The sequence below is a fragment of the Balaenoptera acutorostrata genome, chromosome 1 (genome assembly GCF_949987535.1).
Source record: "Balaenoptera acutorostrata chromosome 1, mBalAcu1.1, whole genome shotgun sequence".
NCBI classification, from domain to species: domain Eukaryota; kingdom Metazoa; phylum Chordata; class Mammalia; order Artiodactyla; family Balaenopteridae; genus Balaenoptera; species Balaenoptera acutorostrata.
The window spans coordinates 48517017-48588931 of record NC_080064.1 but is presented as its reverse complement, the minus strand read 5'-3'; the positions used below and the strand labels follow the sequence as shown (position 1 = coordinate 48588931).

At 45.4% G+C, this 71915-nt stretch overlaps 2 protein-coding genes across 2 annotated transcripts in view; one reads left to right on the top strand and one right to left on the bottom strand.

The window, feature by feature from the left end:
* The first annotated feature begins 14060 nt into the window (after positions 1-14060).
* Positions 14061-54956, top strand: C8B (complement C8 beta chain). The gene is made up of 12 exons (XM_028163028.2): positions 14061-14230; positions 20455-20611; positions 23576-23717; positions 25705-25846; positions 28321-28453; positions 31302-31499; positions 35645-35885; positions 37932-38060; positions 40368-40531; positions 49113-49266; positions 51473-51541; positions 53711-54956. Exons 1-12 carry the CDS (start codon positions 14139-14141, stop codon positions 53860-53862), a joined length of 1773 nt encoding a protein of 590 aa, XP_028018829.2. The 5' UTR covers positions 14061-14138; the 3' UTR covers positions 53863-54956.
* Positions 54957-64948: 9992 nt separating this feature from the next.
* Positions 64949-71915, bottom strand: part of C8A (complement C8 alpha chain) — a 65142-nt gene continuing 58175 nt past the window's right edge. Inside the window, exons 10-11 of the mRNA XM_057535110.1 lie at positions 69303-69525; positions 64949-65604 (exon numbers count right to left, since the gene is read on the bottom strand). Of these exons, the coding sequence (XP_057391093.1) occupies positions 65453-65604; positions 69303-69525 (375 nt within the window). The 3' untranslated portion in view covers positions 64949-65452. The remainder of the gene's footprint in view (positions 65605-69302; positions 69526-71915) is intronic.

Sequence of the window (71915 nt, the reverse complement as noted above, 5' to 3'; positions counted from 1 at the left end):
ATTTATTATTTTTGATTGTGTTGGGTCTTCGTTTCTGTGCGAGGACTTTCTCTAGTTGCGGCAAGCGGGGGCCACTCTTCATCGTGGCGCGCGGGCCTCTCACTATCGCGGCCTCTCTTGTTGCGGAGCACAGGCTCCAGACGCGCAGACTCAGTAGCTGTGGCTCACGGGCCCAGTTGCTCCGCGGCATGTGGGATCTTCCCAGACCAGGGCTCGAACCCGTGTCCCCTGCATTGGCAGGCAGATTCTCAACCACTGTGCCACCAGGGAAGCCCCAAATCTTATTTTTAAGAGCTGTGTGACCTTGAGCAATGCAGGTTCCTCATCTGTGACACAGCAAATAATAATAAAAATTCATGTTGTGGAAAGACTCACAGAATAAACAAATCAAAATAAATAAAATAACTCCTACCTATCAGGATTGCCATCAGGATGAAATGAGTTGACAGGGGAAAGTGCTTTGTAAACTGCAATACACCATACAAATTTTATCATTATTATTATTTCAAAAAAATATGGCTGCTCCCATAAAATAAAACAGTCTGTGGCATATATTTATGACAACATGACTCAGAAACAATTTCCATTCTGATGGGTTGCCTCCCTATCGTGTTATTAAAAGGTTAAGGAAAATGAACAATGGAGGATTAAGATTAGATCTTTCACACATGAAACCACAAAATCAATACAGCCCCTGTAATCCATCGGATGTTATGAAGAAATATACCAGAGGCGCCTGGAAATGTCAACAGGTATTGACAAGGAATCTGGCAAGGCAGCCTTGGCCAAGGCTTGGCTGCTGCCTGCCTCACTCCAGCATCTTCCTGGCAAACAGAGACTCACACTCTAAGACATGGAGCGGTGAGGGGGCTGAAGAGAGGGGCACTTTTCCTTCTTCCAAAGTTCTGCAGAATTTATGTTTCTGCAATTGGGTCAGAGCTGCCTGGAAAAAATGATAGCCTAAGTAGCTCCACGGGGAGCATGTAATTACACTTATCCGTGGCCAATATAAAGCCCATTTTTAAAAAACCTTCTGTGATTATCCCTATGCTATGATGGTCATTATCACTGTGGCGCTCATTCAGTATTTAGAGGATGCCAACTCTTTCCTGGACACCTGTGTGATTGAGGCCAAAGCTGAAAACTCAAAGCAGAGAGTCCTCCTTGGAGGCTTTATTCTTCCTGCCCAGCTGGAAAGGGATGCCTGGAGATGTCAGAGCAAGACAGAGTTCTGGTGAGTGTTGTGGTTGGGCCTTTGATCAAAAGCGCGAGATGTGGCTAAATGTAGGATTAAAGTCTGGCCTTAGGGTTCCCTAAGATAGAATGACCTTTTGATTCACCTTCGTGGCACATGGGTCCACATCTGTGTGACCCTCCTGCCACAGTCCTAGACATTCTTTATACTTCATACCAAGTACTATCCTCTCTACTTTATAGTGTAGAGGATCAGAGAAGCAAAGGAACTTGCCCAAAGTCACAGAACTAGTAAGGATCAGAATTGAGATTCAAACTCAGCCCATTGTTCCTCCAGTGTCCACACTGCCCGCTCCTTGGCAACTCCCTCTCAAAAGTGAAAATCCTCAAAACAGAAGTAAGCACTGTGTCTGGGCTGTTGATGAAGGGCAGAACTGCCCTCTCACCAAAGAGAAAACGAAATAGATGAACCCCAGGGTGGTGGAAGTAACAGGAAAAGGTACCAAAAAGGAGCGGAGGGTCACAGCAGACTGGAGAGGCCTGGGCTGATTCTAGAAGGTTTGGAGAGAAGCCTTGCCAGCAAGGCCTGCCTGGGAAGGACAGAGCAGACTCAGGGGGCCATTTAGTAGCCCACAGAACGCACTCACGGGCTGACTTTCTTTCGGCCTCTGAGGACACATGTTGTCAGATTTGGGGGTGGAAAAGAGCCACTCACTCTGCAAGCATCTGAACACAAGCCAGCCAGCAGCCAGCGTCTTTGGGTCCTTGTGCGCATTTCCAGGAGCCTGGCTCCAGCCGTCATCTGCTTTCTGGTCCCTAAAGAAATTCAAGTGACTCTGGCTGGAACACGGGACACACAGTCTTGCCCGTTCTCAGTGAGTCTGCCTGGATCTGAAATGCCCGGCTACCCTGTCCACAGGGAGTGTCTTACTGTGTGAGATGTGACTTTCCCAAGGACACACGCAGGTGGTATGCAGGTGGCATGAATGGGTCTCACACCCTGTTCTCTGGTGTGAACCCAGAACTTTCCCTCCCATTCTGTTCTGCCTCTTAGAAGAATCTCAAAGCCCAGGCCGGGTGCCAGGTGTCAGGTAGAACTCTAGCTCTGGAAAAGGCCATCTCTCTGCCCCTTTTCATGCTTGTTCAAGGAAGTCCTTGGAGTTGAGGGTCAGGTCCAGACAGGGGAGGCCTGAGGACAGGAATAAACCTCCACACTTGATATAGAAGCTGAATAATAATGGCTAATGCTTATGAAGTGTATTCATCATGTGTCATGAACTGTTCTAAATATTTTATGTAATGTTAACTTATTGACCTTCACAAGAGCCCTGTGAGGTGGGTACAATTAACCCCATTTTCCAGACAGGAAAACTGAAGGTAAGAAGCATAGCTAGTAAGTGCAGAAGTCCCCTGCTATAGACTGAATGTTTGTGTCCCCCCAAAATTCGTATGTTGAAACCTAATCCCCAATGTGATGGTATTTGGAGATGGAGCCTTTGGGAGGTGATTAGGTCATGAGGGCAGAGTCATCATAAATGGGATTAGTGCCCTTATAAAAGAGACCCCAGAGAGCTCCCTCACCCCTTCTACTAGGTAAGGACACATGAAGTTGGAAAACGGCTGCCTTTGAGCCAAGAAGGGGGCTCTCGCCAGACACTGAATCTGTTGGCACCGTGATCTTGGACTTCCAACCTCCAGAACTGTGAGAAATAAATGTCTGGTTGTTTATTAGCCACCCGGTCTGGTATTTTGTGAGAGCAGCCCAAATGGACAAAGACACCCACTTTTGCACCCTGCAGCAGGGCTACAGAGTCTGTGCCTACCCACGGTCCCGTGTTACCCTCTCAGGAGACAGGGTATTTCTCCGTGTCTGGCTCATGTACAGAGACTGTGGTGTCAATTTCCAAGGTGAAGAGCGCCTCTGAGGAAGAGCGATGGCACGCTTTGACAAATGCAGTTATTCAGACGTGGGTCCAGAATCAATAGAATGGTATATTCAGGATACATAGAAACTAGCGAACTAATATTTTGCATAAAAATCAAAACCATATTTAAATCCACATAAGACTCCTAAAATAACTTTGTTTGTACATCAAGCAATTTTTTTAAAAAATCTTTCTTGGGCTGATGAGTCAGTATGATTTAGATGCCCAGGTGATTCGGCCTTGACATTGACTCTGCTGTTTCTCAACCCTGTGCAGGAGTCAGGCTTGCAAGGCCATGGCTTTCCTCCCCAGCACATGCTGCTGCAAGGTTGGGTACTGGCTGCACTTAGACAGACATGAATGTTCCCTGTGCCGAGATGGCTATCATTCTGGTTTTGCCCACTCTGGGAGCTACAGTTCTCACATCAGTAGACAGATACAGGAGCCCATCCAAGTCAGGTATCCAGCTGGAGGGACATATACATTGGAAATTATGTAATTAACCATCAAGACAATATCAATAATGATATTGTTAAAGTTTCTTGAAATCTTGGTATACATGGTACTGTGCTAAGTGCCTTCACCAGCCTGAACAAAAAACTCAAGTAACTTGACCCAGGGCCACTCATTCAGCGAGTGGAAGAGGCAGGCTTTACAACCAGACATTCTGACCTCAGAGCCTGTTCTCTTAACATGTATGCAAGGCAAGCCTAGTGTCATATGTCTGATTTATGACCCAGTTAAGCAGAAATATGTAGAATACACTATGGGGTCCTGATGTTGACATCTTCTTCAGCTAAGGGTATAGCCTCTGTCCCGGTTGGACCATGCCTCCTGCTTTGTTTTGCTTGTAAGGTCTGTTGATCCTCTTCTGAGTGTCCCTGCACTTCTCTGTCTCTGGATTGTGTCACTTCCATGTATCAGGAGTCTTTCAATCCTTTGGAGGAAGACCTTGGTCTTTACACCTGCCAATTCTCAAAGTCGGAGGTAAGTCTTGAGTCCTGATCAGAGAATTGCTGCTTGGCCTGTGAGTCTGGAGATGATGTTTCCCCCTGGTGGCGGGACAGTGGCATACCTATCTCTCTAATCAAAAACCTCTACCCCCCTGTGTGAGCCATATTTTCTAGAAGCAGTGGTTAAAGAAAGGTATTTGTAGACCCTTTTGGGGGAGAAAGAGGCTCTTCCTGATTAAGACTTACATTTAAAAACAGCAACAACTTCATTAAACAATGCTACTTCCTGAATGTGGGAGCTGGTCTCCGAAGATGGTTCCCAATGAATCACACCTCCCCGTATTCACACCCTCGTGTTGCTCCCTCCCACACGGGCTGGCCCTGTGACTCGCTTTAACCAGTAGAATGAGATAGAAGCAAGGTAGCACCAGTTCCAGGCTAAAGCCTTGGTCTGGCAGCTTCTTGGAGCCCTGAGCTGCCATGTCAGAAGCCCCTGTGGAGTGGCCACCTGAGAAAGAGTCCCCAAGGAGGACAGAGGCCCCGAGGAGGTCAGAGGCCCCAGTCAAGCCATCCCTGCCAATCCTGAGCTGTCCAACTTCCCAGCCAAGTCAACAAACATCTGAGTGGAGAAGCCATTTGGAATGTTCCAATCCCAGCAGACGTCATATGGAACAGAGATGGCCACTCCTGCTGGGCACTGTTCAAATTCTTGACCTTCAGAATTGTGAGTTATAATAAAATAATTGAGGTTTTAAGCCACTAAGTTTTGGGATGATTTTTTAAAAATTTATTTTATTGAAGTACAGTTGATTTACAATATTGTGTTAATTGCTGCTGCACAGCAAAGTGATTCAGTTATACATATATATATATATATATATATATATATATATATATATATATATTCTTTTCCATTATGGTTTCTCACAGGATATTGTATATAGTTCCCTGTGCTATACAGTAGGACCTTGTTGTAATCCACTCTATATGTAATAGTTTGCATCTGCTAATCCCAAACTCCTAATCCATCCCTCCCCCACTCCCTTGGCAACCACAAGTCTGTTCTTTATGTCTGTGAGTCTATTTCTATAGATAAGTTCATTTGTGTCATATTTTATATTCCACATATAAGTGATATTATATGGTTTTTGTCTTTCTCTTTCTGACTTACTTCACTTAGTATGGTAATTTCTAGGTCCATCCATGTTGCTGCAAATGTCATTATTTCATTCTTTTTATGGCTGAGTAGTATTCCATTATATATATGTACCACATCTTCTTTATCCATTCATCTGTCAGTGGACATTTAGGTTTTCTTCATGTCTTGGCTATTGTGAATAGTGCTGCAATGAACACTGGGGTGCATGTATCTTTTCAAATAATGGTTTTCTCTGGATATATGTCCAGGAGTGGGATTGCAGTATCATATGGCAACTCTATTTTTAGTTTTTTTGAGGAACCTCCATACTGTTTTCCATAGTGGCTGTACCAATTTACATTTCCACCAACAGCGTAGGAGGGTTCGTTGGGATAATTCTTTGTGGAAACACCAGATAACAGAAACTCTGGGTCATACAATGTAACATCAGTAATTGCATCAGTAATTCAAAAATCTGACCATTCAACCACTTCACTCTTTGGTTTGGGGTTTCCAAGCACAGGTGAAGTTTCCCAGAGTTCCTTCCCTGCCCCAAGCCACCACCCCGATGACATCAGGAAAGTATATGATTCTACTCCTTAACAGTTACTCGGGTCATCATTATAGATGTGTGCAATTACTCGAGTTTATTTCCTCTAGGAACCTGGGAGATCCATGTGGGCATGGAGCAAGGGTGATATTTACTGCTGCATCCCCCAGTTTAGCACAGGGCTCCCTGCACAGTAGACATCAAAAATATCTAAATATTTGAATGAATAAATACATTGGTGCAAAGTTCAGATTGGTATGAAGGTCAGAGTAGCTAAGGCAAAGATTGAGAAATTATTCATTTGCCAGGCTAGGAAGTTTGAACTTGATCCACTAGTGAGTGAATGAACAGATGAACAAGGTAGCTTAAATTTCACCATTTGCCACAGTTAATCCACAAAATCAATGTAACCACATAATCCACTGAGTCATTTCAAGTCCCCCAGGTAATTAGTTTCCTGGCACATTGCCAGGTGGAATCTCATTTCCCCTCCTTACACATTTCTAGCATTCCTGGAAATATCTGAAATAGAAAATGAGTACTCAATATTTTATTTTTAAGCAATTGCCTGTACTTTAATCTAAAAACATTTACAAAAACTTGTTGCTCTGGGTTGAACTCGAGATGTTTCATTGCCAATGCCAGTAATGTCAACAGGCTTTATGGGGTCAGTGAAATATCCTCAGAGTTTGGGAACCAAGAATGTGTTTAACAGAAAATATGATGTCCTATGCTCCAGTATTAAACATACAATTATGTATAGACTCTGAGAACCACTGGGTGACCTATGAATCATCCACTTTGCCCACGTGTGAATCCCGGACACACTGCTGCTTCACGATCTATGTCTAAAAGTTTTCTCCAGTTTAGGGACTGCATTAAAAGCATGATTTTCACCACTGTCATGGCCCACCTGTCTTCTAGTGTTTCTTCTTTACCTCTTCTTCTCACATATACTGTAGAGTCCTCTCTGATCAGCACTCTTGCCAATGACCAGGAGCCAAGCAGTGTGCCCTCTCCAGCCCCGAATCACTAGCAGCAAATCCATTTGTACCTAGAGGGCTTTCCCAATCTTCCCAATTGCATTTGGCAAGTACATCCCAGATGATGGGGGCAGAGCCTGCACAGCTGCCTCTTCCCTCAGCACTCTGGCCAGCCCTCACCTTGGAGCCCACTGCTGACCTCTCCCATCTACCTGGTCTTTACAGTGCTGACCACCCCCATCAGGGTTGATCCCCTATTCTTGGCGCACTTACTCTGTTTTCCTGAACTGTCTGGCTTATGCCCAGTGTCCTATAGCTATTCCTCTCTACTTGCAACCAGAGAGAAATAGGTATCTCCCCTTTATAGACCATCTACAATAGAAGAAACAGGGCACCTATGTATTCCATAGAGAAACACACATCCATACTTATATACAGAGATATACATAGTCGAGGACACAGAATTCAACACAAAAGACAAACCAAACCCTGGCATAGATAGGGAGCCTCCTCTGCTAAACAGATGCTGCTTTTCTGCCACCACCAGAGCTGCGTCATAGACATTGGCTACTGAGATCACTGCTGTTGTGAACCCATGACTCCTTTCCAAGGGATGCTTGCCAATTCCATGAAGTGGGGAATGGGAATTGTAGGAAGGAGGGTGTATTAGTTTAGGTAATGGTAGCCACAACAGAAAAACCCTGTAATCTCAGCAGCTCAACACCATAGAAATTTATTTCTTTTTTTTTTAATTTGCATTTCTTTATTTTTAAATTTTATTTTTTAACTAAAATTGTTTTTAATTAAAAAAATTTTTATACAATTTTTAAAGGTTACTTTCCATTTACAGTTATAACAAAATATAGGCTATATTCCCCATGTTGTACAATACATCCTTGAGCCTATCTTACACCTCCTACTCCCTGACCCCTGTATTGCCCCTTCGCCCTTCCCTCTCTCCACTGGTAACCACTAGTTTGTTCTCTATATCTGTGAGTCTGCTTCTTTTTTGTTATATTCACTAGTTTGTTGTACATTTTAGATTCCACGTATAAGTGATAACATACAGTATTTATCTTTCTCTGTCTGATTTCTTTCACTGAGCATAATGCCCTCCAAGTCTATCCTTGTTGCTGTGAATGACAAAATATCATTTCTTTTTTCATGGCTGAGTAGCATTCCATTGTATATAACCTCAATAGCTCAACACAATAAAAGTTTATTTCTTACTCAGGCATAGACTAGTCAACAGGGAGTGGGGAGGATTCTGCTTCACGCAGTCGTGCAGGAATCGAGGCTGCCAGAGGTTCCACCCTCTCCAGCACTGGCTTCCAAGGTCACCCTGGGTATCCACATTTGGCAGGCTGATGAGGGAAAAGAGTGTGGAGTGGCACAAGGGAGGGTAAAATGGCATGCATCACTTCTCCCTGTATTCCTCGTGACTTTAGTCATAGGGCCAAGTAGAATTGTGGGTGTGCTGGGAAATGTAGTGTAACTGACTGCCTCAGAGGAAGAGGATGGGGATCCGTGAACAGCTATTCTCTTTTCCATGAAAAGATGGGACTCTTCATTCATTTTCCTGGCTATCTTTTTTTTTCCCCTTCTCATTTTTCTAGTTCATAATAGATCCATTTCCTTTTCTCCTGTGCGTTATTGTTTTGCCCACTAGTCCTCCAAAGATCTCGCTGCCCACTCGGTCCATGCACACTTCTTTCTGGCCCCATTTTGCACCACCCTGGTGATAACACCCCCGCCGTGGATGAGGAGTTCCAATGTGCATCACCACCTCTGGTGATGCAGTTATCACAGCGGTCTGCTAAGGGCTCTTTTAAATCAGGTTCTCCAGGACTCAAGGACAAATCAACAGCAGAAACCTTGGAGACGGGGGTGCTCACAGACACTGATTAGGACTCAAACAATAAGAAGGGCATGACGCATTCCCTCCGGGATCTAGGGAAGGTGAGCCGGGAAGACCAGGAACTCGACTTAAGAGAGACAAGCCTGGGCACATCAATCGACAGGACCAGGTAACCAAGAAGGAAACGTGAGCTGTATGGAGGGGGGCTGCTCGTAACAGCTGCCAAGCTCAGCCCTGGGGACTTAATATACCTTCCTTAACAGAGAACCATAGTCTCCGTCATAATAGCCCCACCTCTGTGCACAGCTGCATTGTTTACAAAGCCCTTCACAAAGGGCTTCTGTCAACGACAGGAGACAGATATTACGTTTATGCCTTCTTCTCCATCTGTGCCACCACTGCCCTAATTCAGGCCCTCATCATCTCTCGGCAGACTATTATAACAGCCTCCTAACTGTCTCTCTGCTCCAATTTGCCTCCCTCTAATCCATTCTCTACACTGCAGCCGAGTAATCTCTCTCACAAAGAACGCCGTCCCCTTCCTTCCCTCCTGAAACCCATCAAGAGCTCCCCATTGCACTTAGGATAAAATCCATATCATTAGCCCTGCCCATCAGGCCCCTCCTGCCTGCCTCTCTGGTTTCATTTCTTTCCACTGCTCAAGCTGAACTCCAGACTCCAGCAACATTGAGTGGCTTTGGTTCCACACAAACCCTGTGCGATTTCTTACCTGTGCATCTTGATTTTTCTGGCCTCTCCCTGTACTGCCACGCGCCCTCCCTTTGGTGTTTGGTTTGCTACCTCCTCCTCACCCCTTAGGGGCAAGCTCAAGCATCACTTTTGAGAAATGTTTCTCAGTGACCACATGCACACGCACACACATGCACATTTGGCTACATCCAAACCATACTAATGCAAGTCTCCAGCACTGCACTCATCACTGGTACTGCCCTGATGTATTACTGTGTCTGTCCCTCTCACCAGGGTGTCAGCTCTTACAGGAAGGTCTATTACATATTCATCTTTATATCCAGGCACCTAGCATTGTACCTGGCATCTAGTAGCTCTCAATAAATGATTATTGAAGCATTAGTTCACAAGCCTACATTTGAAACTAGGGAAACCAGTGCTCGGAGGGCTTAAGGGATTTGTCCAGGATATAAACTAATAAATGAGAGAAATGAAATGCCAGTCTAGGTCTGTCTGATGTCCCAAACACTTCAGGCTACTCCACACTGCCTTCAAAGAGACCACAGATAATTTTGTGAGATGAAAAAGTTCTATCTCTTAAAGGAATTCTTCCTTCTTATTTCATTTTGTTTTTACTTCTTTTGAATCTCAGATCCTTTTGAGAATCTGAGGAAGGCTATGGACTTTTTCTCCAGAAAAATGCACATACACACCAAATTTTGTATGTAAAAGAAGAGTGTATTAACCAGGATAGGGTAGCTATTACTGCAGTAACATATAGACCACAATATCTCAATGAAATAGCACAATTAAAGTTTAATTCTCACTCATAGAAAGTTCTTTATGGGTCAGCAGGGACTCTCCTCAACCAGTGTGTCAGGGTTGTAGGCTCCCTCCATCATAAGACACTGTTATCTCAACACATGCTTTCAAATCACCAGGACAGAAGAAGAGAGAAATGGAGAAGGTACACAGGCTTTTAACTGCTTCAGCATGAAAGTGGCACATGTCTGGGATAAATTGCAAAATGTCCACAAATTCCTTCCCACGTTGTATGCACACCCCTTTACAAAGTGACTCTGCTTTTCCTCCTATCAACAGGTATTATCTATGTCTCTGTCTCTTGAATGTGGGCTTGGCCATTTCTCTGGCCAATGGGACATTAAGAAACATACTGCAGTCAGAGGCTTTAAAAGCACTTGTGCATTGGAGTCTATGCTTTCTTGCTGCTCTTTGGAACCCTGAGATCACCATGAAAAAACCTTAGTCTTTTTGGAGACATGCAGCTTAGTTACTCCATCACGTCGGCCAATAGCCAGCACCTACAGACTGACAGAATAAATCCTCAAGCAGGTGAGTAAAGCCACTCTGTATCAGCCAGCCCCCTGCTGAACATCTTAGCTGTCTGAGGTTGCATGAGTGAACCCAGGCAAGACCAGCAGAACCACCCAGCTTAGCCCAGACTTACTTGATGACCCAAAGAATTTTGAGCTAATAAATGACTATTATTTTAAGCTACTAAATTTGGGGATTATTTGTTACACAGCAAAAGCTAACTACTACAAAAATAGGTACCAGAGTGCTGCTATAAGAAAAACCTAAAACGTGTAGCATTGATTATGGAACTGGAGGCTAGAAAATTAGTTCTCAAAGTCTGGAAGAACAACACTGTCAGTGGATCCATAGACCTAGAGCTATGAATTCCTACATATAATTTAAAAGCCTGAAGGCACATGATTGTTTTAAAAAACTCTTTCCTGGTCGGAGAAGAGAGCTATGGCCAGAGAATGGTGAGGTGTGATAATTGTGCTAGACCTTCATCAGTCCTGGAAATTCCTAAGAGGAGGGTAAAGCCTTGAAATTACAAAAAGAAGAGGTTAGGAGTCAGAAAAAACTTGACTCTAGTCATAGATTTACTACTTAGCAACTATAGAACCAGTTGTAGAACCTCATCTCAGAGGCATGGAAGACGATACTTCATTTTTATTGTCAAGATCAAACAAGATGATATATGGGGAAAACTGTGAAATTGCTAGGAACTGTCCATGAAAAATATGTGTATTATCAGCACAGCCTGAGGCTGCCATCCTCCTGGCATGACCTCAGGTGAGCGGCACCTAACGCCACCAGGGGGCGCTATGAGGTTGGAATTCCAGGAAACCCATCGGAGCCTGGAGTCAAACACAGGAAAGTCAATTGGGAAGGCTTTCTTGAGAAAGTGACATTAACATGAAACATAAAGAATGAGTCATATTTAGCCACGTGGTACATACTCTGGGCAGAGAGAACAGCATGCACAAAAAATCTGGAGATGAGTGAGCACACGATTCATTCGTGTAACTGCCCTCTCTAAAATTTGTGGCTTCCTCCATGAGTCCCTTATGTTTAGGAGGTGAAAAAAGAACCCTATCTTGTAAGGATGTGCCTTCTCTTAAACGCAGGCAGACATGAGAAAGGACGTGGATCTTTCTTGAAATGCAATTTTCTGCTTGTTTACAAATGATTAACCACCACAATCAATTGTGTCAAAGTTCAGGTGACTGCATCCTTTGGGACAGCGATGAGAAAATGCCTTGTGCTTGGGATAATAATAACTGGAATGCACACAGGATGGCCTGAGAGCAGAACTTGTGTTCTGTGTTCTGGGCACAGTTAATGCGAAGGGTCTTACGCCTTCTGTGGCTTTCCATCCATCCCCTTGCTACTCTTCCTTATTTGCACTCCCAACCGCAGCCCAGCTACTTCCGCAGACAGGTCAGGACGGGGAGCAGGCTGGCACTTCCAAACTGCATCAGAAAGTAAGTTAAGGGCTTAATGTTTTATATAGTCAAGCCTTAAAATAACCTTATGAAGTAGGTATTAATGAATTATGATGATCCCCATTTTCCAGATGAAAAAAAACAGTCTCAGAGAAATTAGGTAGCTTTTTCAAGGAAATCAAATCCAGGCTGTGTTCTTTCTACCAGCCCACCCTCAAGTTGCCCGCTGCCTCTCCCCTCCGAGGCCGCTCACCTACACCTGCCAGATCAACAGAGACAAGATGGTCATCGACCATGTTCCTCCATCTCTTCATGGGCTGCAGATGAGTTGCGTAAATGCCAGGTCAGTGCAGTTTGTACTTTAACTTGTTGCTTCTAAGGAGTTGGTGATGGGGGTACATCTGAGAGCCCAGGCCATTTGGATATGGCCTTTGAGTTTGCACCAGGCCTCTTTTACACTGCATTTCTGTGCTCCCCACCAGAGGCAGGGTTGGTACCATCTCCAGGTTGGGATTCGGGGCTGACACTATGTCAGCAGTGGAACTGAAAATGTGAAGACACCCACCCCACATCTGGTCACAGGCAACCTGGGAGTCATTTCTAGGAATCATTTCTAGAGTTATCGAGGTGAACATTTGCTTGAATTATGCCATTTCAAGAGACCCTTAGGGTCACATTTTTCTTTCATCCAGTTTAATGGTGAGGCCACATCGAAACGACAGGGCAATCAGCGTGCTATTCAGAATGATGAAAAGATGAAGGGAAAGCACTTTTCCAGGCTCAAATAAAACAAGTCTGACCCACCCTACATGAGTGGTACCTGCCTTTGCTGTGCTCACCCCGAAGGAAAGTCCTCTGACTTTGAACGTGGGAGAGGTGATAGGTGAAGGGTGAAGGTGTTTGAGTTTTTTCCATGTGCTACTATCACCGTGGCTCTCAGGGTTATCAGCAAATACTGGAGACAAATGTTAAATCTGATACCAATCGTCTACTATACTTCACTTCCCAACAAGGTCAGGGCAGCCATCTATTTCTCTCTAAATATAATAAAGTCCTACCAAAGTTATACAATAAGAACAACACGTATTTGGTTAATTAGCCTCATACAGTTATCATTTTTATAATGCCTATTTGTGAAACATTTTCGCACTTAGCATCTCATCTGAACCCTCCTGACCCTAAGTGATAGGTAGGCAGAGCCCTCCCAGTTTATATACATATGAGGAAACAGAATCAAAGAGAGTCAATAAAAATGTCAGCTCAAAAAGACAAAAAATGTCATCTCACTTATAGAGAGAGAACATAGTATGTGCCAGCACTGTTCAAAGTGCTTTAAATATTTCAATTTATCTAATATTCACCACAGTCCTGTGAGGTGGGTACTATTATTATCCCTGTTTTGTAGATGAAGAAATTTGGGCCCAGAGAGGTTAATAATTTGCCCTGGGTCCACAGCTGGTGAAAGATACAGAGAGAATTTGAACTCAGGTAGATGGGCTCTAGAGCTCTACAGCCTCTTACTGACTTGCTCAAAGTCACGTAGCTAGAAAGAGGCAAACTGGAATTCAAAGCCTGGCCTGTCTGACTCCAGACCCTGTATTTACTTAGTAACAGTAGCTCACGTGTCTGAGTGCCCAGCACGGGCCTGTTCTAAGCACTTTATGTGTATGCACTTATTTGATCCTCACCACTTTCCAAGTGAGGAAACTGAGGCATAGAAGTAAAGTGACTTGCCCAAGGTTCCAAAGCTGTGGCAGAGAAAGGATTTGAACCCAGGCAGTCCGGACCTGGAGCCCAGTACTTATTGCCTCACTAACCGTCTGTTCTCTCAGCTGCTTACCCCAGAGTCTGTTATACATGAATAAAAACCAAGCTGCAGCATATTTTTCCATCATTCTCATTGGTTTCTAGAGTCACAGGTAAGTCTTCTGTCTGTGCAAAGTCTAAGGCATTTCTGGTTACTGGTGGCTTTCTGTTTACTTTGCCCAACTGTTTGCTCTCTGGGGACAGAAGCTGACAGTAGCACTCCCTGTGCAGGCTCTTCATGGATCCAGGAGCCTCAGTCAGATCTCCTGTCGCATAGAGAAGATGAAGACATCCAGGGTGTGGGCTTGCAGGGCACCGGCAGAGCTGTTTCTTCTCTGTGCTGCCCTGGCATGTCTCAGTTTGCCGGGTTCCAGGTAAGTGACGGTTCCGAATGACTCCCTGATCGATAATGTGGCGGGGAATATAAAGCCACATCATAGAGACCCTCTCCTTGTCGCATGCCTATTAAATAAGGAACATCTCCTGAAGCAATTTGCATGCGTCTGATAAAATAATATCAACAACTCTTCAGATTGTTGTGGAACCCAGCGACCAACTTCAACAAAAGTTCTTGTAGGAAACTGACATGTTTAAATGTATTTTGTCATGCTGAGAATACTTGTTCTGTATTCTGAACAAAGCCTTGGCATGATTCTTTCTGCAAAAGGGTTGTCCTGTATGGGGAAAAAAGCCAATTCATAACAATGATTTTAACATGAGAGTGACCTACCCTACCTGCTCATCAGCCTAAACGCTTTGTTCTCAGGCTCTCGCACTCTCTCTCTCTCTCTCTCTCTTGCTCTCTTGCTCTCTCGCTCTCCCTCTCTCTTTCTCACACATACACACACACATTCCAGATGTTCGCAGCAGTTAAATGCTAGCTAATTTATTTCATAATATTTTTGGTATTTGTTAATAGGGTGCAAAACAGGCTTAAAAAATATCTGAGTGGAAAGCTCAAACTTAATCTGAGTGAAAGTTCAAACTTGGGCTCCACCGAAAGAAGCACCAGTGACATGGCAATTGGGGGCTCCTTCTGGTACAGGAGAAGCCGCTACCATCAGAGGCTAAAGCTGTCAGCTCTCCTAGGCTCCTTGTGAGCCATCCCGTGGGAGGAAGGACTGTTAATGCCATTCCTCTTACTCATCCCATAAGAGCTGTGTGCGCACAGTCTCCCATGGGAGGAGCACCTGTTACCCGTTGTATGCACCCCCTGGTGTCAGCTCTGCTGAGGACTCAGCCCCCACTGGGCACCACCCCGAGACTAGGGTGATGAGTGTTCACTACCCATTGGGCACTCAATGAATAATAGGTATTATGATTATCAAGACTCTCAACTTGGCCCTGAGAAGAACAAAGAAGCCAAGGCCTTCCTTGTGTGTCCTATGTGTCCATCAGGATCCAAGGAAATGTGTCTGGAAAGGAGGGTTTAAAGGGATCATAGCCATCCTACATATGGATCCCTATGTGAGGCCCCTTGTCAGGCTCTGAGGCTACAGAAGTGAATAGGACACAAAGGGCTCATGTTCTCATGGAGAAAACCAACATGTGAGCACATATTATGTGTGCTGTTGCAATAAATAGCACAGGGGCGGGTGGGAAACAAGAGAGGGAGTGATTGGCTTTACTGGAGATGGAGTCTGGCAAGGCTTCTGGAAGAGAGGGTGCTTGAGCTGAATCTTTACATAGGAATAGGTATTTGCCAAATGGCCAAGGAGGTGAAGGGTGTTCCAGGCAGAGGAAGCGGCATAGACAAGGGCATGGAGATGAGAGAGCCTGGCTTGTTCCTGAAGCCACACATCTGCTTCAGTAAGCCTCGAGCACAGGTCAAAGTGGGGAGCTGCCAGAAATGGGACCAAGGAAGAGTCAGCAGGAGACAGATCCTGGGTGGAGCTGGGGCGGGGGGGTGGGTGGTGGTGGTGCCCATACACCAGCTAAGGAGCTTGAACCTTATCCTCTAGGCAGTGGGGAGCCATGGAAGGGTTTTAAGCAAAGGATTGATCGACACAGTCAGACTTATATATTAGGAAGTTCACCCAGAGGTAGGAAGTGGAGATGTGAGTGGGTGAGTATAGACAACAGGCTGGGAAACCTTGCTTAATCATCCAGCAATGTCATGAGATGGGGTGTTATCCTTACTCACTGTGTAGAAGAGCAAACGGGTCCTCAGAGAAGAGGAGAGATTCATTCACATCTCATGAGTCTCAAACCCTTACCTGAATCCAGGTTTAGTGCTCTGGCCTCTGCCCACGATTCCATGGAGCAGTCTTGAACGTGGCATGTGTTTGAATTCCATACACGAAGTGGAGGAATAGCCTTCAGTTCTGCAACAGGAAATGCTGAGACCTCCTTTGTACCAGCTAAGAAAGGTTTCTGTTTTTAGTTACTCTTGTAATCAAGTCAAATGAAATACTCATTATGTCATCTTAAGACTTATGTTTGCTTATTGCCACTCTGTGCCAGGCACTTAGGTATATTAAGTCTAATTCTCAAAGCTATTTGAGATAAGTGCTATTGTTTATAGTTTACAGAGAGGGAAACTGAGATTTGGAGAGATAACTATCTCTAGGCTCCTCACTTAGTGTATCGATATAACAGAATATGGATTCATATCTGTTTTTTTCTGGTTCCAGAGCCCCTGTATGTCCATGTATCTTTCTGCCTCTTGCTAATGCATTATCTCTTCTCCACCTGCGCTGTGGATCTGACTTGCTGGACTCCCAGGCCATTTCTCTGTCTCTGGACCACACATTTGCTGCCTTGAGAGTTTGCTTTAAATTTCATGTCTACAATAGCAAATGACACAGAGAAGAGAAATTGAAAATCCACCACCCAGAAGCTGCCCCTTCCAGAAAAAAGGAAGGATGCTATTTGCAAAGGATGCAGCTGCCTAACAAATTGTGTGTGATAAGAAAGTTGTTGTGTCAGGGCATTTCTACAGAAAGCCAAAGTATATTGATGCACCCCATCTAGGTAAGCTTATGGCTCGCAATTTACTGCTGACCTAATCCTGCCGTACGCGATGGATCCATCTTTATTTGATCAGAGACTCCTGTTAGAAAGAGAGTAGGAGACAGGGACCAAGTGAAATATGTCCTTCTGCTGGCAGCTGCATCCCATGCACCTCGAGGAATGGCAGGTACCTCCTTGCCAGTCCTTACGTAGAGGATACGTTCCAAGGACTTGTAGAAGGGTGTTTGCTGTAGCATCGTTTGCAATTGCAAAACATGAAAAAAATATATAAACATCCTTCAAAAAGAAAAAGAATAAGTTGAATGCAGTGTATGTCTTAAGATGGAACATGTAGATAAAAGAAAGGAACAAGACCTCTTTATGAATCAACATGGATAGGCCAGAAATACAATGTTGATTGACAAAAGCAAGTTTTAGAATACTATGTCCAGTATGAGTGCAGCTCACAAAAGCAATGCTATGTATTGTGTCTATATGTATGTATGTAAACATTTAAAAAGCTGGAAGGATATACTCCAAATTCATGACAGTAGTATCCTCTGAAGAAGAGAGGAAAGTGAACTGGGGCCGGTGTAAACCACAGATGTCAAATTTATAAGGTTATTTTTTATTTAAAAAAAAAAAGACTTGAAGGAAGTGTACCAAAGTGTTAACAATTGCCAATCCTGTGTTGTGAATACCTGAGTATTTATTATTTTGTTTTCTGTACTTCTCTGGGCATGTTTAATTTTTCAACATTAAAAATACACAGAGGATCTTGAATGACAGAAGTCAAGGCAGTTGGTCGGAACGTCCATCTGGTTCATCTCTGTAAATTCACAGCGTGAAGGCACGTGTTATAATAACCATACATAGAGGTCCTGACTACCCCTGTCCTCTCTTGGGTCCATGCTAGTCCCAGGAATTAAAGATGCAATTTAATGCTAGCCTTGCTTTCAGATTTGCATTTTATAGTACTAATAAACCACACACATTTATCCAATGTAATTTACAAACATGCTGTTTATTCAGCTGATTACTTCATTGTACTGCCACCTCCATAATGAAAAGAGATCTGGTGGTTGTAACCACTTTTTACCAAGTTCCTTCTATAAGTGATCATCTTGCCCATTAACAGGCTTTCACATCTCAGAGGGGAAAATAATTGTGATTCTTAATAGCGTGTGTGCACATTACTTATCTACTCAGTCTCCACTGTGGCCTGAATTGGGTGGAAAGTTGCTAAAAAGACAATGTAACTATTTCTTAGTGGCAACAGAAAGAGGATACCCTGCAGAGCTGTCAAATACCTACTCAGGAGAAGACAAATCACAGACAATATTGTTTTGTCAAACCTGGGCAGATTAGTAGATGAGAGCACATTCTGAAGCCCCCTCCCGACCCCCCCCCCCCCACTGCTGGGCAGCATTCTACCTCAAGTAACCATTTTAAACACTCCACCTGTGGTTCCCACTAGTCTTTGACCTTTCATTAAAGATACAGCTTTACTAGGCAATTGATTTTTGCTGGTCTCTGGGGTGGTCATGGAGATAGATTTCACTGTAGTTAATATTATCCTCTTTTTCAGGACTCTTGCCAAGTGAGAATGTATTGTTAGTGACCTTGTCTGGAGTGATAGGTTAAAATTTTGAGACAGTGGAAACGATGTGATGCTCTGCCCAATGACTGAATCTTGGACACAGGGATGCAAGAGGCCTTGCATGGAGGTGGAGGGGACTGGCAGAGTGGATGCTGGCCTGGTTCCCCTACAGGCAGCGTAGAGAAACGGACCTAACAGAGACTTAGAGTTGAGCAGACCTCGGCTCAGACCCCAGCATGACCACACACCAGCTGCATGGCTCTCGGCCATTTCCCTCATCTCTCTGGAAGGTTGCTGCCTGCTAGCATTGCTGTCAGGATTAGATGAGATGGCATGGGTGAAACATCTCACGCAGGATCTGACACGTCCTGGGCGCTCAACAAATCTTAATCCTCTTTCTCTTCTCTTGTCCCTTTCTACCTTGAAAAGAAACACAAATTACAAAGAATCTTGCAGTGTTATACATTCTTTCAGATGGAAGAAAAATAGAAACCATAATATACCCATCGTATTACACATGGGGAAACCAGAGGCCTAGGCAGATTAAATAACGTGCCCATTCATTCCCTCTTTTACTCGATGTCCCAAGGGTGCCAGGAACTCAACAAAAAGTGTTGCCTTACCTTCTAGACAGATTTCACATCTCATATTGCTTGACTGCTCTGCAGACGTGACACCGTCTGCCTCTCCCATCCCCCCCCCCCACTGGCCTCACCCCCTCCCCTACCCACCTCTACGTACTGTCCTCGCCCTGGCCTGGCAGACACCAGTCTCTCCTTGTCAGCTGGTTGTGCTCATGTTGCCAACGGCCTTGTCCTTGGCCGGCGTCTCTCAAGAACCGTCTTATCCTCTCCCAAAGCTTTTCATGATCAGATCTGTATCCCTAGTACAAATCCCTCTCCTGAGTTCCAAAACTATGTAGGAACTATTTATCAAATGACTCTACTACGTAGGTGTTCCACAGACACCTGGAACTCCGCTTGTCCCAACTCCATCATCCTCGACAAATTCCTTTGCTCCTGAGTTCCCCACGCACCCAGCCACTCAAACTAGAAACCAGCATCAACCTAAACCTGTGCCTCTCTCTAACCCACACCCCCCCATCCTATTACCCATCACTCTATCCATTTCACCTGAGAATCATCTAGTAAGTCTGTCTTCCCCATTCTCTCTCCCCTGGGTGCTGCAATGGTGCAAGCTCACATCACTCGTTGGTACCACTGCTCGAGCCTCCTACCTGCTTTTCCTGCCTCAGGGCTCTTCCCACCTCCATCCAGCCTCCATACTGCAGCCAGTGATGTCCTAAAGCTCAGCTCTGACCGTGGCGCCTGCATGCTTAAAAAGCTTGCCTACCGGATAAAGTCCGGAAGAGCTAAGGCATGAGGCATGTTTCTCTTTTCCTATCCTAAGCGAAACTGTGAGTTCCAGAAGGCAAAACCCGTGTCTTATAATTCTCTGTGTCCTCTTTAGCACAGTATCCTGCACATGGTTTGTTCTCAGAAAGAGTTTCATAGACTCACAATGTGAGAGGGCAGCTTAAAGACCACCTGGTCCAAACTTCTCATTTTCCAGGGGATAAAACAGAGGCCCCAAGACGGGGAGGGTATTGCTGGAGGTCATACATCAGGCTGTGGTTGTAATCCCTGCATATCTAAAGCACTTTAGAGTTTATAAAGTGCTTTCACGTATACTTTCTTATTTAATCCTACAAATAGCCTAATGAGCTAGGTATGGTTCTCTCATTATGTAGGTGAGAAAAGGCAAGCTCACAGAGGTTGAAAAACCGGACCAAGACCACCCAGCTGTTGATGGACTGTCTTCTGACCAGAGTTCCGCACTCTTTTGACCCTAGCTGGCCATAAGGTCAGGCAGTAACTGGGGGTTCAACAAATACTTGTTGAATGAATTAACCTATACATGACTGATAAAGGAATAGCCTTGCACAAATGAGCAAATATATATTTATTGCATGGACAGACAGGTGGTTGGATATTATATCTAATTCCCTTCTGATACTTGACTCTCTTCTCTATGATGACCTTTTAGGGGTGAAAGGCCACCCTCTCTTGAGTCAAATGCAGTCAACGAGAGCCTTGCCAAGACTAGACAGACACGGAGTGTGGATGTCACCTCAATGCCTATTGATTGCGAACTGTCCAGCTGGTCCTCCTGGACCATATGTGATCCCTGTCAGAAGAAAAGGGTAGGTACCCAGGCCTTTGGGAGACCTCTAAGCTTCCAGGAGCCCTAATCCTCAGCAAGATCGGCTGAGGCATTACTGACAGTGCCTGCATCATAGTAGGACCTGGGTAAATGTTGGCTGATTTAATTAATGGATTTTATTCCTCTGAGTTTCCAAGGAGCAATCAGATCCTTTCTTTGATCTTTCAGATTTTTGCCAAGCATATCTGTCCTTGCTCCCATTAGCAGCTTCTTAATTAGACTTCCTACCTCCAACCTTGCTCTTTCAATCCATCTTTCATGGTGCAACCAGGGGAGCTATTGAAAATGAAAGTCTGGCCAGTCTTTCCCCAGCTTGGACATCCAAAGTCTATGCATGGCCCTTAGGATCAAGTCCAGACTCATGGTATTCAAGGCCCCCCCATGCCTTAGACTGGGCCTACGTCTCTGTAGAACATCCCCCATGCCAGCACACAGAACACGTGTATTTTTCTGACCATTTCACACTGTCTGTTCCTTTATTCATGCTGCTTTCTTAGGCTGGAGTGACCTTTCCACCTCCTTCACCAGCTAACACCTACTCATGATTTGAAACTGCTTAGCGGCCGCCTCTTTTGAGAAGCTTTCCCTGACTTCTCAGCCCCCCTTGCCCTTAGATAGATACCCTTTTATGAAGTACAATAGCTCCTTATTCCTCCTCTATCCTAACACTTATCATTTACTTTTCTTTTATTATTGGTCTTTCCATTAAATGGTGAGCGCTTAAAAACTTATTCAATACTGTATCTTCAGTGTATAGGCCAATGTCTGGCAGGTAAGAGGTGCTCCATAAACATATGTTGTTTGATCTCATCATATTTCTTGACATCTCTATAAAGAAGGGAGGATAATTGTTACACTTCCTGTTAGGCAGATAGATAAATAGAGACCCAGAGCAGGTAAGTGATTTCTTGGGTTCACCCAGTAGCAAAAACAGACCTTGAACTCAGGCCACTGGCCTCCTTGTCTAGCATTCTACAAGTCAAAACACACAGTCTCTGCAGTATTTGTTCTTCAATCTTCCTTGTCACAGGAGAGCTGACCCAGGAGCCAGCTCTAAGAGCAGGATATGTGTCAGAGAAAAGGGAACGGTTCTCATTTCCCCGGCTCCTTGGGAAACTGAACCAGCCATGGGCTAGGACTGTAAAGAGGCTGTGGAAGTAGGCCCAGGACAGTTGCACGCTTAATTGGATCAATGTGGAGAGCCAGGCAGGCTCATTCAGTTCCCAAAGTAGGCATTACTGCTGATGTGATCAACATTGATCCAATTATCTGGATAATTGCTTCATCTGCATCATAAACCAGGAAGACCCAACATGAGCCGTCCATCCATCCACTCACTCAGCCAGACAGAGCTCTGCGCTCAGACTTTGCTACACATGGTCCCTCAGTGGACATCACTGCTGTCTGCCGGGTCAGTGGCTGGGAGTTCATCAAAACCTTTCGACTGGAATTGGGAGATGTCTTTCCTCTGTCATCTCCACACTCCTCAAACCCATTTTGTCTCTGGTGCCTGGGGCTAGTCTTCTAGCATCTTCTTTGCAGACCTTATCGCTGTCCTGCCAGCCTCTGCCTTCCAGGAAGAAAGACTCTGGGAAAGCAAAGGAGCATGGGTGGATGGTTGTCTATGTTTCTTTTCTAGATTTCCGGATACCATGCACGTAATAACTGTGGCTGGTTAACATGTCAGTCTGTAAAGGGGCTGCTATCCTGGTTTGCCCCCTTTGGTGGTACCAAAATCTTGACTGCAGCTAGCATTTGGACGCCACCCAAATCTGATCATTTCCTTCCTCTGCAGTGGTTTCTCATTTCCCCGTAATGAAGTACTAAATCCAGCCTTCCTGAGGCCCGGGAGGCCCTGCCTCACCTGCTCCTGGCTATGTCTCCCTCCATCTCTTACCACTCTCCCTCCTTCACTCTTCACCCCAGCTGTGATGGATTTCTTCTTGTTTTCCTGGAACAAGGTGCATACTCTCTAGTCTCTCAGCTTCGGCACAGCAGTTCCCTCCACCCAGATTGCCCTTCTCTCCCCTCCTCAGCCAGCTCTCCATGTTTGCCTGACAGGTCTGCTCATCCTCTGGGGCTCAGCTTAGATGTCGCTTCCCCGTCTCCTAAGGCTGCACTGCGGATTCCCCTCCGCGTTTACAGAGCACTCTGTACTGCCCCTGTCACGGCACCCGTCGCACTGTGTTGTCACTGCCTGGTGTTGACCATCATCACCACCACCACCATCTGCAGCCTCCTCGAGGGCAGCCCAGAGGGCATGATTATGATCAAAAACAGACAAGCATAAATAGCACCTACCTTTTTCAACATTGGGTGGCTCAATCAAAAGTTTGGAAATCCAATCAGTATTTCTGGAATAAACAATCTAGAGATAGAGAAATATTGACTGCTAAAAATTATTAATAATTAAAAAGAAAAATAAGCATAAGCAATTGAGTGACTACTGTGTACCAGACAACATGAGGTTTCATATATATCTCATAATTGAAACTCCATAACTGTACATGTAGGTAATTCATTATCCCCATTTTATAGATTAGTAAATTGAGATCACAATGCTTCAGTAACTTACCTGATATCACATAACTAGAAAGTATCAGAGTCAGTGGCTCCAAAGTGCATGCTTTTGCGTTATACGCTACTTAGTAAATGAGAATACTTGAATCAACCCATTGGATTAATCAAGCTGAAAGACTGAACTGGCTTCATCAATGCACTTACTACCTTTGACTCCAAAGCCCACGCTTTCCTCACATTTAGCAAATCTTTACTGATCACTGTGGATGCAGAAATTGAAGATAAGGTCCCTGCCCTCAGAGGGCTCCCAGTCTATTTGGAATAGACAACCAGCCAATGGCAATATAGATCCTTAAGTGTACCCCTTAGCTCCCCAGGTCTCCAAGGCTCTGCCCTTGGTTCACCTTGCTCCTCTCTGCTACAGTACAGACATGCCTACTTGCTCCAGCCCTCTCAGTTCCATGGGGAACCGTGCAGCTTCTCTGACAAGGAAGTTGAAGACTGTGTTTCCAACAGACCGTGCAGAAGTCAAGTGCGATGTGAAGGCTTTGTGTGTGCGCAGACAGGTATAAAGGGACACAGGAGTGGGAGGGGAAAGCTATCAAGTGAGCCAATGGCACATGATGATGGGAGGACTGGCTATTGCCTAGTGCTGAAGATCAGGGTCATGTGTCAGGTCAGGAGGAGGCCTCCTTGTCCTCCTTGACCTCTTTTTACACGTATCATTTCATAAAAACAACCCTACCATGTAGGTGTTGATATTACCCCCATTTTACAAATTGAGAAATTGAGACTTGGAGAAGTTACTCACCCAAGGTCATATAGCAGGTAAGTGGAGGAGGTACAATTAGGAATTGGGGAATTCAAATTACATTCACCGACATTAAGGACACCAAAATTATGTGTGCTAGAATCAGAAATCCCGAGTTAAATATTACTTTGACTCTGTAATTTAGAGAAGCCACTTAACCTTATCACATGTTGGTTCTCCAAACAGAAAATCAGAAGTGATGTTAATACCTTACAAGTTTGCTATAAGCGTCAAGTGACACAATGGATGTGAAAGCTCTTTGCAGATGTGAGTTCTGCTGGCTTTCTCAGAGGTTTGAGGCTAAATACAATGTAGCAAAGCCACCTGCAGCAGTTAAATAGGGTGGGTAGCATCATTTATCTCTGAAAGCTCTTTGGTGAGAGAGTCCCTGCATTTCTGTATCACCAAGTAAGACATAACCCTTAACCCATGAGATAGTCAGTAAAACATTTTTGATTAAAGGAAGCAAGGGGAAAAAAAAAAAAGACAGATGAACGGGCAGACAGAGGGAAGAAAGGAAGGAAGGAGCACACAAATGAATAATCATCAGCCACAGAGCTAAGTAAACACTTGTCTTTTCAATTCATTCCTCTAGCGCATTCAGGCAAACATATGCCTGTTTCTCCAAGGCTCCAGCAAAAATAAGAGTATTTTGACCCAAATTATCTAGATGGGAGTTGCAACTCTCTACATTCTCTGTAACCATGTAGACTGTGCTTAGGGATCTTTTCAGAAAGAATTAGTGATTCTTAGAGCAATTTCTAGGGCTTATTGCAAATGCGAAACTCCATCCAATAAATCTGAAAGAATTTTACAGGGTGTCCATGGACTCATTATGACCAGTGTTCCATGATTCTGACCAAAGCCATAATGGTTATTTGGGCGGGCTTTAGTTTAAATGCCTTGTAAGGAACATATGAAAACCAGATTGTTACTCTTCTGCCTTTAATACCCCAAAACATTGGTTAAAAATGACCAGACACATCTGAGGAAAAAAGGTTACCTGTCTTATGGGCTTTATCCCCCAAGAATATACAAATAAGAAAGGAAGTCAAGTCAATGGAGAAAAGAGTTTCAAGGAAGCAAATAATTTTAAACATACAGTCCAAATAATTTTATCATCTCAAAGTAGTCCGAATGGCTCTGGTGTTGAAGGCAGTGTGGTTTAGTGGGGAGAGTTTGTGATAAGAAAGCTATAGGTTCCAATCCTCCTGTCAGTACTTACCAGCAATGTGCATTTGGACCATCAAAACACTAATAATAGTAATAACAACACATATCCAGCACTTACCATGAGCCAGTACTGTTTCATTCATTTAAATCCCCAGCAACCCTAGGGGGTAGGTATGACGGCGTCTCTATTTTACAGATGAGTAAATTGAGGTGGGGGGGGTGGTCAGGTAACATTTGGAGGGTCCCACGACTAGTACCATTACAGGACCCACCGAACCCACCACCTCTCACCAGTGCCAAGCAGAGGAGTCCAGCCTTCCTTCCTGTCTGGCCACTCGACCCCTGCCTAGCAGATCTGCCCTCAAGTACTTTCAGAAATATAACACTGGCTTCTTTGGGGGGGGGATAAACTGTGAATTCCATTACCCACCCACCCCGATACATGAGGACTAATGCAAACAGAGCAGTAAAGGCTCAGCAAAGTGTCCGGCCCACAGTGGGTCTCAAACCTTGTGAGTCCCCCTCTTACCGGCCTCGGACCGTGGGTAACCCCCTTTTCTCCATCCCAGGGAGGTGTGTGAACCGCAGACTTCTTTGCAATGGGGATAACGACTGTGGAGACCAGTCAGATGAGGGGAACTGCAGAAGGATTTATCAAAAATGTCAGCAGGAAATGGACCAGTACTGGGCCATTGGCAGCCTGGCCAGTGGGTAAGTTACCGCCTTCTGTCGTGGAGCTGGAAGGGCACACAGTTAAGTGTGATTCTGGAGAAGAGACAGGGAGGGACCTGTACACAGAGTGGCTCCTTTTTCCCTTTCTGAAAAAGGCAGGGGTGTAAGCGGATGCTTGCGGCTGCTCCCTGAGGACAGACCCAGGGCCTCCGGGAGCACATCCCACGGAGAGATGGACCTACACGGCTGCAGGGAGGGAGCGCTGAGGGCAGAGCTGTGTGTTGGGGCCACGGAGGCTCCACGCGAGGGCTGGGGGAAGGGTTATTTGACACCTGCTCTGTGACTGTGTTAGGTACTTTCTAAGCATTACCTTTGAATCCCCTTGACAGCTGCGAGGGAGGTTTATCTGTTTCTGTATCCTGAAGCCCCAGCAGAGGGGCTGGCCCAGAGGAGAAGCTGCTAAGTAATTAGCCCATGAAGGAAGGAGTGCCTTTCCAGCATGGCTCTGCAGCCGCTCTGTGTGCAGCCAGTCTGGGGGCCTCTGAGTTGGTTAAATCCTCTGGGGAGGTGAGGGGTCAGAAGGGACCAGACTGGCCTGGCGCTCACCCTCCTTTCCTGCTGGGCTCTGCAGCTTCTCCGCCTCCAGGGGAAGAGGAGGGCCTCCCTTCAGACACCTCACAGATCAGCGTGTGTGACGCAGTGTGGGGAGCAGAGCGGCCCTGGATGGGGTTCTCCCTCTTCCTAAATGAACGTCAGACCTCCGTCCTGAAAGGTTGTCATTAGAGATACAGACGCCTCATGTGGGGAAAACCTCCCAGGACCACCTTAGAAACTAGTGATTATGAGCCCCATCTCCTCGGTAAGGAAACTGAGGCCTGGAAAGTTAAGAGAGTTCTCAGAAGTCACACGGCAGAGAGGGTGACAGAGCGGACATTCAGAGCCAGTACCAGAGGCTAACTGGACCCTGCAGGAGGGGCAGAAATACGGCTCACAGGCCACGGGACCCTGGCTGAGGCACTTGTCTGTGTGGTGCCTTAGTTTTGTCATTTGTAGACGGAAGTTAGTAATACCCTTCTTTCCAATCTGTGAGGGATGAATAAGCTAATGCCATGGTAATAAACTAATACACGAGAGGCAGCTGGTATGGGTGTGGTGGGAAGAAAGCAGACTCTGCTCTTGACTTAAGACACTCAGACTTTGAGTCCTGGCCCTGCCAGCTGCCGGGCAGTTCGGTTTCCCTCTCTGTGCCTCACTTTCCTCATCTGTTAAATGGGTATAATAATAATACCCATGGATTCAATGAGCCAATATGTGTAATTGATTATTACAGTATTAAAAAAAATAAATGAATATACATTATTATGCTACATGAAACTCTGTCACAGGAGAGAGAGCCTAAGACAATTCTGGTAGAGCAGAACAGGCCAACAGGCAGAAGCTAAAAGGAGACAGAGCTCCTTTGAACAAAAAAATGGCTGTCACTAGTAGTCAAAGCAGACTTCCAAGAATGGTCTAGCATGGTAGGCAAGAACAGAGCGCCAGGCCAGCCTCCAGGAATGGAGGCTTCTTAGGAGGCAGTGAGAAAGAATGTCAAATTAGAGACAGGATTTTCATTCTTTCTAAATGGACATAATGGCATCCAGGGCTTCAGGGACATTGAGTAAGGTCATGCCCTGAGCCATCTGTGACTGTGTCTGTTTCCAGTTAGACCCTCAGTAAATCAGAATTAATTTAGTGTCTTGTGATGGGGGTCATACAGAAATTAAGAAGAAAACCACCATCCCCAAGGAGCACAGAATCTAGGGGAGACAACAGACACATAAATAATAACAAGCCTTTATCACAGCCTTTAACACAGTAGTGTTCTAAGCACTTAACAAATATGGACACGTGTAATCCTCACAACCACTCCAAGAGATAAGATTTTCTTTGTTCCCATTTTACGAAGGAGGAGACTGAGGTACAGAGAGGTTAACTGGTGTACCCAAGGTTACCTAACTCGTAAGTGGCAGAGCAGGAATTTGACCCCAGGCATCTGGCTGCAGAGTCCATGTTCTTGCCTACCATGCTAGACCATTCTTAGAAGGCAACTGCACTAGGTGCAGAACAATAAATACACGAATGGGGCAAGCACGGGGTCTAATGAGGACCTCTAATGCACGCAGCTTGGTACAAGGGTCAGTGAAGGCTGCCCACACCAGACAACGACGGAACCCATTCTTGAAAGATACGTAAGAGATAAAACGGTGAATGGCTGGAAGGGCATTTAGGCATAGGGAACAGCCCTTACACAGAAGAGGAGCAAAGCAGACTGGAGGAAGAACACCCCCAAGTAGTGAGGGACTGGCTTTGCGACTGTGGCTGGGAGTGTCCAGAGATGAAGCCAGAAAGCTGGTTTCATCCAGACATGGAGGGCCTTGAGTGCTGTACCAAGGAATGTGGCTGTCCTTTAGTAGGTCTACCAGTTGGGATTACACCCTCACCTCTTACCCTTCTCCGCCCCTTCCCTGCAGGATAAATTTGTTCACAAACAACTTGGAGGGCCCAGTTCTCGATCACAGGTACTACGCCGGTGTGTGCTCCCCCCATTACATACTCAACACGAGGTTTCGGAAGCCATACAATGTGGAAAGCTTCACCCCACAGGTATGTGCCAGCCAGGAAGCCACCGCAGGGCCATGGCAGGGACACTGGCAGAGCAGCCAGTAGCATGGATCCAGACCCGAGCGCCGATGCATTGCTTTTTCTCTCTGAGCTTCAATTCTTCATACGTAAAATGGGTGGTCCCGTCCTCTGGACACAGTGGTGAGGCTGACATGCCATGTGTAGTAAAGGCAGTACAGAGATGTAGTAGCCATAATCATACTAACAGTAATAACAAAAGCTCCCGTGAAGAGACAAGCATAGGGCTTCCCTGTTGGCGCAGTGGTTGAGAATCTGCCTGCTAATGCGGGGGACACGGGTTCGAGCCCTGGTCTGGGAGAATCCCACATGCCGCGGAGCAACTAGGCCCGTGAGCCACTATTGCTGAGCCTGCGCGTCTGGAGCCTGTGCTCCGCAACAAGAGAGGCCGCGATAGTGAGAGGCCCACGCACCGCGATGAAGAGTGGCCCCCGCTTGCCACAACTAGAGAAAGCCCTCGCACAGAAACGAAGACCCAACACAGCCATAAATTAATTAATTAATTAATTAATTAAAAAAAAAAGACAAGCATAGCTTAGGATTTGGAGTCTCACAGATGCCTTTGCAACTTACCATCTATGTCGTCTTAAAGGCTCTGCGCCTCTGTTTTCCTGTCTTTAAAATGGGAGTTATAAAGGTTCTACCTGCACGCAGAGGATTAGTGAGGTGATTAGTGAGCGTAAATGCTTAGCACACACAATACCTGGTTTAATTGGTGAGTCTCAGGAAGTGCTAACTCTTCTCTTGTTTTTGGATGAAAAAAAGGCTGTTTTTGTTTTTTATTTATAGCCATAGATAGAGAAAACTGGTAGCTTCAGTTTCATATTTGTACCAAAAGCAAATACAGACACTGTAGGTCCATACTTTATTTTGCCTTTGGAAAATTTCACAGACTTTCATATATAAACATTGGTATGACAGCTGGGACACCCTACCTAGACTTCCAGGGTTTATATAGACATTACAAACAAAGAATTATATCAGTGATGGAAAAGCAAATGGTCAGTGGGGTAGGAAGTGACACAAGCGACTTAACCTCGTGACTGGAATCACGAGTCAATGGTTTGAATAAACATAGTCAGTTGAGTGGCAAAGAGATAGATGTCTCAGATGCCAGGTGATACTAGAATCATCATGACAGACATGCAAGAATCCTAGCATCCAGAGACAGCCAGATGACAGGAAGTGTTAACTCTTGTTATTATCAAGTCCTTGCCTATTACAACCAGGCATTGTTCTAAGCATTTTTTAAAGTTATAAAATGCTCTACCAAGATAAGCCTGTGTTATTAACAAACAGACTTAAAAGCAATCTCACAGGAAGTAGGGTTTAGAATAGACTGTGTTACAGTGTGACACACACACCTGAGAACTGAGGGAGAGACCTGGGTGCCAGGCCTGGCTCTGTCACAGGTCCCAGTTGTACTTTAGGCTAAGTTCCTGCTCTGCTCTGTGCCTCGGTTTCCTCATCTGTAAAATGAAGGGCTGGACTGCATGACGTGGATGGTAGTTTTCACGTCTAAAATTGTGCAGTCCTGAAGGTTAGACCGCTACCCCTCCTCCCTCTCCCTTCCTGTGCCCCTCCTCCCACACATAGTTATTGGCTGAAAAAAGACAAAATGAGCCTTGGGACAAACACACCCTCCTCCGTGGTGTCCAGCTCCATCCCTGTGGCCTCCACTTTCAAGGGAGGATCTCAGAGTAGCCGTTTATCCTCCTGGTAAAAACAGCTCCTGGCCCAGGCAGGATATAGAGCTTCCTCTCTCCATAGCTGTGTTTTGAGCCCCGTGCCAGGCACTGTACAGTGTTTTACTCACATAAACTCAACCCTCAGAACAAGCCCAATGAAGGACCCATTATCATATCCATTTTACACATGAAGAAACTGGGGCACAGAGAGGTTAAGGCCAGTGTCCAGGGTTACCCAGCGAGAAAATGGTGCCTCCCACCTTGGGTTGTCTTACTCCCCGCCACGCTCGGAATCACACCTGCTTTTCTTCCTCGGAAGCTGAGGCGTTATGAGGACTGCAAGCATCCAGAAGCCAGTGGGGTGTGGGCGGAGACGATTTGGGGCTGGTCACTCGGAGGCCACTGAGGCAGCGCCCTCGGCAGTTCCCTGTGCGCAGCACCACGAGCGCTGATTTTCGAGCTGACAGCTCCTTTAAGTTCTCAGAGGCACTTAGCTGCCCTGTCCCCGCATCGCCCCTGCACTGCCTTTCACCAGCCCCTCATCAGCTGTCACTGAGCTCCTCTTACGGCCTCCACATTGGCTTGTCTCTCTGACCCCAGATTCATCCCTTCCAACCCAACCACTATTCCATCACGAACTTCCTGATGCTCAGCTGCTTCCTTGGTTGGCTCATTCTTGGATTAAGCTCACATTTTGGCAAGTCATCCGGAGCCTCGGCATCTGGATGCCAGCACACTCTCTCATAGCACCTTTGTCTTCCCCTCACTCTTGTGTCTTCTGATACAGCTGCACTAGCATCCCTACAGTTTCTGGACCACACCCTGCCCTTGCCCACCTCCACGTCTCTGCCTACAGCCCAGAATGTTCTCCTGCGTTTCTGTCAGTTGACATCCAAATCAAGCGCCCTCCTCTGAGTATCAGCCCATAGTGTTGGACACATCTGTTTCTCCTGCTGGATCAAGAGCCCTGGGGGTGGAGACATGGGCCCCTCTGAGTATTTTGTGTCCGGAGCCCTTAGTCTAGTACCTGGAACATAGTAAGAGTACAGTGGGTATCTGTTGACTTGAATTGAACTGATGTAAGTCAAATGACATAAGGAACATTTTCTTTTTTCTTCCTTCAGACCCAAGGCAAATATGAATTTGCACTGACAGAATATGAATCATACTCAGATTTCGAACACAGTGTCACAAGGACAACAATTAGCAAGTCTAGTTTCAGCTTTGGTTTTAAAATACCTGGGATATTTGAACTTGGCATTAGCAGTACAAGCAGTAACGGCAAACATTTCATTAGCAGGACCAAACGATTCTCTCATACGGTAAGTACCCTTTGGCTGCTCTTCCATTTCTATGTATTCATTTGAATTTTCATGCCCACAGATGTGTCTGTATTCCGTATTGCTACTAGTAATGGCAACCAATTATATTTGCTATCTTAAAAGCTTTTCGCAAAAAATACCTTGGCCTTACATTAACTTACTTTTCAGAAAGGCCAGACAGGGGTGGCCTTCTATAATTATTTACTTTCTTTTTTTTTTTTTTTTTTTAGTATGGCATTGTTCTTGTTTTTGTTTTTTTTTTCTACTATTTTAATTTTATTGGAGTATAGTTGATTTACAATGTTATTTTTTCAGTTTTAATTTTTTTATTGAAGTATAATTGATTCACAGTGTGTTAATTTCTGCTGTACAGCAAAGTGATTCATTTATACATATGAAGACATTCTTTTTTTTTATATTCTTTTCCATTATGGTTTATCATAGGTTATTGAATATAGTTCTCTGTGTACTCTCATTTTCTAATGAGCTTTTCCCTTGGTTTTCATTAAGCTGAAGAACATAGCTTTGCAAGACTAAATCATCTCTGGAGACTTTTCGACTCCCAGCAATTTGACTTCTGTTCCAAATATTCAGATGAAATTCCTCTCCAGATTGTCACCCAAGACCTCTTCTGGGGTCACCTCCAACTTCTTGGGGGTGTTGTTGGGGTCACATGCCTATTTCTCCTGCTTGCTTTCTGCTCCTTATCAGTTAGTTTCCTTCCTGGGTTCTAATAGCCCCACCTGTTCTCTATTTAATTTGTGGTCCTCTTCCCTTCTTACTCTACAGCTGCCGCAGGTGACTCTTCTGTTTGCCCCCCTCCTCTACCAGGACAAGCATGAGCCTTCACCACCGCTTCTCCCCTTTCTGTGAAGCTCAGACCTGCACCACCCACTTCTCTGGTTATCACTACTTAGATGCCTTGTGGACACGCCAAAGCAAGCTCTTCCTCCCAAGCTGTTTGTGTTAAATAGCATTCTTTTCCTTCTGCCTTTCCAGGCTAGGAATGTCAGAATCATATTTGGCTCTCTTTTCTCTTCATTCCCACATTTGTTGGCCACCAAATCCCTTAGGTTCACTCTCCAGTATTTCTTCGTTTTTTTTTTAAATTGAAGTATAGTTGATTTACAATGTTGCGTTAACTTCTGCTATACAGAAAAGTGGTTCAGGTATACATATATATATACATTCTTTTTTGTGTTATTTTCCATTATGGTTTATCACAGGATATTGAATATAGTTCCCTATGCTGTATGGTAGGACCTTGTTGTTTATCCATTCTATGCATAATAGCTTGCATCTGCTAACCCCAAACTCCTACTCCATCCCTCCCCCTGTCCTGGCCTTGGCAACCACAAGTCTGTTCTCTATGTCTGTGAGTCTGTTTCTGTTTCATAGACAAGTTCATTTGTGTCATATTTTAAATTCTACATATAAGTGATGTCATATGGTATCTGTCTTTCTCTGTCTGACTTACTTCACTTAGTATGATAATCTCTAGTTGCCTCCATGTTGCTGCAAATGGCGTTATTTCATTCTTTTCATGGCTGAGTAATATTCCATTGTATATATATACCACATCTTCTCTGTTCATCTGTTGATGGACATTTAGGTTGTTTCCATGTCTTGGCCATCCAGTATTTCTTAATCAAACTCTGATTACATCTTCACTAGCCCAGGCCATTTCATCTCTGGCTTCGGCCCTCCTAATGGGTCTCCTGTCTTCCAACTTGCCCCTTCAAATTTATGTGCTTCCAGAAAAATGTTTTTATGATACTAATCTAGTCGTATCAGCTGCTCCCTATTGCCCATAAGGTGAAGATCAAAGCCCATGACTTAGTGGAAGAGGAGCAATTGGAGTGTGAAGTAAGGTGACGGGCAGGTGGACTTGAAGAATCTTGGATTCCAGAGTGAATGAGGTGCATTTATTCTCTGGTCGCTGAGAGTTTGCAACATGAGCATGATGTGGTAGCAAACTAATCTGAGAGGAACATGGAGGAAATTAAAAGTCTACAGCGATTTATGTGAGAAAAAGGGAGTGGTGAGGGGCTCAGAAAGTTCTCTGCTGCCAAAATATCAACCAGCAGAAAATGAGTCGTAAGCATGAACTAGACTGTAACTGTCTCTGCTTATTTTCCTTCATCTTCTCGGCTGTGAACAACTTGGGGACAGAGGCTATTTCTTTCATCTTTAGATCCAGGATGGCACTTGGTAGGTGCTCAAGACTAAAATATAGTGATGAAGGACAGGATGATTAAAAGGAACTTGCCTTGTTCGGAGAGAAGGAGAGGGGTACCATCCTTTGCTCCTTCTCTCTCTCCCTCCCTCCCTCCCACCTCCCTGATTCAAACAGCCAGTTATAGAATGGTTACATCGTGCTAGGCACTAAACTAGACACTTGGGACCTAGAGACAAATATAACATGATTCTTGCCTTCAAGCTCACAGTCTAGTAGGAGAGGTAAACACGTTTGCAGATAACTTAGTCCTGTTTTTGATATCAGTTGTAATATAACAGGGTCTATACTACAAAGGAAATATGAGCCACATGCAGTGCAATCCCAGGAGATGGAGTGTGTGTCAGGGAAATTCAGGGATGGCATCACATAGGCAGCAACAGGTAAGCAGGAATTTAAAATATAAGTAGGTGTGTGTCAGGCAGAAAAGGGAGGGAAGAGCATTTCTGGCAGAAGAAACATGTGCAAAATTATATTATGAAAGAGATGTGGGGAAGAGTGAAACGTTAGACGGATGCTGAGGTACGGTGCGGGCAGTGGAGAATAGTCAGGTATGCGGGGTAGGGTGGGGAGAACTTCAAGGTTGTGGAAGATGAAGCCAGGAGGCTACTGGGGGACAGATTGTGAAGTCCTTACATTCAGAGTAAGGGAGTTGATTTTATTCTGCAGGCAGTAGAGAGCCAATGCAGGGTTTTGTTTTAAGCCCAGAAGGGCATTGTAATAACAGAGTTTTAGGACGTCAGCTCTGACTGGAGCATTGAGGGCAGCCAGAGGGAGAAAGGAAATCAATGGGGAAGCTTTTATCATAACGCAGGCAGAGGAAGAAGGCTAAAATATTTAGAAAAGTCATGAACAGAGCACCTAGTGACTGCTTAGGTTGGAAGGATGGGAAGAAGGGAGTCATGAGTCACTGGGGCAGGACTAGGATGGGGGAGAGCAGGGCAGGGAGCAGAGGCGGCATGGCTTATAGAGCTGACGGGTCAAGCTGGCGGAGAGTTTTAAGATGAGGGAAGAATGTGTATTTCCCACGCATTCACCTTTTCCTCAGCCTTCACTGCAGTGTAGGAACCTCTCGCTTTGGGTTACAGTGACATTCCTGGATGCTTGACCTTCATCTAATATTACCATGTTTCAGTCTTTCCCACACACCAGGGGTCGCCAAACTTTTTCTGTAAAGGGCCAGAGAGTAAATATTTCAGGCTTTGCGAGGCCGTAGGGTCTCTGTGGCAACCGCTGAGCTCTGCCGTGATAGGGTGACAGCAGTGATAGACAATGCGTAAACAAGTAGGCATGGCTGCACTGCAAAGAAACTGGATTTACAAAACCAAGCACCGGATCCTGAGTGCAGGCTGAGCTTTGCTGACCGTTGCCATGTGCTACGGTGTCCAGCCTTCCTAAAGCACCACTTTTACTCTTTCTTGAGTGCCTTTTCTTCAGAGTTTAAAAAGCATCAACTGGCCTCTCTCGCCTTCCAAGATGGCCCACACTCTGGTTGTGGAGTGTGTATCTCCCTGAATAAACCTTCTTTCTCTTTAAAAAAAAAAAAAAAAAAGCATCAACCAAGAAGTTGCCTTTGCAGGTCCGCAAACCCCGTCTCCCCTCAGTGGTCCATGGGCACCTGCCCACGGGCACCCTGCCTTGTCTGCTTCTGCTTCCCTTTCTCCTTGGTCCTTATTTGCTACTGTAAGGAAGTGAGCGAAGAACAAGCTCTTCCAAGCTGAAAAGTACATCAGAATATTTCTGAGAAATGAAGGCTTGTCAAAGAGGCCATCTTCCCTCAAGTCTCCTAAAGGAATCATGAGTGATGACCCCTGGCCAAGAGCATCGGATGGTATTTGGAAAGTTCATCTTCTTGTTCCAGATTCCTGACTTTAAAGGTCTGCTTTTCCCTTGTTGGTCTTTCATTTAGAAAAGTGCATTTCTGCATGCACGCTCTGACCTTGAAGTAGCGCGTTACAAGCTGAAACCCAGAAACCTCATGCTGCATTACGAATTCCTTCAGAGAGTCAAGCGGCTGCCCCTGGAGTACAGCTACGGGGAGTACAGAGATCTCTTTCGCGATTTTGGGACCCACTACATCACAGAGGCCGTGCTCGGGGGCATTTATGAATACACACTTATCATGAACAAAGAGGCCATGGAGAGAGCAGGTACGCTGCCCAAGGACCATGGCTTTACTGATGGGGCACATGGAAGTGTGAGTTAACAGGGAGAGGCTTCTATTCCTTGTTGGGGGAGGGGTTATGAATTATGCTCCTAGTTTTCCTCATCCCTCCCTGGCTGTACTTTCACAGTTTCATTTACAGATTCCTCGTCGTTTTTTGAATTGGTTGACGTTGGTCCTCCTTTGCCAGCCCTCTCTCTGGGCAGTCCTCTTTTCTACATAACTCCCTCTAGACAACAGCCTCTAATCTCCTGGCTTTAAATGCCTTGAACATGCAGATTATTCCCAATGTATATGTCTATCCTGAATCTCTTTTGTGCACCCAAGAGCTCATGTGGAAATGTCTCTGAGATATCTTCATTTGAGTGTCTAATGACCATCAGAAACTTAACATGCCCCCAAAGAGAACTTTTGCATGTTTCTTTGCAGTCATCCGCATCTCAGAATGGTTCCACCATTCAATCAGTGGCTCAAGGCAAAAACCTAGGCAACAACCTTGATTATTTTTCTTTCTTTCCAATCTATTAGTAAGTCCCATCAGCTCTACCCCCAAAATTATCTTTTCTCTCTATCTTGACTGTTACCACCTTATGCTCACGCCAGGAACAGTGTTTCTCAAAATTTAATAGGAATGTGAATTATCTGCAAATCTTGTAGGAGGTAGATTCTCATTCAGTAAGTTTGAGTTGAGACCCAAGATTCTGCATTTCTAACCAGCTTTGAGGTGATATCAGTGCTGTTGGTCCCTAGTCCACACTTTGAGCAGTAATGTTCCAGATTATTATCAGAGCCTCCAAACTAATACTCAACTCCCATTCCCTTTCTTCAGTCCATTCTCCGTACAGATATTATAGGTCTTCCCACTTGCAATCAACTTCAAGTCTAAGGTATGATTTCTTCCTCCCAATCCAGTATTCTTTCCTCCAACATGGCATTTGTCAGGTTAAGTGACCTGCCCTAGGTCACACAGTTTAAGTGGCAGAGCCAGGGCTTGGTTACAGGTCCAGTGTACTTGTAAGAGGACACATGGTGTACAAGGTAAATTTAGATCAGTGTGGCCTCAGTCTTGCCAAGATCAAGGGTACTGTCCTCCATACCAGAGGTTTCAAAAGCACTTTTCATAGTTCCTCAGATTGCTTACTGCAGAAAGGTTCTATGATCAACTTGGATAAACATATAATAGATCTCACTTTTAGAGTTTCACAGGTGTGCTGAAATCAAGTGACCACTCCACCTCTTTTGACACAACATTTGTCACACTGGCTTGACTGCAAAAGCCCGGTTTCTTGTTATTATTACTGTTACAAGAATTATAAGAGATATCATCATGGAATTCATGTTTCAAGGAGCATGCTTTGGGGAAAACTGATCTACACCAACATTTCTAGACAATCCCAGGTGCCAAAGCTGTTCTCCTCTCCTTTCCCTGACCTCACAGTGCTACAGAAAGGTGTTTACAAGTCATACCGAAGACTTCAGCAAACCCAGGATAGGAAGATGCCTTGGGGAGAATTAGAAAGGAACAGATGGGCAATGGTCCAAAGATGGAGAAGAAATAAGGGAAATCAGCTCCTTTTCTTTGCCAGGCACTATACCCGACACTTCGTAAGCATTAACTCAACTAATCAATTAACAAATTCTTTCTACTATACCAAAGAGTAGAGTAGGAAGGGTCAGGGGAAGGGGGACGGCATGCAGCAGGCTCTACTCACTGGATCGATCCCTAGAGATTTGATAAGGAGACGCATTTTTAGAAAGTGACTCTGAGCATGTCCTGTCTTTGGAGAGCAGCAAAAACCCTCAGAGTCTTTGAAGAGGCTGAAAGGGGAAGTCGATGCTGGTCTCTAATGAGGTCTCTACCCTGGTGCCAGGAGCTGCCTTGCATTTCTTGTCATCAGGCTGGCCACCCATTAGTTTTCACCTGAGTCCCTGTGGGCCTCCAGGAAGGGTTAGGCCTCTGGAATCAATCACAGGAAAAGGCACAGGACAAATTACCTTCTAGGTCGTGAGCCTCTTTTCTTGCTTCCTTCAGATTATTCTCTTAAGGATGTCCAGGCCTGTGCCAAAAATGATTTTAAAGTTGGAGTTGCCATAGAAGGGGTCTACGTCAAGCTGGGTGTGTCGGTTGGCAAGTGCAAGGGCATTCTCAATGAGATAAAAGGTGAGTAGCAAGGGCATGTGACTTCTCTGCTTATCTTCCTGCCCTCTCTAGAACCCCAGACCCAGTCGCTCTTTAAGCTAAAGACTGGGTGTTCCAAGGCATTTCAATTAAAATAATAATTCATTCAATAAAAATCTACCTAGCGCCTACTACGTGTTGGGTATACAGAAATGAATGAGATGGTCTTCCTATCCTCATGGTACTCACATGAAGTAGGCAAACAAAGAAGCAAGGACAAGGCAGTGATAAGCACCAAACCCGGTCTGGAGCATCAGGACAGGCTTCCTAGGGCAGGGATCACTTGAATTGCAACTTGAGGTTGTTTTCAGGCAGGAGAAAAATCTAACACTGAAAATTTTCTCTGTGGACCAGGAGTTGGCCTGGCTAGAGAAAAGATGCTCTAGGCTGGAGGGGTAGGAGCCAGGTGGAGGCAGTGGGGGAGACAGGTGAGGCAGCTAGTCCTTACCTGAAACAATGGGGGAGATGGAAACTAGAAGGACAGGCTAAGCCACAAATCATGTAGCAGAGTCCACATGGTAGGTTAGACCAGGAGGCGAGTGCTGAAGCCAGTGTGTAGAACCAGGTGTCTGGGAGCAGAGAATTTGGAGGCCACACAAGGAAGTTGGGAATCGACACAGCGAGTGGAGTAGGAAAGACAGGCTGGTCAGCAGAGCTCCAATCCTGACCCCTTCTGCACCCCGAGCAGCTCTCCTTCACCTGCTCTACTTACTATGCTTGTCCCTGTATACGTGATCATATGTGAAGAAAGAGTTCCACGGCCAAGGCAAAACAAAATGAAACAACAACGGAATGAACTGCAGGTCTAGAACAGTTTCTTGTGACTGATACATGGTGGATACTATTGTTTATTTTGGTGGGGCTGGGTTGGAGCACACATCTTACATAGGGAGGCACGCAGAAAACATAGGTGCTCTTTAAAGAAAACTTGTAAAGTAACCCCCCATCGAATTACTAAATAGAGCACTGCCCAGAGCACTGCCCAGCACCCCAAGACCCTTGTCAATTACAACTCCTCCCTCCCTTTGGCGATAACACCATCCTGACTTCCATATTCAACACCTCCTTCCTTTCATGTTAGTTTTACCACTTACATGTATTGCTAACCAATATGGCTTAGAGCTGCTTGTTTTTGAACTTTATGTGGATGGAATGTAATCTTTTCAGTTCTTTTTTTTTTTTTTCATTCAACACCATGTTTTTGTGTATAACTATAGTTAGTTCATTTCCACTGCTGCATAGTATTTTATTGTATGAATATAACGCTTTGTTCATCCTATTGTTAAATTGGGGTTATTTCCTGTGCCAAGCAATTATAATCAATGCTGCTGTGAACATTCTCACACAGTCATCTGGTGCACATGTGCTGGGGATTCTCCAGGGAATATACCCAGGAGTGAAATTGTTCGGTTGTAGAGTATGTACTTCTTCTAGACTAGGTGATGCCGAGTTCTTCTGAAATGGTTCTATCAATTTACAGTCCGACCAGTAGTATACAAGACCCCTTTTTTATGATGCTCAGGTGTTGCAAGCTCAGAGTGGAATGGAATAGTCACTTGCCACCAGTTCCTTTGGCACTGGACACATGGAAAAATTAGAATAGGAAGGACTCACTGATAGGATTGGGGGCTTTCTGGCAAACCCCATGAGAAGTCAAAATAATAATGGTAGACACTGTTTAGTGAGTATCTATTACATCCCATGCTCACCCTTTACAAATTTTCCCACCTTTGTCATCTGAGACAAAGAAATGATTTCACTTAGAGCTTACGCAGGGTTACGTGGGTAAATTCCTTCACCCTAGTGCCTAAGATTTCTTATCTGCAAAGTAAGGATTATATAGTTCCTATTTCATAGTGAAGATTAGTTGAGTTAATACATGTACAACATTAGATTAGTGAATGACACGTAAATGATTAATAATCTATCTCTCTACCTACCAATCTATTTACCTATGATCTATTAATCTATCCCTATGTATGTATGCATGTATCTATCTATCTATCAGCTATCTGTCTTCCATAGACTCATTTAGCAACTAGCACTTACAGATGCTAAAAATAAATGTCCCTTTCTTGTCCTGTCCCCAGCTTGTGTCATATATGATTGAACTGCCCTTTTGCCCCTTGCACTGTGACTCCCTTGCTGGCAGGGATGCATATTGTCCACCTACATCTCCTAGACAAGCTCCATAAATATTATGGTAACCAGGTTGTCAGTTAGGTTGCAGTAAATCCCAAGGTGTGAAAATGGATCCCCTGACATGCCAGGTCTCCGTGTCCATTCCAGACAGAAACAAGAGAAACACCATGGTGGATGACTTGGTTGTCCTTGTGCGAGGAGGGGCAAGTGAGTACATCACTGCCCTGGCATACAAGGAGCTACCGACAGCAGAACTGATGCAGGAATGGGGAGAGGCAGTGCAGTACAACCCGGACATCGTCAAAATTAAGGTACATGCAACCGCCCTACCCATCCTTCTCTCTGTTCAGAAAACAGCTTCTGAAGGATTGCTCTGAGCCAGGGTATGGAATACAGAGCTCAATAAGACCCAAGCCCTAATCTTGAGGCACATACATTATACTGGAAAATATATCTGGAGTGAACCAATTGTAATACAATGCTCAACACCAGCTAGAGAACCCTGCCTCCCTCTCACTTGGGCCCCAAAGTTGCTAAAGGAAATTAACCATCAGCTTCTAATTCCAGCATTCTTAAATCAATATTGTTTCCATTTCATCTGGGAATCACTCATTCAGTTATTTGTTCATTTAAACATTCATTCACGCAACCAACAAATTGTAGCTAAGTTCCTGCGATGTGATAGGAACTGTGATAGGCACTGGAGGAAAACAGAGGAGGGTACAAGGATGAAAAATACAGTCTGTGCTGAACAGTAAGATGCTTGCATGCATTATTATCTTACAGGACAGCATAATACATCATGGTAATCACTAACGTGTTTTGGGCACCTACTATGTTCATGGTACTCTGCCAAGGACTTTAGGAATGTTATTTCATCTAATTCTCATGAGTCTGCAAATTAAGTATGCTTAATTTTGTGGCTGATAAAAATCAAGGTCACAGGTTGCATCCATCTGTGACTGCTCAAGAGTCTCTATTAGGTCCTGACCTGAGAATTTGATCTCTTCCCTCCCCTCCTGTGGGTTTGGTAAATAGAAGATAATGATCCCAACCACCTGTCACCCAAACAGCAGCAGTTTTGCAGCCTTAAACTAAAAAGACGTTTGCTAGAACAAGACTGTCATACAAATCAGCAGTGGTAGGTCGTTGCCTGTGGGGACTTCAGCACGGTGTCCATGTCACATCTTACACTGTCCTCTTCTTGCCATTGTCTGTACAGTCATTGATGGTCCAACATCCACCCTCCCGGAGATTTACTCTTGCAGCCAAGGAGAGGAGTTAAGAGGCTGGAGCTCTGATGAGGGGCTGTGCAGTTACCAACCCTGGCAGTTTTCCAGTGTCTTTATTTATATGTCAAATGCTCAGTTTCTGCAGAGCAAGAAGGCTGCCATTCATTCCTTTCCTCTGCCACTTATTCAGTAGTGACACTTAGGGTACAGTTGCTGGCAAGCATCGAGAAGGATAAAGTCAGCCATAGCTTGCAGGCAGCTCCAGAGAAATCTGGGATTGGCTGATGGCACGGTGACATTGGTTGGTATCACAGACGGGCACGGGAGAGAACAGAGTTCATGAGAAAATAGATCCCTGGTCTTTGCTTTTTACTTATATCTTACCTGAATCTTTTTTTAAACTTACAATTAATGGATTGCCCTGGTTACCTATTTAAATAGGTTGGAAGTGCCAGCCTGGGCATTAGGAATGTCGAGTGTCCAGCAGCATGTGATATGATATGGGATGTGTGTTTTGTGTGTACGTGTGTGTGTGTATGTGTGTGTGTGAGAGAGAGAGAGAAGGAGGGAGGGAGGGAGGGAGGGAGAGAGAGCACACACATGTTAGCGTGCTAAACATCTCAAACAGACCTGCCGCCATTCTCAGAGATATAGCACTTTACTGAAGGCACAGAGAGGCTTCCCAGCATGTATGTGATGCCCTGGAAAGTATCATATCCACTATCAGTGTAGTGTTGTGAAGTGCTGTGGAGGCTGAAAGGGGAAAGAGATTAGAGAAAGAGATGTTTCCAGCGGTGAAGGAGGTGAATTTGTTGAAGGTTTTATGCACTTCTTCTGTACATCGCTAACCCGAGTTGGAAACATCTATTGTGGGCATGGACTCTTTCTGGCAAGAGAAAACTGCATATGACTTCACATTATCTCAAAATAATTCTCGGCAGAGTGAGCTTACCAGGTAGTTGGAGCAGCAGTTGCTTTCCAGGAGGGCAGAGACCACTCGAGAAGGAATTCCTAGACACAGAGTGTTGGCCAAGGCTTGTGTACATAAACGAGTCTTGAAGATCAAGATCTGAAAACACAGTTCCTATAGGAGCCGGGTAGGCAGAAAGGGAGACCACAGAAGAGCCCATTCACAGTGTTTAGTGGTGAACTTTGGTTACAGAGAGATGGCTCTTTGTTCAAAGAAGAGGTGGAGAAAGCAAAGGACAGATATAAAGAGAACTTTGAACAGAAAAGATTGAAATTACATTCAAGATAAAGAAGACGAGGGACTTCCCTGGTGGCACAGTGGTTAAGAATCCACCTGCCAATGCAGGGGACATGGGTTCAATCCCTGGTCCGGGAAGATCCCACATGCCACAGAGCAACTAAGCCCGTGTGCCACAACTACTGAGCCCATGTGCCACAACTACTGAAGCCCGCGTGCCTAAAGCCCGTGCTCCACAACAAGAGAAGCCACCACAATGAGAAGCCCACGCAGCGCAACAAAGAGTAGCCCCTGCTCAACGCAACTAGAGAAAGCCTGCGCACAGCAACGAAGACCCAACACAACCAAAAATAAATAAATAAAATAAAATAAAAACTTTTTTTAAATTTTAAAAAGATAAAGACAAGCATACATCTAAAAATAGAAGTAAATTTTAGAATATATTTGCTTTGTGGTTATAATAAAATTAAGGAAAATAAGGAATTCATGAAATAAAAAATAGAAGCTGAGATGTGTAGACACTGATCAGATGAAAGGGGAAATGGCTGAATGTAGGAAGCCAAAAGCACAGTAGTAGAATCAAAAACTACATTGGAAACTATAAAGAACAGAACTGACGCTGCAGAAAATTGAATCAGTGATGTGGAAGGTGCTATAAAAATGTTTCTGTAATGCAGAAGCAAAAGACAGAGATTAAAACAATGATATAAAAGAAATATGATGGACAGAGAGTACAGAAGTGGAAATCTAAAAACCAAAGACTTCTTCCTGAGAAAGATCCAGGATTAAATGTGAAGATGCATTAGTCAAGCACATAATAAGGGAAACTTCCCTGAGCTGATAATGCAAAATGAACAGCTCATTGAAAAGGAGGTAAAAGTACTGAAGATAAAATAATACTGAGACACACTGTGGTGAAATTTTTGACTTTGAGGAACAAATAGATCCTACAAAAATAAAAGTCATACTGGTCTTAGAATTCTTCGCAGTGCTAGATACCTAAAGATTATGGAGTGACAATCACAAGATCTTGAAGGAAAAAGCTTGTGGCCCAGTGAAATGGTCATTAAGGGATGAAAAAATCCCCAAGACATTCTGAGATATTAAAGGAGTCACATAGAGGATTGCCAGATTTAGTACTCGAAAATGCAGGCTGTCCAGTTAATTCTGAACTTCAGACAAATAAGGAATATTTTTTTAGGATAAGCATCTTTCAAATATTTCATGGGATATATACTAAAATATTATTTGTTGTTTATCTGAAATTCCATTTTAACTGGGCATTCTGTATTTGACTGGCAACCCTAGTCACAAAGCCTACCATCCGTGTCCATTTCTATAGTGGTCGAGGTGCTAGGTTGCGGTCTGGGATTCAGGCTGATGGAGAAGCCATGGTAAGGAGCTTGGCATGGCTAAGCATAGAAGAGAAAATACAGTAGTGAGTGATTCATCTAGCGGTCAGGAGAGCCTAGGTTATGCAGCAGTGAAACACCCCCAAATCTCAACGACTTAGTTCAACAAAAGTTTATTGCTCAATCACACATCATGTCCAAAGTGTATTGGTGAGGGACCTTTTCTGAATGTCTCTCAGGGATCCAGGTGATGGAGGCTTTATCTTGTCCTGTGCTCCCAAGATCACCAGAGCAGTGGTAAGGGAATGGGAAAAGTCACCACACTCTGCTCCCAAAGCTTCAGCCTGGAAGGGGCCCTCCCTCTGCTCACCTTTCACTGCTCAGAAAAAGTCACATTGCAAACCTGCCCTTAAGGATGGTTCAGGGAAAAACAGCCCTGCCAAGTGCCCAGAAGGAAAAGAAGCTGATATATTTGGTAAACAGTGATAATGACCATCACACCTTACTAAAGCAACTTATTTAAAGATTCTCTAAAAGCAAATTACTCTGATTAAGAGAAGGTTTTGTGTTTTTCTTTAACTTTTTATTTTATATTGGAGTATAGTTGATTAACAATGTTGTGTTAGTTTCAGGTGTACAGCAGAGTGATTCAGTTATAATGCAGATGCTTTGGTAGCCTGACCTGGTAAGATAATGTCAGACTTAGACTGCCAGATCTCACTGGAAAAAATAAATTCTGAATTCTAAATAAGGAAACCCATAAATGTAATTAAATGGAAATAACACAACAACAAAATAATTTTGCCACACATGAAATCTTTCATGTGTAAGGAATGATACAATTTATAAGAAACATATCTTAAAGGAAATAGGCAACTCTCAGAAGAACTCAGATGATAAATATGCAAAATTTTAACTTCTCTAGGAATAAAAATGAAAATTAAAGTAAAAATGCAGTATTCTTTTTTTTTTAATTTTTTAAAATTTATTTATTAATTTGGCTGCGTTGGGTCTTTGTTGCTGCGCGTGGGCTTTCTCTAGTTGTGGTGAGCAGGGGCTACTCTTGGTTGCAGTGTGCGGGCTTCTCATTGCGGTGGCTTCTCTTGTTGCGGAGCACGGGCTCTAGGCACACGGGCTTCAGTAATTGTGGTACACAGGCTCAGTACTTGTGGCTCGTGAGCTCTAGAGCACAGGCTCAATAGTTGTGGTGCACAGGCTTAGTTGCTCTGCAGCACGTGGGATCTTCCTGGACCAGGGCTCGAACCCGTGTCCCCTGCATTGGCAGGCGGATTCTTTTTTTTTCTTTTTAACATCTTTATTGGGGTATAATTGCTTTACAATGGTGTGTTAGTTTCTGCTTTATAATAAAGTGAATCAGCTATACATATACATATATCCCCATATCTCCTCCCTCTTGCGTCTCCCTCCCACCCTCCCTATCCCACCCCTCTAGGTGGTCACAAAGCACCAAGCTGATCTCCCTGTGCTATGCGGCTGCTTCCCACTAGCTATCTATTTTATGTTTGGTAGTGTGTATATGTCCATGCCACTCTCCACTCTCGGCAGGCAGATTCTTAACCACTGCGCCACCAGGGAAGTCCCCAGTATTCTTTTTTACCTGTCAAATTAATGATGATTAAAATCTGTAATACTCAATGTCCTTGGGAGCGATGAGATGGGAACTTTTATATGATGAAACGGGAATATAAATTAGTACAACCCTTTAGGAAAAGAATTTAACTGTATATATCCAACACATTAAAAATGTTTATAGCTTTTGATCCACTATCCCTAAATGGAAGAATCGACTAAAGAAATCATTTGAAAAGTTGGTAAAGATGTATCTATAAAGACATGCCTCATTTTATGTTACTGTAATCCTTATCCGAAGTTTCAGTTACTCATGGTCAACTGCGGTCTGAAAATATTAAATGGAAAACTGCAGAAAGAAACAACTTATGCTTTTAATTGCATGCCATTCTGAGTAGTGTGATGAAATCTCACACTGCCCTGCTCCATCCCCACCTGGGATCCCCACCGTCAACATCATCTGCTCCTGACATCCAACCATTGACATGATCCTGGTTCAGTGATCTAGCACCACCCAAAGCAGATGATCCTTTTGATGATACATGCTTTGGTAGCATGACCTGGTAATATAACTATGTCACAAATCCTACGTCATTCACCTCACTTCATCTCATCACCTAAGCACTTTATGATCTCACGTCATCCCAAGTAGAAGGGTAAGTACAGTACAATCAGATATTTTGAGAGAGAGAGAGAAACAGAGAGACAGAGACAGAGAGAGCACATTCACATAACTTTTATTACAATGTATTGTTATAATTGTTCTATTTTATTTTTAGTTATCGTTGTTAATCTCTTACTGTGCCTAATTTATAAATTAAACTTTATCATAGTATATATGTATAGGAAAAAACATAGTATATGTTGAGTTTGGTACTATTCATGGTTTTGGGCATCCACTGGGGGTTTTGGAATGTATCCCAGCTGATAAAGGAGGACAACCATATTTGTAGTAGCAAAGGGAAAAAGTAAAATGGGAACAACCTAAAGATTCAATAACAGGGGTAGAGTTGAATACACTGTAGTTCACCAATACAACAGGATACTCAGTAGCCATAAAAAATCATTTTATCAAGGATTATTGAATGGCATGGGAAAATGCCATTCAATAATACATGATGTTAAGTGAAAAAAGTGGAATGTAAAACTTCACTTTTCTTATGCCACCAATTTGGAGTAAATATCTGTCCATCTACCTATCCAAAAATATATACTGAAAGGACACAAACCATGATGGTAACAATTCAAATCTTCCGCCCTCTGCTTACTCACTGTGACTGGCCAATCTCATTAACTTTTCTGTGCCTCAGCTTTGCCATCTGTAAAGTGGGAATACAGAAGTCTACCTGACTCATAAGATTGTTGTGAAGATTAAGTTAGATAACATATGTATTTAGTTCAGCACCTAATAAATGCTAGCTATGGCAATAATTATTTGTTATCGTTAAGAACAGCAGTCACCAGGGTCCATTATAGAGAACTGCATGGAGTTTCATAGACAGCACCCACCATCTCTGTGCAGCAATATGATCAATAAAATTTCCACAAGGTCAGGTGTGCTAAGGACCCAATGATCAATGTGAGTAGTTGGGATTTTGTGTTTTTGGGAAAGATGGGGAAGAAAGGAGGAGGAAGGAAAGGAGGGGGAGAGGGAGGGAAGAAGAAGAGGACAAAAGAGAGAAAGGAAAACAGGAAAAAAGAACCAGCAAACCAAAAAAAGGACAAATGAGCCATATTAAGTTAAAAATGGAGCTGTGGAGGGAACCCTGCGGAATTGCTGCTAAGTTCCAAGGCAAGCCATCATAGAGAACCCTGGGATAGAGGTTGGAAATGGGAATAATCGCCATTTCTATCACCAATCATCATGTGATGAAAAAAACACAGATTTGGGTTAGTTAGTAGGAAAAAACCTACAGATTTGGGGTTAGAATCCTGGCAACGTGCTTTTATGAGTTCTTTGACTTTGTTCAAGTTACTTAACGCTCCCCTGAAATGGGGCTAGTAATTGCTCCTGTGTGAGGATGAAGTGGGATCATATGTGTAAGTCACCAGCACACAGTATACGTGGACGGTTTATTCCGGTTCTGCCACTGACCTACTCTATTTCCTGGAGCAGATCTCGGTACTGGTAGAAAAATGCCTGGGGGTTAACGGCAGGTTAAAGGCAGCCTTTCAAGGTGCTCTGGCAGGGAGAGCAGGCTGTTGGAGGAGCTCATCGTGGGTGTACAACTATCCCCCATGTAGCCCCGCCCTCCCATGGGTGGCCAGCAGGCTGGACCCTTCTGCAGACAGCCTCTGGATCAATTCACTGACCACAAAACGGTCAGACAACGGGACCACCAAGGGGCCTTGCTTTGCCCGCTGGAGTGAAGGTCAGCATCGGATGCATTAAGAAATGGAAGCAATTTTCTTCCCACTGGAGGCTTCTATTAGGCGTGATTGCCTGCCTTTAGACAGACCCTAAACGCTCCAGGGCCAGATTAGGGCAGGATCACAAACAAAATCTGGAGAGGAACCTGGCCCTGGAGCTGAAACTCGAGCCAAGAGGCTCTGAACATGTTTAACGACCTCTTTGGACGTTGCTTCTGTTTTTCCAAGCCCACAGACACTACCACATCTATCTGTGTCTTCCAGCTCTCCAACACCGCTGTGCCCACTGAGAGCACCACTCACCCTGCTCGCCGCACCCTCGCCTCCATGCCAGCCGCTATGGCCCTAATGAGGCCTCCCATCCCCCTTCCATTCTTCCACCCACTTTTATTAGCGGCTCTCACTAAGCTCTGGGCGGGACCCAGGAGACACAGCTGAGCTGTATACAGGTCTGATCTCCAGGAGCTTACAATCTAATTAGAGAAGAAGGAAAAAAGGACTTAAACCCGAGACGCTGACCACAAAGGAGCGAAGAGGTAGAATTTGCCTCAGATGAGGTAGTATAGACAGTATTCTGAGCGTTTCATGGTGGGACGGTGCTCTTTGGAGCTCGGGAATGGCTCCCTAATGGTGGCTCTTGCATGCCATGACGGATTTTCACAGGTTTGGTTGGGGGCGGGGATGGGGAGTGACGTTGGAACGATGCTCCCATGATACTTTCAAAGAGTTGCTTGCAAACCACCTCCCCTCCCCAACCAAAAACAGATTCACTAGCCGCTCCTCTCTACCCATTACAAGTTACCACTGTTACCTGTAACCACTGTGTATCTGTTAGTACTTTTGTCTCTGTCTCTAGATTCTGAGTTTCTTGGGAGTGGGGATTTTATCTTACTTGTTACTTATGCTTCATGCCTGACACTTAGAAGGTATTCAGCAAGTGTTTGTTGACCTGAACTCGAATGAGCTTATTTGTGGATATTGGGTGGGGTGGGAATGAGAAAGGGTAGGGCATCCGTCCAGTTCCATATGAATCCACTGTGGTCTGCATGCAGCAAACCTGCGCATTCCCGTAGAGCCTTGCTTCATGTTTCTAAGTGATGAATGTTTTCTGTTGAAATGAGCGCCTTTGCTCCCTTCCCAGGCAGAGCCTCTGTACGAACTGGTGACAGCCACGGACTTCGCCTATTCCAGCACAGTGAGGCAGAACATGAAGCGGGCCCTGGAGGAGTTTCAGAAGGAAGTCAGCTCCTGCCAATGCGCTCCCTGCCAGGGGAACGGAGTCCCTGTCCTGAAAGGTACCATTTCCAGTGTCGCTTGTGGCAGATGTCATCTGGATGGGCTGGTTCTGGGGCTGGAACACATGATCACATCCACACACCCTCCAGAGGTGTGCTTCTAGGTCAGGGTTTCGTGTGTATATCCAGGGGAATTTCCAGGTCGTTCCCCAGTCCTCTGCCTCAGGCCCCAGCGACTGTCATAAAGCTCCCTTTTTCTCAGAGGAAAAAATATGAACGTCCCCCACCCCCTGCCCCCGACCATTTGGAGCCTCTTAAAGATGAGCTTCTCCACCTTGATTGGGCATTAGAACCACTGGAGATCTTTAGAACTACTGATGCTCAGGCCCCAAATGTGACCATTACGTGAGACTCTCTAGAGAAGAGACCCTCATCAGGATGGCTAAACCCTCTCCTCTCCGGGTAGTTCTAATCTGTGGCCAGGGTGTGACTCACCTTGGAGCACCACCTCCCTGGAGCACAATGAAGTAGGGTTGGACCAAGGAGGTGCCTGCACTCGGGTACTACTTATGGCAAGGCGCCTGATGTCCTCTCAGGCTGCACCTGAGAATCACCCAGGGAGCTTTTCACAAACACGAAGCCCTGGGCCTCAGCCCAAAATAGTTAAAGCGAATCACTGGGATTGGCCTCTGAAAAAAAAGCCTACCAGAGACTTTGTTGTAGAGTGAGGGCTGGGAAGCTGTTCTACAGCTGAATTCACTGACAGACAGGATCCGTGATTTTGCCAAGTTTTTAGACTAGCAGGAGAGCTAGCCTTGACCCAAGGGTTGCACTGAAATGCACCAGTGTTAGGACCAGTGTTAGTCTGACTATCTCCCAGGAAGTCAGAATGCAGGCATCTAGAACAGGCTGCTCTGGCTGTCAGGATACCTAGATTCTAGCCACAAGGGACACATGGGTGACAGCAGCATTAAACTGAAGGCAGGAGCAGGCTGAGACTGCGTGGTCTGTAACAAGGAGTGGGGATGGACTCTGGGACTCTGTCCTGGTCAAAGAAGAGGCCCTCCCTGGGCTGAGCAGGGGAAACATCTTGTGCATATCCTGACCAATACATGGTGAGACGATTGGGGGATGGGGGGTGGTGGCACGGATGGCCCACTAGAACTTGATTGCTAACTTGAGGGTCACATCCGGGGTCACTGCAGGGAGCAGGGCAAACGTGAGCGTGGCTGGGACCTGGGATCTTCTGCTCCTGTTGTGTTGGGCTAAGGAAGAGTCTGGTCCAGCATGATGCCAAAACAGGGCATCAAGAGCAGCTGGGTACAGTATATCCCAGCCCAGGGAGCCAGCAGGACTCGAGGCAGAACTCACATGGTTGGAGCAAACTCAACAGAGGGGACACGAGAGAAGATCTGTTCTCAGGGAGAAAGAGTCCACCTGCCCAGCTGAGATGGAGGGATGTGTGTCTAGCTTCTCAGATGGGATGGAAATGAGCAAAGCAGACGTAAGTGACAGCCTAAGAATGGGAAATTCTCCATGAGGACCAGGACCTGTAAGTGAGGGTCAGTTCAGCAGGAAGCGGGATCCATTCACCGGCAGCAGGTTTTGATCTAGGGGTGCTGAAATCCCCCTTGCCTTGTGTGTAACTTGGACCTAGAGACTGGGACCCACTGGAGGCTTTACTTTGGAGGTGAAGGAGAAAAGGAAGCCAGAGGCTGGAATGCCGACAGGGCCCAGCCTATAAAGGACAGTCCTGTAAAGAGAGTTCGTGTGATTCAGGTGAGAGAAGCTCCAGGGTGACATGTGATGGATTAACATAAGGAATAACCTCCAAAATGTCAGAACTGGCCTAAGGTAGCATGAGACCTCTAAGGGTAGTGAGTTCCCCATCACTAGAGATGTTCAAGCAGAGACTAGACAATTACTTGTGGTGAAATTGAGCATCAATGACCATTGGCCCCAGGGACTTCAATAATGTAGCTTCTGACCCCCAAAACCAATGTCTAGGTCAAAGGTCAGCTAATGGGTAATTTTCCTCAACAACTCGACATCATTCCCTGTGGTGGAATAAACACCCTTTCATGAGCAAAGGACCCTCAAGAAAGGAGTGGGTATTCTTGGCACTGAACCTTCTTATTTCAAACCATTCCATTAAACGTTTGCCCTATTTTAACCTAATGGAAAAGCCGTGATGTGGAGGAAGGGGTGAAGTCTAGGAGCTCTTACTTCATGTGGTATGATTCATACTGTCTCTGCGTCTTCTCAGGATCACGCTGTGACTGCATCTGTCCTGCTGGATTCCAAGGCCCTGCCTGTGAGATCACCAATCGGAAAAGTAAGGCGTCTGTGAGAGTTGGTTGGGAAAGGGAAGTCTAGGGAAGTCCAGAGAATAATTCAAAAGAGCAAGAGCAAAGTCGGGGAGTGGGCTAGGGAGCTGGACACTATGAAACTTGAGATCCATCTTGACTCCTGATTTTATATTTTATTATTTTCACAACTGAGAGTGCTCCATGTTACAGGACTGCTAATGCATGGCCTCTTCGAGTCATCTCTTTGAAACATTCTGGAATGTTTATCTTTTTTTTTGTTTAGTGAACTCCTATTCAGCCCTCAAAATCCAACACAAATGCCCCTTCTTCTGTAAAAATTATTCTAATCCAAGTAGAATTAGTTAATTTCTCCTGTGGGATCCCATAGGACTTCGAACATGTATCTATTACAGCTCTTAGCACATTCTGTTTTGGCTTGTGTGTGTCTACCTCCCCTGTATCTGTGAGTAGGGATCATGTCCCATTTACCTATGGGTCCTCAGGTTCCCACACAGTTGCTGCAGTTGAATTAATAACTGAACGACTGGACTACGATGAAGGTCTCTTCCAGTTCTCAGATTCTTTAGCCGGTTTATTTTCTAAGAATTCTTAGCACTGCCTCCCCCCCCCACCCCCCCCGGCTCCTCCCCTTTCTTTTCCTTTCTGTGACTTTTTTGGTGATACTGTTAAAAAAGGAAATGGCACATCCAATAAAGACACCAAACATTTATTAAGCAGTCCACTATGTACCAGGCACCTTGCTGAGGGCCTGGACTCAGTGTGGGTTCAAATTCCATCGCCCTCATTTAATAGCAAATTACTTGACCTCTTCGTGCCTCAATTTCCTCATCTGTAAAATGGAGATGATGATATTAACTACCTCATAGAGTTGTCTTAAGTCTCTCATGAGGCATATAAAGCACTTGGAAGGATGCCCAACCCATCGTAAGAGCAAAATAAATATCGGTTAGTTGGTTTTAGAGCAAAATAAATAGTGTTACTTTATATTTCACATATAGTAAATCCTTTCATCCTCACAACAACCTCATGAAGTAGATACTGTCAATGCCCCCATTTTATAGAGGAAACTGAGGTTCAGTGGGTGGCTAGCTAACTTGCCCAGTGGTCACACAGTTAGTAGGTGTAGGGACCCAGGTTCAGGTCCAGTGAGTCTGACTCTGTAGCCTTTGCTCTTGGTGCCTGCTCTGCTCCCCTCCCCAGCAAAGTGCTCGAGGGTGTCTCCACTCCCTCTCCTACTGCATCTAAACCAGGCCCCCCACAGTGACCTGCCCAGTAAGAGTGCAATGGCACAGCCACAGGATTTCCACTGGTTGGAGGAGACCTTGGAAACCTCCCACTCCAGCTATCTCATGTTATCAATGGGGAGGCCCAGAGATATTAAGTAATGTACCCAGAACTACACTGCAAGTTAGAGGCTCAGCCAGACGCGTGATCTATCATGGTGGATGTAATTGATTATTTGCCAGTCTCATCAATGACCAGAAATCCTCAAGGGAAAGGCAAATGTCAGGGAGGGTAGAGCCCAGTGTTATTACTTCATCTAAAACACACAACGGCCACATAGATAACAGAGCTCCCGCTTGATACGCTGAGAAGAAGTAAACTATCCAGCATCCTATAGCTGGGAAGTGTCTAAGCTGGAAACTATTCATTTATTCCACTAATATGGACTCAGGGACTCCTATGTGCCAGTTTAGGTGCTGGGGTTCAGTGGTGAGTAAAGCAGATTATAGTTCCTGTCATCATGGAGATTGCTCTTTAGAAAGACAGACCAACATCATTTGACTCGTCCCAGAAATACATTTAAAGTTTCAACTGTAACTGCTACAAAATGCTCTGAGAGCTTAAAATATGAAGTAGTGATGGGGAGTTAGGGATCAGGGAAGGTTTCCTCACAGAAATAACACTTAAGCTGAGATCTGAAGGGTGAATAGGATTGACCAGATGAATAGAGGAGGGAAGAGTATTTGGGGCAAGGAGAACAGTGCGTGCAAAGGCCCTGTGGTAGAAGGGAGCACGGTGAGCCAATGGCCTGAAAGAAGGACAGTGGACTGGAGTGGGGAGATCAGAGATTCAGACTCCCAAAACCCTAGGGTTTATACACCTTACCCCTCCTATAGGGCACCAGAGTGTCATAAGGGCTAATTAATGTTCATTGACCTTCTTTCTTATAGATGTCCCCATTGATGGGAAGTGGAATTGCTGGTCAAACTGGTCTCCGTGTTCTGGAGGACATAAAACAAGACAAAGGCAGTGCAACAATCCACCGCCTCAAAATAGGGGCAGCCCCTGCTTGGGCCCTGCTTCAGAAACACTTAACTGTTAAGGAGGGGAAAGCATCTAGCAGGTGACGCTACTGTGGGCTGCACACGGCAAGGAATCAGGCCAGCTCACCCCCCATGCCTGCTCCCATCTGGAGCTGGCCCAAGGTGGAGGGCTGTGCCATTCAGAGTGTTTAGAATAAAGATATTATTTGTAAAATGCACACTGATTTGAACAGATAGTAAGTTGAACAATAATTATAGTCTCCTGAAGGGCTTAGGCGTCCTGGGAATCTTCACTTTGCTCATCTCTACAATTTTATTTCACTCACATTTACTACCCGCCAGGAACTGTGTTGGGAGCTGTCTGTGTGAAAGTCCCACAATCCACCACTGCCCTGCGCATAGTAGGTACCCAATAATGAATCCATGAATAGATATTAAACTGTTCCTGTCTTGAGGAGCACACCGTCTCATTCAATGTCAGTTGGCAATTGGCGGTTCATATTTATTGAATGATTAGTGTGTGCCAGCCACAGTGCATTCATTCATTCATTCCATCCTCACGACAGCCTTATAAGGTGGATGCCTTATCAGCCTATTAAACAGCAGGAGAATCGGCTTAGAAGAGTTAAGTGACTTGTCCAAAGTTATGCAGCTAAGGAGTGGGGGGGCTGGGCTGCAAACCTGGGCACTCAAGCTCCAGGGTTTTAAACCCTTTTCTTTTAAATTTTTATTTATCTATTTGTTTGTTTATTTATGGCTGCGTTGGGTCTTCATTGCTGTGCACAGGCTTTCTCTAGTTGCTGCGAACGGGGGCTACTCTTCATTGAGGTGCACGGGCTTCTCATTGCGGTGGCTTCTCTTGTTGCGGAGCACGGGCTCTAGGTGTGTGGTATCAGTAGTTGTGGCTCGCGGGCTCTAGAGCGCAGGCTCAGTAGTTGTGGTGCATTGGACCAGTTGCTCCGCGGCATGTGGGATCTTCCTGGACCAGGGATCAAACCCTGTGTCCCCTGCATTGGCAGGCAGATTCTTAACCACTGCGCCACCAGGGAAGTCCCCAGGGTTTTAAACTTTTAACTGTGATGCTCCCTTCCTCTCAAAATTGGACTTTGGATCAACAAAGAACTTTTTATGAAATAAAATGTAGAAGGTGGTATGTGTGTGTGTGTGTGTGTGATTGACAAATCCCCACCCACTGCGTCACAAAGAGAGTGGATCTGGGTTCCTCAGCTTCTTTGGATGCTGAGCACAGGAAGCAAGCGGTTGTTCTGGTGCAGAGCTGAATTGCTGTGACATGAGTGGGTGCCCAGAGGAGTTGCTGAGCTGGAGACTAGAGCCACAGAAATTGATCACTGAATGAGAGACAGTTTAAAAAGAAAGAAAGAAAAAGAGGAAGGGTTGTGGTGGCTGGAAGAGGAAACATATCAGGAGATGATCAAGCTGATGGCTGTTGGTCAGTGGGCAATGCAAACCTTCCCTACCTCTGTACATTGTGCTCCGCTCACTCATGCTTTTGTGCAAATCCCATTTGGGGAGGGAGGTACTGAAAGATGAGAACAAGAGGGCAGTTGATCTTTACGTTACTAAAATCCAAAATTTTTTTTTTTTTTAAATCAAAGACTGCCTAATCTTGTTAACTGTGAAACTTGTAGGGTTTTTTAAAAAATTTTATTTATTTATTTATTTATGGCTGTGTTGGGTCTTCATTTCTGTGGTAGGGCTTTCTCTAGTTGCGGCAAGTGGGGACCACTCTTCATCGCGGTGCGCAGGCCTCTCACTATCGCGGGCTCTCTTGTTGCGGAGCACAGGCTCCAGACGCGCAGGCTCAGCAATTGTGGCTCACGGGCCTAGTCGCTGCACGGCATGTGGGATCTTCCCAGACCAGGGCTCGAACCCATGTCCCCTGCATTGGCAGGCAGATTCTCAACCACTGCGCCACCAGGGAAGCCCTCAGGGATGTTTTAATGAGAAGGAATGAATGAGAGCAACAAAGCTTAAATGATCACTTGACTCAATCTAAAAAATAAAAATGTTTTGGGGGCTTCCCTGGTGGCGCAGTGGTTGAGAATCTGCCTGCCAATGTAGGAGACAGAGGTTCGAGCCCTGGTGTGGGAAGATCCCACATGCCGCGGAGCAAATGGGCCCGTGAGCCACAGTTACTGAGCCTGCGCGTCTGGAGCCTGTGCTCCGCTACAAGAGAGGCCGCGATAGTGAGAGGCCCCCGCACCGCGATGAAGAGTGGCCCCCGCTTGCCACAACTAGAGAAAGCCCTCGCACAGAAACGAAGATCCAACACAGCCATAAATAAATAAATAAAGCACACCTAGTATAGTGTAATTAAAAAAAAAAAAATCCCTGAATATTTTCTTTGCTCTTGGGCACTTCCTGTCAGATTGCATAACTTCATGTGAATTTGTTGAAATCAGATTGGTGGGGGAAAAAAAACAGTTGGTTGAAGGTGAATTGATTCATCCTGTGCATTTTCACCCGATTTGTTTTCGGCCACATCATCTGCTGTAAGTTTGCCGCTGGGCTGGGTTCTGGGACCCAAGACCATAACACATCCATGACACCAAAGCACAGGTCACCAACACCCACCAATCTGGCCGCCCAGCTCTCTGGAATTGAGTCAAGAGAACAACCATGGAAGGAGCTGATTCTTTACTGCTTAGGGGTTGCTGCAGCCAGCGTGGCGATTCTGTCTGCCTTCCTGCATCCCTGTGTCCCCTGCAATTGAGCAGACGGGTCCGGGCCCTTGTTTGGATTAATATTATTGCTTTGCCGTCTGCTGTTATTTCAACAGGCTAATCCAATAATGTTTTATCTCTTTCATTATACCAAGGCCGTATAATTTTCTTACTTTATAATCTGTCTTCTTTTAAGATTCCCCAGAGATGGGGAAGAGAGGTTCTGTCTTGGGTTGATGGGAGGCTCCCGTGAAGCCGACACGAGCGTGTCGAAGCCAGCGCCGCCAAATTAAATTCTGAAACTCAATCACGGCCACCGCTTCTAATGGGAAATTTGAGTTGATTATGGAGATGACAATGCAGGTTCACGTTTATTGCAATTAGCAGAAATTGTTTATCCTATTAACTATGGTCTTGAAGGAGAGACAATTGAATTGCCGAGCACCAGTGAATATCGGGGTGACGTCCAGGCATGGCTAAACTGTGTAATAATTATATTCTTATTTGTGGGCTGAACTTCCCCTCGTGGCTCTTTTTGAAAACAAACGCATTTAGGAGGAGGCTGAAACACAATGTAAGAATTAAACAAAATAAATGCAAACTGTGCTTTTGGGAAACCTTGGCAACTGTAGCTTGCACCGGTGTCCCCGTGAAGGAGCTGCGGCATCCGTGGGGCACGGGCCAGGCAGTGTCGTTTGGCAGTGGTCCTGGAAGCTTGAACACAGCTCAGGATACCTGGGTGTGGGAGGGTTTTGTGTCTGAGAGCATGAATCTCTGAAATGCTGGGAGCTCTGCCGTTTGCTTGATGTCTGGACCAGGAGTTCTGTGTCTACCACTCCCTTCCTGTGTGACCTTGGGATAATAATAGAACTTCTGTGGGAATAATAAGTATTATAATTATTTTCACAATAGTAATAATAATCATAGCTGCCAATTATAGAGTGCTTCTCAGTTTATGAAATCTTTTAACCTGCATTATCTCATTTAATCTTTATTTGAATTTGATGGGGTAGATATTAATACAGTCAGCAGGTGACATGTAGGGAAAGCTTCAAACGGGAAACTTCGTCCTTGCCACGGACGGGCTGACTCTGGAAATCAAGGTGGGACGCTGAGGCTGGGAGAAGCGCATCTGCTGGCAGAGAATCCAGAGGAAAATGCCATCTTTGTTTTAAAGGAGAGAACTCTGGCCTGCTCCCAGACACTTATATAAAAAGCCCTCTGGAGAGAGTGGGGCTGGAGCAGAAAGCCCTCAGGACTCTGGCCAGGTCTCCCTGGGGACCTTTGTGATTAGCATCTTGATGGACATATTTTTGTTTTACAGATTGAAGATGTCCTTAATGACAGTATGACCGTTTGCCAATGTTTCCAGGCTCTGCGGACACTGTATTATAATTTATTTGTTTACTGTCTCCTATTCCCTCTCAAATATCGCGTTCCTGAAGGCAGAGAGAGTGTCTGTCTACTGCCCTCACGTATCCCAAGTGCCCAATACAGGGCCTGGCACAAGCAGGCAACAATAAATCATTGTTGCATGAATTAATGAACTAATGAAAAGGGATGTGAGTGGGACCGAGGGCAGAACCATCCCAGGCCAGGGAGAAACTTTGGTGAATCGGTGGTACATGATGGTGGCATCATGAAATTTGGGGTACAGCGACCTTGAGATAAGGGCAACCACACAGCGCTGGCTGGGGGAGACGTGTTCAGCCTGCTTGGTGGGCAGCGGTGCAAAAAAAGAGTAAAACAAAAGAGGCAGAAAAATAGCTGATGTCAGGTAGGAGCTGAAGATACAGTACTTGTTAGGGGACTTGGTGACACCCACTGGGGACCACCAGAAATCTCCAGGGAAACTTTATAGAGGAAGGGAGCAGAAAATTCTGTCATCTCTGGTGGGGTAAACCTGAGAAGCATATTTATAGGTTGAGGAAGAAATCAAGACTCAAGAGGGTTAAAAAGCCTGCCCAGTGTGCAGTAGAGGTAGGCTATGAATAAAGAAGAACTTAGGGAAAAAAATGCCTTCCAACATTCCACCTTCACCTCATTTTCTCATTTGTGGATTCATTTTAAACCTACTGTGACCACCTAAACCCTAACGCTAGCACACTGGAACAGCACACTTTACATCTTTGAGAATCCCTTCTCATTGAATGCCTGTCATGAAATCAGGTTTTTCTGTATGGTGTCTTCCTCTTTGAGTTGTCTTTCTGGAATGTTAATTCCACTATTGAGGGAGGAGGGATGCAGAACTTCAGGGGTGGGGGAAGCATCACGACCTCTCAGGCAGAACTGGAAACAGATGAAGGGAGGCCGGGTGGTACTGTGCTTTGAAGTGTGTGCCCTGGTACCATGCTGCTGCTTTTGTGGCCTTGCCTGGCTCTGTGACTTACTAGCTTTGTGACCTTAACGCAAGTTCCGTACCCCTCTGTGCCTCAGTTTCTCACCTGTAAGATGGGGATGGTGACAGCAGCGTCCTCCTGGGGTTCGGGAGGATGTGAATTGACCACACTCAGGAGAGTACCTGGGACGGTCAGCACTCCATGGTATCGTTGACATCAGTGCTTCTGGGGGTTCCTCAAAACGTCGACAAGAACCATGGTTTGTGTGTTTGGTTTTCTAAAGTCGTTTAAAACCGCTTTAAACTGGTTTAGTACATTTTGGTACTAAACCCACTATAACACATGAGAACAAGAAAGACATAAACTAGCTTAGCCCCTAGGACATGTCTTAATAAAGGACATGGAAGGCTTTTATATCCCAAGCTCTGGGTTATTAAGGGAAAATGTAACAGCATAATAACTAATATTTGCAGAGGGCATTACCAGTTATAAAGAACTTTCACATACCTAATCCAGCTTAATCCTCTCAGTGCCTGAAAGAGGAAGGATTTATTATCTGCCTTTGACAGGTGATGAGACAGAGCCTCGGAGAGACTGAGCAATTTGCCCAAGACCACCCAGCTCGAAAGTGGCAGGACTGCCTCAGTCCGAGGGCGGCTGCCACAGGGCTCCCCAACTTCCTGCTGCCACAGGATCGGGTCCAGTTTCATTGTAGGGTGGGTGCATGCCCACCTGCCCGCTTGCACAGAAGAGATAGAAAGGCCTCTAGTCTGGCATATCCCTGCAGCGGAGAAGCAGAGCCGTTTAGAAGGCTTTGCGGCAGAAGAACAGAGGGATCAGACCCCACACCACCACTTCCTAGCTGAGAAGCCTTGACGATGTCCCTTACTGTCTCCATGCCTCAGTGTCCTCGTCAGAATATAGGGCCAATAATCGATGGCACAAGCATGAAGCTTGAGTGACACAACATACGCAGAGGGACTGCTCTCACCCCAGAGTGCCTGGCACATGGCAATGCTCAACTGCCTTCCCATGCTTGGATGCTGAACCAACCCTGCCTGACATCTGGCCCTTGGTACCCTGCCTAGCAGCTCTCCCTTGTTGAGCATGGAGATTGTATTTTACGGAAAGGAAGAGGAGAGGGAATAGGACTTGCCTTTGCAGCAGTGAATCTTGGAGGATTGTCAAAGGAAGTCAAGAGGCTGGTCTGACATTCACCTCTGTGCAGGAGGCTGCTCCGGAGCCCCGGCACTCCCATTATCGGAGGCTGCGGCCACCAGTTATCTTGCGTCTACACCTTGCAACCCCAGGTGCTCCTTCATCTATCACTGGCCATTGTCTGGCATCCACTCCTCCTTCCCCCACCACCTCCCGCCGAAGGGGCCTCCTTGTTAATAAGCCAGTTTGTTCAGATCCTGAAAACTATCTGATTCTGGCCCCTTTTATCCCAAACACCATCCATCCATCAACTGCCGGCTCCACATGCTTGGTTAGGAAAATAGGAATGGGAGAGAGAGACAAATAATAGATGAAACTTCTTAGCTGCTATCTCTAAAGAAATAGGATGGATAAATAGATCCGTCAGACATGTATCATGCCACTGGACAGCAAAGTCCATTTGTGAAAAAGAGGTTAGGATGGGAGGATTTATCTCACATTTTAAGCTGTTAATATAGAAGGGAAACATATTTTCCTTTCTCTCTCCCACAGGGGCGGGGAAAACCCCTGGGCTACGAATGCAGAATTTTTAACTCAATTTGATGGGCTTTCGTTCACTAAGGTGGAAAAGGTGGGCTCTCTCTTAAATGTATACAGCCTCTAAGAGTAGCGTGGGCTGCCCTCTGATGTACCAGGAAGGTTGTAGGACCCGGGAGTCCTGTAAAAACGTCTTCCATGGGGTTGTCTCTCACGAGTTCCTACGTGCTCTGTGCAAAGACTGTTTCAGAGCCTTTGCCTCTAGCACGGAGGGGCCAGAGAGAGAACAGCATCCTTTTACTAGGAAACCCCTAGGTGTTTAAAGTGCTGTGCTAGGTACTGAGGCTCCGAAAGTAAATCTGTGTCCCCATCTGCCCTGCAAGGTGTCACTGGGTTGGGGAGACTATAGTGACAGAATAAGTTGCCTACAGTGATAGGGTATGGAAATGCTCCATATCAGGGAGTAGCACCTGATGAAGTATGGGGGAGTGGAAGGGGTCAGGGTTGGCTTTCTGGGTGAATGGACACGTAATCCATACCCTGCAGGGTGCTGGTGAAGAGCTGGGAGAAGCTGGGGGCTGGCAGGTGGGGATGCTTCTCAGGTCGTACGTACAAAGGCCTGGAGGGGACAAAAAACCTATTTGAGGGATTAAATTGGAAATAGTTCATTCATACAACAAGTATTTATTGAACCCCCCTCCTAAGGCCAAATACTGTTCTAGATACTGGGGATCAAGCCATGAAAATGCTTGCATATTAATGGGGGGGGAGGCATACCAAGAAAAAAATGTATAATCTCAGGTAGTGATAAGTGCCATACCAGAGAAAATAAATGAGGGTAACGTCTTTGGAGGGGTATTATTTGAGCAGAGATGTGAATGAAACAAGGGAGTGACTCTTGGATGAACTCCTTTAGAGGATGAACGTTTCAGGTGGAGGAGAAAGCAGGTGCAAAGGTCCTGAGGCATGAGAGTTTGGCATGTGTGAGGAATAGCAAAAAGGCTTCCATGGCTGGAGCAGCATGACTGCAGGAAGAGTAAATGGAAGGAAGTGACGTCAGAGAGAGGTGAGAGCTAGGCGTTCACGGCTTTGTTGTCCTGTTAGGGAGGACAGATTTTTAGTCTATTGGCTCATAAAGTCTGCAGAGGGAAATAAAGATGGAGTGGTACATTGGCATCAGACCAGAGCAAACCTTGTGAATCCAGGTTAAGATTCTTGTGCTTTAAAATGATGGCTGTGGAGTGTTGAAGCACCAGGAGCTCCCAAGGAGAGCAGGGATGTGGGTGGAAAGTGGCCATCTGTGGAAATCTCCCCAGGACCACCTACTGCTGCCCTCAGGAAAGGCCCAGTGACCAAACCAATGCTCCAAACCCAGCTCTCCCCAGCCTGAGGGGGGACCAGCGACCACCCCCAGGAGCTGAGCAGTAATTACTTTCCACTCCCCTCGTGGTTTCCCACCACTCGACTCTGCACATACTATTTCCTCTGCGATGTCCAGCCCCTTCTTCACCTTTCTCTGCTTTTTAAACTCCCACTCATTCCTAGACTCTGCTGGCCTCGTCTCCTATCCAGGCTGTCTGGCTTCCTGCTGGTATGGGACCTGGGGCGTGGTTCACAGGCCTCCTCCATCAGGCCAGGCAGTCTTCCAGCGCTGGGACTGTGTCTGATTCATTCCCGGCCCCCCAGCACCCAGCCCGGGGCCCAGCACAGGGCTCCCCAGGGTGCTCACCCATTTCCCAAGCGAGGGGGTAGAAGCCCCAATTTTCTTCACGGAGAAGCGTGCTTCTGCTAATCTATGTCACATACCTTTCCTCAAACAGTACCTGGTGGCTTCCCTCTGCCGTCTCTCTTTTCTGCACTGTGGTTTTGAAGGCTACCCTTTCTCTCTGTCCATTTTCTTCACGCTAAAGCCATCTAGCTCAGAAGAGATTCATTGGGTGCTGAACTCTTTAGATCTTCCTCTATCTCAAAGCAGAAAAAAAGAAAAAAGCCTCTTCTTATTGCTTTTCATTCTGTCATTAATTTACTTTTCAAAAGACACCTTGTCACGCTGAAGATTATATCTTTAAACCGTGTTTTTACATCCACTACCTATAAAACCGTAGATTATAGATCTCCTGAAAAGTCCTGAGGGAGAATACATTTGATGGGTTTTATGCCTTTTGCGTGGTGAGAGCCAGGCATCCTTGAAGAGGGAGAGGCGCTGATCTGGTGAAGGGTAGCTGCTGCCGAAACTGCTACTGCCACTGCTGTATTGTCATTTCTAAAGCTGCTGGAGATGCAGCGTCCTCAGAGGAGCGGGGCAGACATTGGCCTTGGTGCTGTGGCTCAGACGATGGGAAGATGGCATTGCTCGGCTGGTTGTTTTGGCTCACAGGTGATCCAGGCAATTGTCTAATCCCAATGTTCTCATCTCACATCTAAAGGACTACACTTACTTCCTGATGAGCTTCCTGGCCTCTGGTTTCTTCCCTCTCCTCTGCGCCCCACACACAAAATCCCTCCACTGGCTGACAGCCCAGAGCAAAGGTGGAGGAGCACGTGCTTGATGGACTGCATTCACACCCTGGCCAGCCTGCCAGCTCTGTGACCCGCCAGGCTCAGCCTCGCAGAGACTCTGTTTCCTCATCTGTAAAATGGGACTCAGAAAACAAATCTTAGAGGTCCTTGTTAAGATTAGATACAGTACGCAGATAAACCTTACCGTGGTGCCCTTTTGTTACACACCCCGTGAACGTGAACGTATAATGACTCCTCCGCTCTCAGGAATTCTCAGCCTTGGCTGCATTGGAATTGCCTGGGAAGCTTTTATTGATTGATTGATTGATTGATTGATTGATTGAAGTATAGTTGATTTACAATGTTGTGTTAGTTTCAAGTATGCAGCAAAGTGATTCAGTTTTATATACTCACCCACGCACACACACATATATTCTTTTTCAGATTCTTTTCCATGACAGGTTATTACAAGGTACTGAATATAGTAAACTACTGATCTCTGGCTCTCATCTGCAGAAATTCAGATTGAATTGGTATGGGGTGCAGCCTCTGGACATCAGGGTTTTTAAAACTGCCCAGGTGATTCTCATGTGCAACCTAGGCTGAGAACTACCGCTTTTAGATCAAGCTTGAATGTCCTCTGTAAACTGTCCACTTGGCCTGGCCAATCCGCCTCTCATCGCTTCCTAGGATGTAACTACTGCTCCACAGTAAATAACGAATGGAAATTAATTATTCATGGAAATTAAAAAGTAAATTCATGACAGGATGAGAAGGAGTATGGGAGTCTTTTTTCCTTCTTTCAGATAGATCTAAAGAGTTCAGAAACAAACTTCTAAACTATAAGCTTTAATTAATAATAGTAACAATAAGAGTGATGCTAATAATTTTGCATGTGACAGGTATTGTGCTAAGTATTTTATATAACTTATTTTATTCCCACTCCGTATTCCAACACATATACACCTACATACACCCCTAATATTCTTTCTGAGGTTCAAACTTTGTGACCATGCTTTTTTCTATCTAAAGTTCTCTTCCCTCTCTGCCTAGTTCAAAAATCCCTCAAGGTCAAGGTCAACCCCCATTCTGTATATTTAATAGAGACAAAGAAAGGTAAATCTCTCTTCCACCTGGCCTCCTTTGGCACTTATTTTGTGTGCCACGTATTTTGGCATTAACTCAGCAATTCACTTCCTGTGTCCCTAAAACTGCTTCTAATTGTTTCATGTGTGCGTGCGTGTGTGTGTGTGCCTGTGTGTGTGTGTATGTCTCATTATCACCCAAAAAAGATTGAGGGTTCTGGAAGGATAGGGAGTGTTGACTGATACACACATATCAGTCAACATATGTTTCTTATACCAACTGGGACCGCAGATTCCACCTTCAAGGAGCTCACGATCTATAGGGGAAGCCTATGGGTCAACAGAAAAGTCAGTGCAACACACACATTCTCTGAGGCCTGATTGGAGTGCTGTGGGGACACTGAGGCAGGATGATGTGACTGGCTCTCCCACAGGTGGGCCTGGGCACGTGAACTGGCCAGCCCCCAAGATCCACATTCTACTCTGGGAGGCTGACAAAGAGGGACCACATTTTTGAACTGACTCTTGAGTTCATTCCCTCACTTCTTGCACAGATGCTTGTTAATTCCCTCTGATTCAAGGCACAGCCCTCACCTCTGGGGACGCAGTGCTGCCCTCCAGATTACCGTCCATGGGGAGACAGGTCATAAATAGTCACAGGAGGCGTGGGACCCAATATATAATTACTGATCATGAAAAAGGCAATGAAGGAAAAGAATAGTGTGCTGTGAGCCCGTTATTAGTGTGCCAATTATTTAATTGGGAGAAAGGTGATATTTGTGATAAGAACTCAAGGAAACAAGAGAGATTCATTGAAGGAATACGAGAATATGTTGAGTCCCAGTGAAGGAAAATTGAAGGAACTCAAGTCAATCTTTAATTTTTCTCCTTGTTTCAGTATGTCTGCTTATCTTACAAACTAATAATCGTTTTCTACAAATGAGCAAATATTGTTATCAAATAACTGAGATCGTTCTCATGGTACTTTGTTTTGTTGGCTACTGATAGTTTCAAGAGCGTCTGCCTGCCAAGATGCCTCTACCATCCTATAAGTTCCTCTAAGACATGAATCGAGATTTCTTCTTTTTTTTCTTTCTTTCTTTTATTTATTTATTTTTCAGTTGATCCAAAGTACTATGAGCCATTAATGCTCAACACCCAGTTGTGACTGACTGAGTTTTGCGGGTAATAGAACAGTTGGTTGTTGATGGCACGGCCTGGTCCAGGACAAAGAAAAAGTCCATGTTGATTGGCATCTTCTGTCAGCTGAGTGAAGTCGGTCGGTATCCAGCGGTCAGCGCAGGCAGTGACATCTGCTGCCTCAGCTGCAGCCTGGGCCCAGAGCCCTCAGCATGCCTGGGTTTGCACTCTGTGACCCGGACACGAGGTGCCTCCGTTCTGGGGTGCAGGATTGTTACACTCTCTCCTCCTTTCCCAGCTGCCCGATTTGCAAGCAGACCATGAGCTCCAGCAGCCCCAGTGACCGTCCGCCTTGGCTCCTGCATGGATAATTTCCCAGGGGACAAGGAGGTTAGCGTACAAGCGGGAGCTTGGATGGTTGAGTGAGGCCCATCCCGCTGCCCTAGAGTGCTCTGCAATCTCTCCTTGGGGAAATGCCTCCGTGTAGCCAACCCAGACCTCTGTGCTCACTGCCTTGCACTTAATTTGAAACTCTGGATGGAGTGAGAAGAGGCCACTGGGAGCCCATCTCATGAAATTGGAACCTGCAGTTCCACGGAAGATGGATAGCGGAGAGAGGCAGGGAGGCGCGTCTCTGGAAGAATGATGCCGAGCCAGTGGAGGGTGTGCAGACAGGGAACTCGCCCCAGCTGGAGCTTCACAAAGGCCAGCCAGACACCCTTATGGAAAGGATAGCTGGGCTTTTAAATGAAGGTTTGCAAATCAACCCCACTCAGACTCCAACGATGGGGCCATAGTGGGTGACAGGTTCTCTGCACAGAGTATCAGAACACATGCACTGACCATGGGCTGTCTCTAGATCTCCAGTTTATACAATCCCTCTAGCCTGGGGCTGCTGCCTCCTACTGACTCTGTGCTTTTGGACCATCCCATCTCCTCTCTCAGCCTGAGCTTTCACCTCTGTAAAGGAAAAGGGTGGACTGATCCAGTAGGATTTTCCATCATTATTTTTTTCATTACTGTTTTTTTTTTTTTCTTAAATGAAATCTTATATGGGCCCCAGCATGGAAGTCAGATGAAAGTGAAGCTGTTCTATTTGAAGCTGGGTGTCTATCAGGTTTGCCCTGCTCCTCTGGGGCAGCCCCTAGGAGACCCCAAGCTTCCTCAGATCTCAGTGTGAATATCATTGGATTAGATTATCTTCAAGTCCCTTCCAGCTCTGTCATCATACTCCCTGGTGGGGCAGGCACAGAACGGTTCTCTATTTCTCCCACCTCTGTGGCTCGGTCCCTACAGGCAAAGATTTGCGGGGAAAATCCCTCGGGACCTACGACAGTGGGTCTCCACGGTGGCCGACTCCTCCGCCTTAGACTTCCTTGCCAGATCGATCTCTGTCTGGCTGAAAGTTTAGTCTGATAGCCCCAAGGCCACCCGAGGTCCATACCCCTCGGGCATGGAACAAGGTTAATGGAACACCCGGGAGCTGCCTGCAGCTGACGGAATGTAATCATGCAGGAGAAATGGGACTGTGCGGAGGACCCAGCCCTCTGCTCCCTGCCAACCCCCTTGACCATTGTCATTGTGTCCCCCTTCTCCAGTGCCCATCATGTGTACATGTGACTCAGCATGGCCACCACCAAGCCCAGCACTGGATCATTGGAGAGGCATCTCTAGGTAGTCCACACTCCCTGTTCACTTTGCTCTATGCTCTGTGAACAGGGATCCAAGCAAGTCACTGGCTCTGAGGGCCCTTGACATGCTCTAATTCTAATTACCCAGGCAGAGCTCATGTCTGTCCCTTTAAGCCAGGTCAGCCCGATAACCGTGACCTGGGCCGTACCCTCCCTCTCCACTCCCCAAACTGATAATCAGTGCAATCATCTCAGACCCTCTACCCCCATCCCCCAAATTTCCAGACTCTTAGGATGTAAATTAGTAGAATGTAACAGTTAAGAGCTTGGGTCCTAACATCAGACCACCTGGGTCCAAATCCTGGCTTTGACACTCCCCAGCTAGATGACTCAGCGAGTTATCTCGCCTTCCTCCTGCCCCCATGTCCTCATCTGTGAATTGGGGAGATAATAGTATTGATATTTATCTCATCACATTCTTGGGGGAATAAAGGAGTTCGTGCACATAAAGTGTTGCAATAGTGCCTGGTACAGAATTTGTTGTTCTTTCTGTTCATTGACCTTTGGTCCCTCTGGAAAGTTGCCTGGCCAATGAGGCAAATGGGAGCTGAAACCCAGTCCAAACTCTGCTTGAAAAGTCAAGAAATCCCTGGGTCTGGAGCTGGGCAGTACCAACCCCAAGTGGTTTTCGTTGTTCCTCCCAATTTACCCACCTAACAGGCAGTTCCTTTTTTTCAATTCATATGAGGAAACTGTACCAGGCTTGGCCCTGGTCATTGTTCTGCTTGGTTTTTGTTCTCTGCATCCTCCTTCATAAGGACTCTGGAATTCACTCACCATCCTGGCTCACCCCTTTCAGAATTCCTCCTACAGGATACCAGGCAGCTTTTTGGGATCCAATTTGTACTCCCTTCAGCTCACAAAGGAGGGATTTAGATGTGGCACCAACCCAGGACAGATCTTCTACCAATAGGGCTCTATCTTCTTCGTACTTATTAGAATTGAGCTTGCCACACGAGTTAGCTAGTTTAATCCTCAACACAACCTGTGATGTAGGTACTGATATCATCCCCATTTTACAGGGGATGCCCACCCAACATGCCAATTGGCAGCACTGGGATGTGAAGCCCTATTTGACACCAGAGCTATGCTATCCTGCCTCCCATTTAGAACGACTCTCCCAATGAGAAAATTGTAACCCACCGTCATCTCATTTTAAAACCAGGCTCCTATCCCATCTCCACTGTGCTTCAGCAGTTTGTGTTCCAGACTTTTTTTTTTTCCTTTACATTTTCTTCATTGCAGTTGCCAAATGAGATTGATTTATACATTGATTTGGTAGCCCATATTTCTGCCATCATTCTATGTACTAAGTATGCATGGAAAATTGGAAGCATAGAGATTAGAACATGCATAGAGATTCTTGGAGCTCAAAGGGAAACATAGATGAGAAAGACAGGCCCCAGAAAGAAGAAACAATTAACTGGTATCTCAGTAAGTTAGTGAAATAGCTGAGATTCACACCCAGGTCTCTAGACTTCTTCATCTATAAGTGACATGGATTTCTAACCCTCGTTTGAGAACCTTCTTTTCTGATACCAGTTGGTTTGTGCTGCAGCTCAATATGTTTAAACGTTGAAACATTAAGCTTTATGTTACTTGCCCCAACCTTGTTTTTAGTCATGACTCCTTGTGCTATAATGACAACTTACTTATCCCTTGTAGTGGGTTGAATTGTGTCCCCCAAAAGATACGTTGAAGTTCAAACTCCATTACCTGTGAATGTTACCTTATTTGGATATAGGATCTTTGGAGATAAACTCAAGTTAAGATGATGTCATGCTGGATTAGGATAGGTCCTAATCCAATGACTAGTATTTTTATAAGAGAGAAAACAGAGACGTAGAGTGGAGAACACCATGTGAAGAGAGAGGCAGAGATTGGAATGGTGCAGCTACAAGCCAAGGAATGCCGGGCATTGCTGACTCATGCCAGAGGCTAGGAGAGAGAACAGATTCTCCCACAGAGCCTCCAGAAGAAAGCAACCTAGCCAGTACACCTGGATTTGGGATTTCTAATGTCCAAAAGTGTGAGACAATAAATTTCCATTGCTTTAAGCCACCCAGCTTTTGGTAATTTGTTACGGCAGCCCTAGGAAATGAATACATCCCTCCAGAAATGAATCCTATTATCCATATACACCTTGGTAAAAAACAGTAGTCATCTGAGAGGGTCCTAATGGCAAGGAGAAAGCATAAAAACCAGTAAATGTAGGGGGTCAGCCATAAAGCTCAGAATGTGGGTTTCCTAGAGCAGTGGGCAAGAGGGCATAGAACAGAGAGGCTGGGAACCCCAAAAGTCCTTTCTGTGCTGGCCCCTCTAAGCCAAGATAGGCTAGAACCTGAGTGAGGATGCACGGATCTTACCCTCTGCCTCCATTTGCTCACAGGCAAGGCCATGGCGACCCAGGGGGCACTGACATGTGCAGCTGGTACCATCGAGGATGGGCTTCCCATTGTTGAAGCAGGGCCCACAGCGGCAGGCATTGAATTCCATCAGGTACTGGTCCAAGGCTCGCCGCAGGTTCTGGCGCTTGGTCTCCAGAGGCCCCAGGTTCGTGTGCCGCAGTAGCTCATGGATGGGCTGCAACTGTGGGCACAAAAAGAACAGAGAGCCCCTCCCTGGGCTCTGTCCAGCTTCCCAGAGCCCAAGAACTGGCCTTCAAGCTTCTGGAAGGCCTGCTACATGCCAGGCACAGAGCCAGACACTCAACTTTATCCAGTTGTATTGCATCCTGGCAGCCACTCTGTGGAGCGAGTACGAAATCCCCCAACCCATGGATGAAGAAGCAGAGGCTCAAGAGTGTTTGAGTGACCAGCTCAGGACCACACAGTGGACCATGCTGAACACCAACCTACTTAACTCTGAAACCTGTGGTCCCAGAGGAAGACAAGAGCCCAGAAGCTATTTGTGCCAACTCATCCGCCCCCCTCCAGCACTTTTAGGAATCAGGAAGCGTATAAAGTATTTATATGTTTGTGTGCCTGTGTGTGTGTCTTTTATTGTCAACCTTCATTGCAGGAATTAATAAAGTCCTTAACGCAGTTGTGTTGCCACTGCTGAGCACCGCCCCTAATGGTGTGAATGTGGTGTTTGCCTGTGTGTATTTGAGGGTGTTGGGGGGATGATGGTGGCGGAGTCATTCACATATGCCCATTCTAGGCAGGATTGTAGTCTAGGGTTTCTTAACCTTGGCACTGTTGCATTTCCTGCTGGACAATTCTTTGTTGACAGGGGCAGGCTGGCCTGTGCATTGTAGGGTGTTTAGCAACATCGCTGGCCTCTACGCACTAGATGCCAGTAGTACCTTCTAGTCATGAAAACCAAAACTGTCTCCTGACATTGCCAGATGTCCCCTGGGGCGGGGAGATGGGGGAGTCAACCCCTGGTTGGGAAGTAGTGGATGTAGCAAAGAGCATTGACTCTGGAGCTAGAAAATCTGGCTTCAGATCCCAGCTCTGTAACTTCTAGCTGTGTGATCTCTGTGCCATTACAGGTGAAGACTTCCTTCCTCATCTGTAAAGTGAAAACAATAGTCCTACACTCCAGGTTTATTGTGAGGATTAAAGTTGAGAGATGGGGAAGGCCTGTCACATAGTCAAAGCTAAATAAATGCTGCTCACTTCCCAGCTGTGTGGCCCAGAACTCGTAATTGCCCCCCCCAAGCCTGAGCCCTGTTATCTATAAAATGGGAATAATAAACTACTTCTTAGAATTCATGTGAGGATCTAAAGAAGTAATGAATGTGAGATACCACTGCAAAGAGGAAGAACCATATAAAATAAAGCACCATTTTTATTAGAGTGATGATAGTAAAAAAAAAAAAGCCTACATTTTTCAAATTGCATGTATATATGGTTATCTTCAGCATGCTTATAAAGCTATATATTTTAACACATAACCATAAAATGAAATCTCTTTTCCAGATCTCTCATTTTACAGGAGAGTAACCTGAGGCTCTGAGAGGGGAGGGATTTGCCAAGGTCACAGAGCCATTCAGAGGTGGGACTGAGCCCCACTGGAGCAAACTCACTTCTCAAGAATCAGAGGTCAGTAGGGCACTCACCATGCTTTGAATGGGTTCCTGGAAATGTGTACAGAAAGACCCGTGGCAAACAAACCTTGACCTGTGGCCAGGGGCTGTGCCTGAGGTCACCAGGCTGGTCATGTCAGGACTGGCTGGGCCCCCAGCCAAGGGGAGAAGACCATTACTGGAAGTTCAGGGAATTTGGCCCCATTGTTAGGAAATCAGTACAGAAAGGGCTGCCCCGGTTAAAGATGACTCTTAGTTCCAGAGAAGGCCAGGACCATCGGGCAACTTGCCTTTGACCTTCCAGTGGAGGTCAGAACTCAGACCCCCATCTCTCCTTTCCCTTCCCCAAATCCTCATGAAGAGGATTGGGAAGGGCCGTGAAACTTAAAGAGGGAAGAGGGATGGAGAAATGATTCTTAAAATGTTAGAGCTTGAAAAGATATTGGCAACGGTCTTGTTCCCATTTTACAAATGAGAGGAAAGATTCAGAGAAGGCAAGTAGTATGATATCAACACACTATAACATAACATATAACATATAATAATATATACCATAACAGCATCATCACATAGCAAGATTCCTATGTTCACTCAATCTAAGCACCTGCCATAAATAGGCACCGCTAAGCTCTGGAATAGGCAAATGAATAGGACTCCACTCTGAGCGCCAGGTTCCAAATAACTCCCTAACTGGCTTCCTCTCTGTGGCCATAGTCTGTCTGTCTGTCTGTCTGTCTGTCTGTCTGTCTGTCTGTCTCTCCTTCATCCTTCATACCTCTGTGAGCATTTTCCTTTCAAAGCACAGCTCTATCTGTGTCACTCCCCTGCTCTATGACCCGCCAACAGCCTCATGTTTCGAATCCAACCTTCCAGGGGGCATCATGGGTTGCGAAGAGATCATGAACGTTAGCGTCAGTCAATCTTGGCTCCAGTTGGGCTGTGCCGT

What these genes read in the sequence shown, in the direction of transcription:
- C8B (XM_028163028.2), top strand. Translation starts at nt 14,139, where the DNA reads ATGAAGACATCCAGGGTGTGGGCTTGCAGGGCACCGGCAGAGCTGTTT. An exon ending in TGGAAAGCTTCACCCCACAG is followed by an intron (nt 28,454 to 31,301) that starts GTATGTGCCAGC and finishes TTCTTCCTTCAG; the next exon opens with ACCCAAGGCAAATATGAATT. An exon ending in AGAGGCCATGGAGAGAGCAG is followed by an intron (nt 35,886 to 37,931) that starts GTACGCTGCCCA and finishes TGCTTCCTTCAG; the next exon opens with ATTATTCTCTTAAGGATGTC.